The sequence below is a fragment of the Lepidochelys kempii genome, chromosome 5 (genome assembly GCF_965140265.1).
Source record: "Lepidochelys kempii isolate rLepKem1 chromosome 5, rLepKem1.hap2, whole genome shotgun sequence".
Taxonomy (NCBI): domain Eukaryota; kingdom Metazoa; phylum Chordata; order Testudines; family Cheloniidae; genus Lepidochelys; species Lepidochelys kempii.
Window position 1 is genome coordinate 80809521 of NC_133260.1, and position 72089 is coordinate 80881609.

Below are 72089 nucleotides of genomic sequence, written 5' to 3' on the forward strand. Positions count from 1 at the left end.
CCCGAGAGAGGGGAGGCCTGCCAGCACACTTCACCAGTGCGGGGGAGTGGAAGGACCCAGCTCCCAGACCCAGCCGCTTGCTGTTTGTCTGCGGACCCGTCTCCGGTCGAGAGGACTCTTATCACTTGCTCCGGCATTTCTGGACTGCTGTTGCTGCAAAAAAGAAAGCTCAGAACAGAGAGAGAAAAAGCCGTCCACCAGAGGAACACCACCCGGGGAATCTACAAGTTGCCTTGGAGGGGGCCTAAGACTGAGTAACTTTCAAACTGTGCTCTCGTGTGGGGGGAGGCCTTGACTGTGTCTTAACTGTGTTTGTAGGGACACAGGGGGTGTGGCACGGAGCTGCCCCCCAATCCATCTGTGTTCTCCCAACCCCCACACTACGATCTTCACCCCCCCCACTCCACCATCTTTGCTGTCTGTCTAACATCTGCCTCTGGACTCAGCTGCTTGCCCTGATTCCACCGCGTGGGCCAGAAGCACCAGCCAACCAAACAGGACTCTCTGGACAAGCGTACAGTGGTTCATGTGCCCCTCCCCCCTGAATTGTCCACCCCATAGCTTGTCCCTTTCTACCTGACCCCAACTCCTGTCAGTCACCTGCCACCGCCCCTGCTGGGGCATCGGCAATGGAGGGCACCGGGGTGACCTCCGCCGCTGCCATGCCCATCGCCTCCCCAGACTCTAGGGAAGCCCCCCCAGCCGGCGGGAAAGGCCAGGGCAAGAAGAAGGGGAAGGGCCCCACTAAAACCACTGGGCCCTCCATGGCACGGGCCACCCCCACTGCTGTGGTCCCACGCTGCCCCCTCCACCAGCTCTGCGGATGTCCCTCCCTCAGCCCCTAGGATGTATGCCCAGGCGGCGGCAGCCCCCCACCTGCCGCCTCGTCATCTCTCCCGCCCACCGCCTCCACCACCATCAATAGCAGCCGGAGCCCCTTTCCCACGATGACAAGAAAGCACGGTGTCCGATGCCTCCTGGTGCCCACCTCGCCCCACGTGGAGACCTACGTGCGGGTGTTGGTGAGGGTGGTGTGGCCCTCAGCCATTGTGGTGGCCTCCAAAATGTACAGAAAGGTCATTTTCTTCTTAGCATTGGAGGCTGCCGCCCAGGAAGCAGTGGAGAGGGGCCTGGTGGTTGCGGGGGGGTGTTTGTCCCCCTAGAGCCGCTAGAGGACCTGGGCGTCCGCCTGGTCCTGACCTCTGTCCCTCCTTTTCTCCCCAATGCTGCCCTGCTACCCACCCTTTCCACCCTGGGGAAACCTGTTTCTGTTATCAGCCCTCTCCTGTTGGGCTGCAAGGACCCCACCCTCCGTCACATTTTTTCCTTCCGCCGGCAAGTGCAACTTTTACTGCCATCGGCAGCGCATGATGGAGTGGCACTCGAAGGATCCTTCCTAGTCCCCCACCAGGGGGCCCGTTACCGAGTGTACTTTTCCACGGGGGAAGCCCGGTGCTACCTCTGCCGGGCGTCGGGGCATGTCCGGAGAGACTGCCCCTTAGCCCGGCAAGGAGGGGTACCTGGGATCCCCGAGACCCGGCAGGACATTGGCCCCGTCATTGCCGACGCCCCTGGCTGCCCTGTTCCCAAACCCGCCCCCCCTACTCTTCAGACCACTGCTACTCCCGCTCAGGCCCAAGGGGCACCTCCCCTACAATGCCCAGATGAGTGGAGAGCCCCGCCCTCGCTGCTGACAATCTAGCAGAGCCTATGGAAGAGGGTGTGGCAGAGATATCACCAGGCATGGGAGAGAGCCTGCCCCAGGGAGAATACTCCCTCCCTTATGCTGCCCCACCGTTCCCCCCCGCAAGTCCCTGAGCCATCGCCTTTACCCTCTGACACAACCCCTGCTAACCAGCCCCCAGATGATGCCATGGAGGGCTGAGCCATAGTCCAGAGGAAGCGAGGCAAGCGGAAGGCTTGAGCTCCACCTCATCTACCTGAGGCGGAGGCCCCCCAGAAGACCAGGAAAGGGGGCACAGATGCCGAACTTTCCGCTTTGCCCACGAGTACGTCCCATCCACCAGTGTCAGCCGGGAAAGACATGGCAGCACCGGAGAGTAGTGTCTCCCCTCCACGGGAGACCCTCCCCTCCAAGACCCTCGAGGAAGCCCCTTCTGTCCTGACGCTACCCGAAGCCCCCATGAACCCCGAGGCAACCATCGTGGCGGGTGCCAGCGGGGAGAACCCCGGGGCAGCGGAAAGTGTCCTCTCCTCCATGTTTGAGGAGATCAAGGCCTTAGATCTGACCCCGGTCGCCCAGGGGGAGGACGACCTTTTGCCAGCAAATCTCTATCTGGGGGACCTCACTCCACCCCTCTTTTCCCCATGCTCCCTCCCCTTAACTGCTGATTCCGCTCCCACCTCCGAGGAGCCCCGGACTCCTCCACCAACCCAGTCGCTGATGGCACCCCGCTGACTACCACCGAGCCTGCTCAGGTGACAGCCGGCGCCACGCAGCCGGGACACAAGTCGCCGGGGCACCCCCCGTTGGTGTGGAGCAATCGACTTCCTTCCTGGGCAGGGGCCCTACAGAAGATAATCCACCTCCTCATGCTGTGGCCGCTAAATCCACCACAGAGTGCGCGCCCAGTGTCACTGAGAGCTCCCTCCCCACCCCCTTAACTCTTGAGCCTGATTGGGAGGCGCCACCATCCAGCTGCTTGCCTCCCGAAACCCAGAATCTCGCCTCTGACCCTGCCCCTACCCCTATCCAATTTACCTCCTGCAATGTCATTGCCGCCCCCGGGGCTGTCTTCTTCCCTTTCCCAACTGATGACCCCCAGGGAGCGGCCTTTGTGTTCTCCTGCCCCCACCCATTAGGAGCTGCTATTTTCCCTCCACCGCCCCCATCGCCCCAGAGCTTGAGGCGGGCCTAGAAGCTCCAGCCCATCAGGCACCCCATCGGGCGTCCGCACCCTGCTTGTCCTTTTTAGTGGACCACAGGGCTACAGCAAGGGCCCTGCCGGGGAACAACTGGGAAACAGTAACCCCACCCCCCCATGAGCTGCGAGGAGAGCTGCGGAAGTTTTTAGAGGATGTCCGTGGCTCCCTCAACAAGGTACAACTTGCTCTCCAGCAATGGGGGGACTTATCTCAAATCCTCCGGGCCACAAGGGCCCTCATGGGGGAAGGTAAAGGGACGGGGAAGCAGGATGCCGTGGCCGACTGGCGGGTCCGCGTCTTCTGTGAACAATTACTCACCTATGGGGTGGGTCACTGACTGCTGCGCGGCCTGCTGGGACATGCAAGCTTCACTGCCAGGGAGGACCCCCCCGACCCTCCCCATGACACCTCTCACCATCGCAACGTTGAACACCCGGGGTTGTAGGATGGCTCTCCGCAGGTCCCAGGTGCTCTCCTTCCTTCGGGAGGGAGGGTACTCTGTGTATTTCCTGCAGGAGAGCCATACAGACCCGACTGCCGAAGACAGTTGACGGCAGGAGTGGGGGGACAGGGTCTACTTTAGCCATGCCATGGTTTGACAGGCTGGAGTGGCAACCCTGTTCTCCTCCAACCTACGGCCCGAGGTGCTAGGGGTCACCGAGGCTGTGCCGGGTCGCCTGCTGCATCTCCGGGTACGTATAGAGGGGCTCGTGGTTAACCTCGTTAACATCTATGCCCCGACATCGGGCCAGGAGCGGCTGCAATTCCACGAGCGGGCGTCCACCTTCCTTGGCACCTTAGATTCTCACGAGTGCCTGGTCCAGGGAGGGGACTTTAATACCACACTCGAGGAACAGGACCGCCCGGGGACCGAGCAGAGCCCGGCCGCCACAGACACCCTCCGGGAGATAGTCGAACATCACTCCCTAGTGGACATCCGGCGCAACCACCACCCGGATGACACTTCCATGTTCACCTTTGTCCGGGTGGAAGCCCATCGGTCGAGCCACTCCCGGTTGGACCGCATTTATTTATCACGCTTCCATCTCTCACGAGCCCACTCCTCCAGCATTCGGCTGGCCCCATTTTCTGACCATCATCTAGCCACCAGGACAGCCTTCCTCTGTGCAGAGAGGCCGGGGCCAGCCTACTGGCATTTTAACAACAGCCTGTTGGAGGATGAGGGCTTCGTGACGTCCTTCCAGGAATTCTGGCTGGCCTGGCGAGGGTAGCGGCGTGCCTTTCCCTCGGCGCAGCAATAGTGGGACGTGGGGAAGGTGCGCACCAGGCTTTTCTGCCGTGACTACACCCGGGGCACCAGCCGACGGAGAAATGCGGCGATAGAGCAGTTGGAACGGGAGGTCTTAGAGCTGGAGAGGTGTCTGGCCGCCAACCCCGAGGACCCGCTCCTCTGCGGAGCATGCCGGGAGAAGCTCCGGGCCCTCGAGGACCATCAGGCCCGGGGCACCTTTGTTCGATCCCGCATCTGCCTCCTTTGGGACATGGATCACGGCTCCCGCTTCTTCTATGCCCTGGAGAAAACAAGGGGGGCCAAGAAACACGTCACCTGCCTCCTGACAGAAGATGGCACCCCCCTCATGGAACCGGTGGAGATGTGCGGGAGGGCCCGAGCCTTCTACGCAAGTCTTTTCTCCCAGGATCCGACGGACCCTGGCACTTGCAGAGTGCTCTGGGAGGAGCTCCCTACGGTCAGCACGAGCGACCGAGGCCGGCTAGAGTTGCCTCTCACTCTGGCCGAGTTCTCGGAAGCCCTCCATCGAATGCCCACTAATAAGTCTCCGGGCATGGACGGGCTGACTGTGGAGTCTACCACGTGTTTTGGGACGTCCTTGGCCCAGACCTAGTCACCATCTGGGCCAAGTCTCTGCAGAGCGGTGTCCTCTCTCTTTCGTGCAGGCGAGCAGGTGTGCTCGCCTTACTGCCGAAGAAGGGGGACCTCCGCGATTTACGAAATTGGCATCCCGTCTCGCTCCTCAGCACGGACTACAAAATCGTAGTGAAAGCAATCTCGCTGCAGCTAGGATCTGTGCTGGCAGACGTGATCCACCCAGACCAGACTTACACCATCCCAGACCGCAGTATCTTTGATAACCTATTTCTGGTTCGGGACCTTTTGGAACTCGGGCGTAGAGACGTTCTGTCATTTGCCCTCCTGTCTCTAAATCAGGAGAAGGCTTTTGATAGGGTGGACTACAGGTACCTCCTGAGCACTCTGCGGGCGTTTGGCTTCGGACCCCAGTTTGTGGGTTTTCTCCAGGTGCTGTACGCTTCTGCAGAGTGTCTGGTTAAGCTCAACTGGACCCTGACTGAACAGGTCAACTTCGGGCGAGGAGTACGACAGGGGTGCCCCCTTTTGGGCCAGCTGTATGCTCTGGCGATCAAGCCCTTCCTTGGCATGGGTGGAGGCTTGCCAGGCCATCTATTCGGCAGCCTCCTCCGCCTGGGTCAAGAGCTCTGGCTTGGCGGTAGGAGACTGGCAGCAGGCGAGCTCCCTCCCACCCGGGCTTCAGACTGAAGTATCTGCACACTCAGGTCTGCGTCTTCCGCCTCCAGGCCCTACAGAGGCTCCTTTATGGTGCAGGCAGTTCGGCGTGGAGCATACTGGCGCACGCCATCCTGCGCTGCATCTGAGGGCTCCAATATGACCGGCAGCTCTTTTATCTCTGTCCGGGAGGTCTTCCGTGAGACCTCTCTGGGCTGCCAGTCTTCTACCAGGACCTTCTCCGGACTTGGAAACTGTTTTTAACGACCAGGTCTGTGGCGCCACTGAGGGGGTAGATCTCCTCGCGGAGCCTCTGCTACACAACCCCCAGCTCCATGTGCAGGTGGCAGAGTCCCGCTCGGTGCACCAGAGCTTGATTCTGGCAGAAGTCACGAGAGTCGGAGACCTCCTGGACTATGACCGGGGAGACTGGCTGGATCGCTCAGCACATGGGGCTCCCCAGACCTCGTACCCCCCCGGCACGTACTTCAGGAGGTGAAGGCCGCTTTGCCACCTGCTGCTAGAGCTTACCTCAATCGGGTCCTGCTCGAGGGCATGCCCTGCCCACCCTCTACCCCAGGCCCGCCGGACATTTCAATTGGACCCCTGCCCCATAGACCCAATCGACCCCCTCACCCCTTTACAGTGAGTTGGCTGCATAAACTGCAGCCGGTATGCTTCCAAACTGCGCCAAGGAAACATCTATACACGCTCGTGCTCCACACCTTTCACGCCCTCACCCTAGTGCCCCGCCCTGACACAAAGCGGCGAGACTTTCTGCCACCTTTGGAGGGAGAGCAGCCCTAGTGGGCCAGCCCATATTCCACCTTGGTTCCGAGGCCCATCAGGGACATCAGTTGGCGGCTCCTTCACAGAGCTGTGAGCATGGGCACGTACTTGGCGCGGTTCACCCTGATCCCAGATACTTGTCCCTTTTGCGGTGTGAGGGAAACCCTGGTGCATGTATATTTGGAGTGTGCCAGGCTGCAGCCCCTGTTCCGGCATCTCACAAATCTTTTATTACGTTTTTGGTTGCATTTTTCCCCTCACCTTTTTATTTATGCATTCCCCATCGTGGCCTCACAAAGTCGCAGGATCTCCTAGTTAACCTTCTCCTAGCCCTAGCTAAAATGGCCATCTATAAAACCAGAGTGAGGAGGTTGGCCAATGGAGTTTCCTCTGACCGTGGGGCCATTTTCTGATCCTCGGTCCATTCACGTATCTGGGCGGAATTCCTCTGGGTGGCGTCCACCAACTCCCTTGATGCTTTTGAGGAGCGGTGGGTGCCGTCCAAGGCTCTCTGCTCGGTGTCCCCGTCCGGCTTTCTTTGTTTTGACCCTTTGATTGGGGGAGAGAGTAAGGGACCCCAGCCCCAGCCATTGCTGCTGCAGACACCACCACCTTACAGGGATCCTTTCACAAGTGATTGCACATGCTCCCCCTCCCCCCGGGTTGTCCACCCCACAGCCTGCCCCTTTTGTTGGGTACTTTCAGAGGAGGGAATTGTTGGTGACACTCGGGCGTGGCGCCAGGTAACTTGAGGGGGTGGCAGACCTTGAGAGTCGAGGAAGCCCCCCGCTCTAGGCCCAGGCAAGCTTGAACACTTCCCTCCCCTGAAGCTAATGAGAAAATAATGGTGATTGGTTGCTGTGTTACACATTGCATATGCTGTTGTTTTGTAAGTGTGTTATGCAAATAAAAAAATACCTTTTTTTGCTTAAAAAAAAAATTACTCTCCTGTAGCCATCTGGCCCGACCCTGTCACAGTATCTAGTGAACTACATTATGCAGGAGAAATTGCTATACCAATAAAATAAAAACCAGCAGGATCTTATTAAAGGGGAAAAGGCAAAATACCACATTTATTGTAAATACAAACAGAATCATAGTAAGCAGGTAGTTATAGCTATAACATTCCATTCAATCTCATATTTATTCACACATTCATTCATACAAACACACACACACAGGTTCTGCAAGGTTGTTATCATAGTTACCAGCCTTAGAGTTGCTCATGCCAAGCCACTGGCCAGGTGACCTGGACATGAGGCGGGAGCAGGGCCTTGTCAGATGCTCATCTGATGCTCCTGGAAGTTGGTTTGCAGAATCAGACCCCCAAAGTTCTCACTTTCTAGAGTCCATTTTTATAGGAATTTCTTCCTATACCAGTCTATGGGAATTGCTTCATCGTGCTGTTGCTGAATCAATCAGCAGATAGCACATTCCTGACGGCTCCGTGCTGCTAGATGTTATCATGTTCTTTGGTTCTGCCAGTCTTGAGGCTGTTGGGTGGATTCCAGTCTGCCCTTCGGGGGGTCCTCTGGTTATTTCCACTTGACGCCTTCTTCAGCCGATGGACACTGGATTCTTAGGCTGGCACCTCCCTGATCATTCAGTTATTATCCACACCAAGCATCCATCCACATACATCCTCTATCTCTATTTTAGTCACAATTGTTAACAAAGCAAGATGAATACAACAAAAGGGCGGGGAGTCTCTGGGTGCTGTTTCTGTTGTTACAGAGTACTGCTTTGAGTCTCTCTCTGTGTGAGTAGTTGTTATTACAAAGAATTGCTTTGAGAACAGACTCTGTCTTAGAATGTACTAATGCAATTAGCAGCTTGCAAGTTTCACACATAGAGGGAGAGAAACAGTACCAAAGACCAAGAGACCTCTTAATTAGTAATACCCTGGAATTTAAACTATGGGAAATCAAACTCATTTGTGATTTTAATACAGAACTTCTTTAATATGATCCAACAAAACGTGACATATGTTTCACAAGACAAGCTGAGCAAAGAGCTTTTCAGCATGATCATCGATTCAGGGACAGCTTCCATTGAAACTAATGCAAAGACTTCCACTGATTTCAATACAAGTTGATTGGTTTCTCATACAGTAGAGACAGTGGCATCAAATTAGAGTTCTGGTAACCCCAAGGTTTTGAATCCCTATGATGTTCAGCAGCAAAACACAGATTTGTAAGAAGGATATCACAGAAAGAGCAGAGTGGTGTAATAATATGTGAGGTAGGCAATTCTGAATTTGCTGTTGTATTAGTACTAGATGACCACGAAAACTTGCAAGGTTGTTAAATTCAGCATCGTGGGGCAGCTATTTTCAAAAATACAACCTGAGACTCACTCTTAGCTAATAGTATTCACTAGTTCTTGAGCCTGAAAGCAATTCCAATGCCAGCAGGCTGGTAGTTTATTCTTTTATTACAAACTGTGCTAGGATACAATGGAATGTAATAGGAACAGCATTTCTTTCCCATGGATTTGTAGGTGATTTTTCATGATTAGCTGGTGACAGAAGCCACTGCTACACTGCTTATAAAAGGCATTAGTAGTATGTATATGTTTAATTGGCTACAAATAAAAATGCCCCCCAAAAGGGAAGGCATTTGCAAGTGTCTTCTCTTCAAGGTCATTTCATAGTAAATGATACTGTACTAAGAAATTAATTATTGACCACATAACATTTGCAATTAACTGATGTTTCACATTCAATCGTAATCAAGTTTATGCACCAGAAGCCACCAACAGCAGTTGCATTATATTGCAAACTGCATTATGTAGCTCACTAGCAGCTCTACAACATATATTTCATAAATATTCAAACCGGCTTCCTCAGCGTGCAACAATCAAATGACAGTTAATACAGTTTAGTCTGAGTGAACTCTGTAATTCCACAGAAATTAAGAAACAGCTTGTTCACGGTATCTTTGAACTTACCCGACTTATTAATTCACAATATATATGGCTGCTATGGGCATCTAATCTATGGCACAGGTATCCATGCCAAAAACTACCCCACCATCATTTACACCCTCCCCCCGACCAGCTTCAATGAAAGCCACTCTGGTGACCAAATCAGAGACCATCTAGTTACCCATTTTTACAGAGCTGCTAGAATCACCCAAGGGTAGCAGGACCAGTCTAGGGATCTGATGAAAGTGTGTTAAAATACAACCAGTCATATGGTGAAGGATTGAACTGTAATTCCAGATCAAATTCTAGCGACTACACTAACATGAGCTTTGACCTCATGATTTGGATGTGGAAAAAGCTAATGTACTCAATGCTTTTTTTGCCTCTGTCTTCACTAACAAGGTCAGCTCCCAGACTGCTGCGCTGGGCATCACAACATGGGGAGTAGATGGCCAGCCCTCTGTGGAGAAAGAGGTGGTTAGGGACTATTTAGAAAAGCTGGACTTGCACAAGTCCATGGGGCCAGACGAGTTGCATCTGAGACCGCTAAAGGAATTGGCGGCTGTGATTGCAGAGCCATTGGCCATTATCTTTGAAAACTCATGGCGAATGGAGGAAGTCCCAGATGACTGGAAAAAGGCTAATGTAGTGCCAATCTTTAAAAATGGGAAGAAGGAGGATCCTAGGAACTATAGGCCAGTCAGCCTCACCTCAGTCCCCGGAAAAATCATGGAGCAGGTCCTCAAAGAATCAATCCTGAAGCACTTACGTGAGAGGAAAGTGATCAGGAACAGTCAGCATGGATTCACCAAGGGAAGGTCATGCCTGACTAATCTAATCACCTTCTATGATGAGATTACTGGTTCTGTGGATGAAGGGAAAGCAATAGATGTATTGTTTCTTGACTTTAGCAAAGCTTTTGACACGGTCTCCCACAGTATTCTTGTCAGCAAGTTAAAGAAGTATGGGCTGGATGAATGCACTATAAGGTGGGTAGAAAGTTGGCTAGATTGTCGGGCTCAACGGGTAGTGATCAATAGCTCCATGTCTAGTTGGCAGCCGGTGTCAAGTGGAGTGCCCCAGGGGTCGGTCCTGGGGCCGGTTTTGTTCAATATCTTCATAAATGATCTGGAGCATGGTGTGGATTGCACTCTCAGCAAATTTGCGGATGATACTAAACTAGGAGGAGTGGTAGATATGCTGGAGGGCAGGGATAGGATACAGAGGGACATAGACAAATTGGAGAATTGGGCCAAAAGAAATCTGATGATTTCAATAAGGATAAGTGCAGGGTCCTGCACTTAGGATGGAAGAACCCAATACACAGCTACAGACTAGGGACCGAATGGCTAGGCAGCAGTTCTGTGGAAAAGGACCTAGGGGTGACAGTGGACAAGAAGCTGGATATGAGTCAGCAGTGTGCCCTTGTTGCGAAGAAGGCCAATGGCATTTTGGAATGTATAAGTAGGGGCATAGCGAGCAGATCGAGGGACATGATCGTTCCGCTCTATTCGACATTGGTGAGGCCTCATCTGGAGTACTGTGTCCAGTTTTGGGCCCCACACTACAAGAACAATGTGGACAAATTGGAGAGAGTCCAGCGAAGGGCAACAAAAATGATTAGGGGTCTGGAACACATGACTTATGAGGAGAGGCTGAGGAAACTGGGATTGTTTAGTCTGCAGAAGAGAAGAATGAGGGGGGGGATTTGAGAGCTGCTTTCAACTACCTGAGAGGTGGTTCCAGAGAGGATGGTTCTAGACTATTCTCAGTGGTAGAAGAGGACAGGACAAGGAGTAATGGTCTCAAGTTGCAGTGGGGGAGGTTTAGGTTGGATATTAGGAAAAACTTTTTCACTAGGAGGGTGGTGAAACACTGGAATGCGTTACCTAGGGAGATGGTAGAATCTCCTTCCTTAGAAGTTTTTAAGGTCAGGCTTGACAAAGCCCTGGTTGGGATGATTTAAATTGGGGATTGGTCCTGCTTTGAGCAGGGGGTTGGACTAGATGACCTCCTGAGGTCCCTTCCAACCCTGATATTCTATGATTCTATGATTTGTGAGATCAGCAAACCCCTAGATGGAATTATAGTCCCAATAATATGCAGGTGCTTGTTACTTATTCTCTATAAAGGAGCTAAATGGTGGCAGTAGTCCGCAATGAACAAGGGCAGTGGCAGAGGTGCTTGAAACTGAGAATTTCCCTGAAGTCTCTCCAAGAACTGAGGAGCATCAAGAAGGGGAAACAGTTTAATCATGTAATGACTAGTGATCAATCTGCTGCTCGGGGACTGGGCGGTCTAGTTTTGAATGTCTCAAGCAATGCACTTTATGTCTCTACAAAGGCTATGTCCTAATTTAAATAAGTCAGTTTATAATCAAAGGCTAGATGTTCAAAAATGTTTGGGATCGGCCTAAGTCTGCTAAAATTCCCATTGACTGCTCGGGTAGTAGAATCAGGTCAGCTTTCAGTTCTTTAGAAAGTGCCACCCAAAACACTTCCCATGCTACAGAACTATCAAGTATTTTAAATTGATAATCTATCTTGTTTTACTTATAAAATTATTACATGCTATGAAGAGCCCAGGCTCAGCTAGTGCTGCAAGAAGCAGGATTGTGACATTTGTAGCCAAATCATGTGATAGCTCACATAGGACCAGTAAGGTGAAGAGTCCTATCCCGATGTCAGTCATGGAAAAAAAAGTCAGAAGCATCGTGAGTCTCTGAAATGTGCTTTTATTTATACATTTAAGAGGGGTTCAGCAGCCCCCGTACTACAGTCCCTGATATGGGACCAGTACTGGTTAAACACTAAACATGCATTTCTGAAGCGTGGATCTAACAACCACACCCGCAGCAAGATCAGTGTTTGGACAAGGGCATAGAAATTCTGCTGACACTGCAGTACATAGAAAAGGCATGGTAAAATTCTGCAAGCCACTTTAATCCAATGCAAAACCCCTCCCCCAAAGATCAAATAAGAATTTGATACACTATTTAAATTGATGCAAAATATAACAATTGGCTTTCTGGCATGGAAGTACGGTAGCTGCTGCCGTTATTTTGGTGCAATATAGTTTCAAATCATTATCTCAATTATAAAGGTTAGAAAGTGCATGGCTCTGAAATGTCAGGAGTTTTCAGAATACCCTGTTTCACAAGGTTGTTATTGAAACTTGATTCCTTGAGCCAAAGGCAAATCCTTGCTGTAGTTGATTGTACTGAAAGAGAAAACAAGAAGAATTTAGGAAATAGACTTGATCATTGAAACCAATTACAAGAACCATTTCAATTATACAAGCCTTCCTTAACGCAGTTGCCAGTTTGTTTTAAATTAAAAAGCATGGCGAAAAGTCATTTTTACCAATCTCTATAGTGTAGAAATTGGGCAACACAGGAGGATTGTATCCCCTTCCTAACTACCTCCTCTTCACCCGACTGAAGAGAAGATATAATCCTCCATTTGTCTCCAACCAAGAGTGTTGTGGCAGACAGATTTCTACTACTGAAAGCAACTTCTACTTCCTCGTCTATACTATGTGGCCCTCTGCATACAGAAACAAGGATGTTAGTTATTGGCATACATATGGTTTAGGACATGTGTTTGCTGCTGTGTGTCATAGTCACCCAGTAAAAATGGACATTCATAGAAATTAAGTATTTATCTAAATACTTGTCACTATCAGTAGTGACCTTACTCTCTGTAGAGACCAGCTCACAGATTTCCTTACAAATCAGAGCAATTATATTTTACTCAGTCAAGTTCAAGATCAGGAAGATTAAAATGAATATATTTAAAAAGATAATAGAATCATAGAATATCAGGGTTGGAAGGGACCCCAGAAGGTCATCTAGTCCAACCCCCTGCTCGAAGCAGGACCAATTCCCAGTTAAATCATCCCAGCCAGGGCTTTGTCAAGCCTGACCTTAAAAACCTCTAAGGAAGGAGATTCTACCACCTCCCTAGGTAACGCATTCCAGTGTTTCACCACCCTCTTAGTGAAAAAGTTTTTCCTAATATCCAATCTAACCTCCCCCACTGCAACTTGAGACCATTACTCCTCGTTCTGTCATCTGCTACCATTGAGAACAGTCTAGAGCCATCCTCTTTGGAACCCCCTTTCAGGTAGTTGAAAGCAGCTATCAAATCCCCCCTCATTCTTCTCTTCTGCAGGCTAAACAATCCCAGCTCTCTCAGCCTCTCCTCATAACTCATGTGTTCCAGACCCCTAATCATAATACCCCCTATAATACCTTCTATAGATGTCAGGGCTTTTCCCCCTTTTCCAAAAAGGATGGGTACCTAGATTTTTGGCCTTGTATTGGATGTTTTTAAGACTGATGTTTTTAATAATGTTTTAATGTTTTTAATACTCTACTTCCTTCTTGGAAGAACAGATCTCCTTTCTGTTCTTTAAAAATGGGCAGATTCTTGTAACAAATAGTTAACCAATTACAGGTATAATCTGTTGGTCTCTGTAGCTCTTTGGGCAGTCTAGCCAGCAGACCACTGACCAATCTCTGAGACTACTACTAGCTAGGAAGTTCCAGTAGTGCCCACACTACCACTAAGGGACTATTACTGCTGCTGTGGGAAGTTCTCTTGCAACTTAAGATTTACAAGCTATCAACTTTAGCAAGTTTCCCTGTGCATTTTTACATTTATATGTAGCTAAATTATGTAAGCCTCGCTCTTACCAAGTGGACCTTCTCATGTACAGTTTCCAGGAATCACTGCCAGATTCTCTTCCACCACCAGTGTGCTTTTCACCACCTTAACAAAACAAAAACAAAAAAAAAGCTACTCCACTGTGGGATAGAAGCTCCTTTGTGGTTATTTTATGCTCCCACACTTCAACCAAAGTTATATTTGTACTGCAGGGAGGATGAGAGTTTTTTTATAAATTCAGTTAAAACTCTCAGAAGTAAAAAAGCTCCTCTCCTTCCCCAACTTTAGAAGAAAAACAGAGACCCACTTCCACATACTCAGGTTGAAATTGCTGGCCTTCACGCACTATTGTCTCTCTGCCTTCCTGTTGATAACTGTATTATATGAATGGTTGGTTTTAACTGAAGAAAATAACTATGTAGTGTGAGAGCAATGCTGTGACAGTTTTATTTTCTTTTGTTGCAGGGTGGGGAGGTTTAGGAGAGAGAAGTGCAAAAGGTGAATATATGTTTTACAGATCCCCTTAGGAAGAAGTGCAGTAGTTGGCATGATGTATACACATGCACAGCAGATCTTTAAAAGCCATTTTTCTTATGCATGCAGCAATTGGAATTTTGGTTTTAACAGTTTGTGCTTTCAGCCCAGTGAGAGGTTGTTCTCCTAAGCTATGAGATCTTTTCTAACATCCAAAATACCTTGTTGATGGGTGTTACCTTTCCTTCATAGCAATAAATGTTCCATATGCTATTCTTTTATTAGATAAAGGGTTTTTTTAATGGAACAGAAAATTTGTCACTGGCCAAATTCTAGTCTCTGCTACACTAGCAAAATGCAGAGCAATAACATTGATTTCTGTATATTTACAGTGAAGAAATTGGGCAGATGTTGGCCTTTAAAATCAAGTGAAGTCAGAAGACCTGAAATAAGCAATCCTTAAAGTGGCAATGCTATGACTAGTCTTTACCAAAAGCTATGCAAGAAGAAAACAGTGTGTTCATAAGAAAAAAAAAAGAAAAAAAAAGTACTTTTTTAAAAAATTGAACCTCAGGTTTATACCATAGGCCCCACTGCTGTATAACAGGATCATCTAAAAGCATCATAAAATAAGAATGGCCATACTGGTTCAGACCCCTGGCCTATCTAGCCCAGCATCCTGTCTTCTGAGTGGCCGGTGCCAGATGCTTCAGATGGAACAACCAGAACAGGGCAATTATTGAATGATCCATGCCCTTTAGTCCAGTTCCAGCTTCTGGCAGTTGGAGGTTTAGGGACACAGAGCACCAAGTTGTGTCCCTGATCATCTAGGCTAATCGCCACTAATGGACCTATCCTCCATGAACTTATCTAATTCTTTTTTGAACCCAGTTATACTTTTGGCCTTCACAACATCCCCTGGCAACAAGTTCCACAGGTTGTCTGTGTGTTGCATGAAGTACTTCCTTATATTTGTTCTAAACCTGCTGCCTATTAATTTCATTGGGTGACCTCTGGTTCTTGTGTTGTGAAGGAGCAAATTAACACTTCCTTATTCACTTCTTTATTCCACACCAGTCATGATTTTATAGATCTCTATCACAGTCCTCCCCTCCCAATCATCTCTCTTCTCAGCTGAGCAGTCCCAGTCTTTTCGATCTCTCCTCATATGGAAGCTGTTCCATAACCCTGATCATTTTTGCTACCCTTCATTGTACCTTTTCCAATTCTAATATCTTTTTTTGAGCTGGAGCGACTAGAATGGCACGCAGTATTCAAGGTGTTGGCATACCATGGATTTATGGAGTGGCATTATGATATTTTCTCTTTCATTATCAATCCCTTTCCCAGTAGTTCCTAACAGTGTTAGCTTTTTTGACTCCCGCTGCACATCGAGTGGATGTGTTCAGAGAACTAACCACAATGACTAAGATCTTTCTTGTGTGGTAACAACTAATTTAGACCTCATTATTTTGTATGTGTAGTTGAGATTATATTTTCCAATGTGCTTTACCTTGCATTTATCAACAGTGAATTTTATCAGCCATTTTGTTGCCAAGTCACCCAGTTGTGACAGATCCCTTTGTAACTATTAATAAAGTCCAAAGCTGACTGCCATTTTGAGTAATTTTGTATCGTCTGTGAACTTCGCCACCTCATTGTTCACCCCTTTTTCAAATCATTTATGAATGTGTTGAGCAGCACTAGTCTCAGTACAGATCCTTGGGGGATCCTATTTCTCTCCCCTGTGAAAACTGACCATTTATTTCTACTCTTTTTCCTATCTTTTAGCCAATTACTGATCCATGAGAGGAACTTCCCTCTTAACCCATGACTGCTTACTTTGCTTAAGAGCTTTTGGTGAGGAACCTTGTCAAAGACCTTCTGAAAGCCCAAGTACACTATATCCACTGGATCCCCCTTGTCCACATGCTTGCTGACACCCTCAGAGAATTCTTATAGATTGGTAAGGCATGCTTTCTCCTTACAAAAGCCATATTGACTCTTTCCTAACAAATCATGTTCATCTATGTGTCTGATAATTCTATTCTTTACTATAGTGTCAATCAATTTTCCCTGATACTGAAGTCAGGCTTACTGGCCTGTAATTGCCAGGATTGCCTCTGGAGCCTTTTTTAAAAACCAGTGTCACATTAGCTGTCCTCCAGTCATCTGATACGGAGGCTGACTTATGCGAGAGTTTACATACCAGAGTTAGTAGTTCTGCAATTTCATATTTGAGTTCCTTCAGAACCCTTGGGTGAATACCATCTGGTCGTGGTGACTTACTGCTATTAAATCTATCAATTTGTTCCAAAACATCAAGGTAGGAAATGTAATTGACATACCAAAAGCACCTCCAATCTCAGCCCCACTGGTTGGAATGTTAACATTTACAACACCACAGTCTGATCCCTTAGGCCTAAGAGCAAAGACAAGATAGACAAATGATGTGATCTTCTGTAGTCACATGGTAAGGAAAAGAGCCAGGTGTCTTCTCTAAAAGAGGCTTTAATGTTGAAGAAGTAATATTTGACTAAGTGTTTGCAAATTAGACAATCCTGTGTTTTAGAAAGAGGAAAAATGTACGAGTTATACCCAAGCCAGCGGAAAATCCTGCCCAAATCCTTGGTGAAGATGCTGCTAGAGAGACCTTGTTTTACTTCATTATTCCAAGCAAAGACCTCTTCTTCTGTCTAGAAGGAATTACATAAGTAATTATGCCAGGACTACTGAAGACAAGCAGTGAACACAACAAAAAGGTACCATGAAAAACAGAATGCTAACTTAAACTAGCGCCATGATGCATCTTGTTAATCACATGGCAAATATGTGACTAGATGTACAGCTATTAGCATGCCAGGCTGTACAGAAAGGCAATGACAAAGAGCTTTTTTCCCCCCAATCTATGCAATAAATATCTACAGTCCTGTATAGACTCCCATCTTTAAGCCTGGGTGCTTTTTAAATAAGATATATAAACATAACCAAGTCCTGAGCCATGCAGTTATGCTGGATACCCCTACAGTTGAGAACCATAATAATTGGCCAATAATACACCTATTAGGACCGTTTCATGAACATGACACACACGTGGGAATACTTCTCTCTTCCTCCCTCTCCCCCTTGCATGGTTTAATTTAACATACAAGACATATGCACTATTGAAACAACACTGAACCAAAGCTCATTTAATTCCTCCTATTTTGTTTTACCTTGAATTTCAGCACATAAAGAATGGGGGCAAATGTCTCAGTGTGCACGATGGATGCATTACGGGGAAGGCCAGTCACAATTGTTGGCTCAACATAGTTACCAGGGCGATTTAGAACCTTCAAAACACACACAAAAAAAGTGATAGCCAAGTTATTGCTTCAGACAAATCAGTCTTTGGCTTAGGAACTAGGTACACTTAGTTGCATCCCATTCAGTGGTTTGGATGCAGTAACTATCTCTTGCAGTGAGAAACAGAAAACCTTCTATGAGTAGCTAAACGGAACATACTGTACCAAGTTCTACTCAGTAACACATCTAGAATAGAAAAGAAAAATGTACAGAATTACACACACAATTATACACACAAAATCAAATTACAGACAGCCAGGTAAACTTCTCTCTTCCCATTTGTGTTGTGAATGGCAAGCAGGGAAGATCACTTTACTGGCGATGTTCTGAATGCACTGAAGGTGAAGACTCAGACTTTAAGGCCAGAAAGGATGATCACGATCATCTAGTCAGATCTCCTGTACATTTCAGGCCAGAGGACCCCACCCACCTACTCCTGTAATAGGCCCCTAACTTCTGGCTGAGTTACTGAAGTCCTCAAATCATAATTTAAAGACTTCAAGTGACTGAGAATCCACCACCTACACTAGTTCAAACCAGCAAGTAACCCGTACCTCACGCTGCAGAGAAAGGCGAATTCCCTCTATCCCCAGGGTTTCTGCCAATCTGAACTGGGAAAAAATTCCTTCTCTACCCCAAATATGGCAATCAGTTAGACCCTGAGCATGTGGGCAAGACCCACCAGCCAGAAACCTGGGAAAATATGGGTGTCAGGGAGATTGCAATAATCCAAATGGAAGGCCTGGTTAAGAGCTTATTATCCTGCTCCACGGGGATGCTTACATGACTCAGGCTGTCATTCAGAGCCCTAACTTCTGTGTTTCATTGAGAATGGGAGGCCAGGGTTTGGAGGGGAGGGCAGCTGCTTTTCTTTTTGTGAAAATGTGAATTGCAATTAAACAACACAGGAATAAGGAAAGCAGTATCCTCTTTCCACAGATTGTGGAAAGTGCAAGAGACTTGTCCAGTGCCAGACACTGAGTTAGTGGAAGAGCTGACATTGAATTCAGAATTTCATTTTCCCAGACTCGCCTCGATTCTCTAAAACATGTTGCCTCAGACGTCAGGTGGAGCCATCCCCACCCTCCACATGTCTGACTTGATAGACTTACATATTTGAAGTCCCTGACAGCACTGGATACATTCAGTCGGAATATGCTCTCCATGACCCACCAATCTGTGGTCATTTTTCTGATGCTCTATTCTAACAGCCCGGATAGTAAAAACAATCACCTTCCCACCATACACCACCGAGCCACCCTGCTGTTTGGCTTGTTCCACTGCATCAAGGAACATCGTCACTGCTTGTTTAGTGTGGAGAGGCCCATACAGAGTGGTAGCTGAAAAGTAAAAGAGCATATTACATAGAGTTCAAAGACATTATTTTAAGACAACTGTATACATTTCTAACATGCCTATCACCATGATAGCTGGGAAAATAGCCACAAACAAAAGGAAGATAAACAAAACAATTAGGATTAATTAGATTCCTCCTTCTTATTTCACAGCTTCAGTTAGAAGAGGGGCTAACTTGATCATTTTGTAACAGTCTTTTCCCTCCATAAGTAGAAGCAAATAAAATAAAACCCTACTTACAGTCCCATGGGTCACCAATGCGAATCTGTGCATAGGCCTTAGCGAGTTTCTCCACCACCTCATCATGGATGCTTTCATGCAAGAACTAAATAGAGTCACAAGAATTTTATGTACAGTTAGTAATATGTCACAGCTGTTGAAATTTGCAAAAAAACTTTATGTGTTGAGCTTTGGGCAGCCCTGCAGAATAGGAGCTATATAATAACCTCAAGCATTCAAAAAAAGTCCAAATAAGGCCTCAAAAATCATGAGATTGGCTTAAAAGCTATTCTCTTTTTTAACTAGGGGGTTCTGAATTTGCCTTATGGTTTCTGGGTCTTCAGGGAACGCGCAGGTCACATTTTCAAAGCTTTCCTCCACAAGGTCTAAAAGGCATATTTTTCCAAATGAAAAGTTGAGATTCCCTCTCTCTCTCTCCCTCTCTCCCTCACACACACACAGCTATAACCTGGGGATTTTAAGGAAGAAACCCTCCAAATATCCTAAGACTCATGATAACATTGTGAGAGTTAGCAACAAAATGCCTGTAGAAGAGGAATCAATCCCCAGTAATACAAAGAGAAGATAAATAGATTTTAAATCTATTTAGCAACTCTGAAATATTTTCTCTCACCCCACCCTACCCCAGCTCACTGGATGGAAAATTGAAGACATGTAGCCTCTCTCACTACAAAAGTACTGAAATGTACAGCAGAGCCTTGATAATCTTCACACTCCAGTCAGTTTAAAAAAAAAAAAAAAAAAAACAGATTTAGCTGGGGTTGGTCCTGCTTTGAGCAGGGGGTTAGACTTGATGACCTCCTGAGGTCCCTTCCAATCCTGATAGTCTATGATTCTATGAAAAAAAGTGCTACTCCCCATCTCAAGCGAAGTTTGATATCAAATTACTGTTGTGAAGTCTCATGCTACACAAAAATCAAGAGCTTACACAAAAATCCAGTACATAAACTATCAATTTAAAACTAAACACAAGTCAAAATAAATGGTGAAAACACATTGATATGTTATTCTTGCTTTGTTTGCTTATGGTTAATTTGCAACATTCATTTAGAATGGATCTCCCTCATTCATTATAAATGTCTTTCTAAAGCTTTTACCGAGTTTGAGAAGAACTTCCTCTTACCAAAATTGCTTTGAAGTCTGAAGTGTAATAATTAGACAAAATATTTGAGCACTAAACACATTAGTTTTAGAATCCTAGACTGGGCAAACTAGCTGAAGTTTTCCTGCTCAAATTATTGTTTTGTTCAGTAACTATTCATGTAAAAGGGACATCAGTTAAATTAGGATCCAATATTTAGATTTTGTTAAAACAAGCTTTTATAAAATAATATCATCGGAGATGGTCAAAACAATTTTAATCTGACAAATTACTTGTTTAAAAACTAAAGAAAATCCCTGTATGCTGTAATCCAAACACTGTACTACCTGCTAGCAGGAACTGCAGTATATTTCAAATAAATGCAGATGACTGCCTTGGCAATGAAAGCAAAGTGAAATTCAATAAGTATAAAGGATGAGAAATATTAGATTTTATATTTTATAGTTTTAGTGTCATTGGGCATTTTTAAAAACAACATGTAAGGAAATAGTTCTGGAACTTTCAATCATGACCTGCAGGTGAATAGTCATTTTTCCTGTCGCACTGGCTTTAGATGCATTAGAAGTATGTTTTAAGAATACTACTGCCTGTTCTCCAACTTCATACTGGATGATTTAACTATCCCAACTGTACAATACATATTTACTCACCAGCCTTCTGGCAGTTGTGCATCTCTGGCCGGCTGTCCCCACAGCAGCAAATAGAGCAGAGGGGATGACTAGGTTAAGATCTGCATCTTCAAACACTTAAAAGAGGAATTGAACATCAAGGTGTAAGTTATTGGCTTCAAGCCCCTCTAAATTCAGTATACACAAATTAGTCAACATAGTAAACTCTATCAGGCCTTTCAGGTAGCACTAGAAAAGAGATGAATGAATAGTATAGGTTACGGACACTTTAAAACTAGTTTCCTGTATGTATTTGGAATTAAGCACAAAGATTTGGTTCTCCAGGCCACTTTGAACAAAGTTCCCAAGCAACACAACTTGATTGTGAATCAAGAAGCTGCAACCAGCTTCCTGCATCCCTCCCCTCTCCATTTTGCTTGAGTGGAACCCAGATGGCATGGAGAAACACCACCAAAGGGCCGTCAGATAGCATGGAGGATCAATGCCGAAGGGCACAAGTGACTAATTCAGTGGAGCCAGGGCAGCAAAATAAAATTAAAAAAAAAAAAAAAATCATGAAGCAGAAAAAGAAGGGGCAAGTTTAAAAATTAATATAGCTCAAACTGGTGTCATACTGGGGTTTGATTGTTCCAAATGCCTTCAGACAGATTAGCCAGCAGGAACTTTGTAGGTTTACAAGATTATTAAATAAAAGGCAAGAGCGATCAGGCAACTTTTACACTTGTCACACAAACAAGCCCACGACCACGAAAGGCAGTACGTTTAAAACCACAGAAAGAGAATCTATGCTACTTCCTGCCACAAGACATAGAAATAAAACTTAGCGAGTTTCAGAGGGATTTGATATCCATTGGCATGGTTAGAAATTTAACAATCTACGAAAGCTAAAAGTGTGCAATAGAGGGGAAACGTGTACCAAGACATCAAGTGTTAACTCGCGTATATTTCTCCTGCCCCCATTAAGGTTACATCTACATAGCAGCAAGGAGGTAGAATTCCCAGCTCAGGTAGTCATACATGTGCTAGCATGAGGTAGTGTGTTAGCATCAGCATGGCTGCAGTGGCACAAGCTGCAGCTCAGGTTAGCTGCTCAAGTACAATCTTGCCCGACCTGCTGAATACAAACTCAAGTACGTACCCTGAGCTGCAGACCATGCTGCCATGGCCACCCTGATCTTGTAGCACATTCACTTGAGCAGAGGTAGCCTGTATATAGCTACCCGAGCTGCTCCCTAAGACCTTGAACCAACTCCCTGGGAGTCAATGGAAAGACTCACATCAACTTCAATGGGCACTAGATCAGGCTTTAAGATACTTAAATCTGAACTATACTACTGGGCAATAAAAAGAGGGAAATAGGTATTTTTCTTAAGAATGTTTTCCCAGAATTATGTGCCTATTGGCTGGCACTTATATATATAAAATAGTATAAATATATAGTATAAATATATTCTAGAACACTAAAAAACACAGCTACCCGCAATTAAAGCCATCCTTAAACATGGTCCTCAGCCCAACATTTGAATGTACCAGAATAAATAAATAAAATCACATCCCCACGGCCCAATACATAGACAAATTTTTCTTGACCTTTTTTCACTGGTATTTTCCTAAATTAGTTTGTCCCCCAGAATACTGCAAACCCAGAACAGCAGTGCACTAGTACACAACAACCGGGATGGGAAAATGACCATTCTAGACTTACCGCCCAAATAGAGTGCAATGCAAAAATAAATAAATAAAGCAATGTTGGGAAAAGCAACAGCTGGAAAAAATAAATTCAGATTTTACAGTTTTCAGTTAATAGAGAATAGAGGTAGTAGCTTTACTATTTTTAGCTTGAGAAACCCTATAAAATAGCAGTCTTATGATCCAGTATTTATGTTCAGCACAACCATGTGAAACACCTGAGTGCAATTTATAAACCCCATCCCTCAATGCCAAGATCAGAGGCTGCCTGTTCAGCTTTTTAAGGGTGTTTTGTTCCACAGTGATCCCTCTGGCCAGTTAAGGAGAGGCACTGACAAACCAAAGGAATTTCCATCTAGTCCTTGACTGGAAGATAGTGACTAAGATGTAGAGCCTTGAGAGCTGGGAAGTAGAGGACTGCTCATGAGAAGGGAGGTGTGTGTGGAGGGGGAGGGATCATTATTCACATATTACTTAGGCCTGATTCAGCAGGGTATTTCATGTGTTTCAAGTCAGGCACTTGCTTAAGGAACTTATTAAATCTGGGCCTTCAGCTGTAATAGCATTCACTGTATGCTAGGTATTTTCCATACACAGAAGACAACAACCCCTGATAAAAAGATCAGTCTACTATGTTAATATTAACATTAAAAGTAAATTGGATGAGAAGAGATTATTATATTGGGTATTACCAATAATGGCGTTGTTTCCACCAAGTTCTAACAGACTCCGTCCTGTTAAAATAAGTAAATAATAACGTGAGTTAAGAAGCTAGTTGTGAGTAACAACCATAGACCGTCCCTGTACAGTGACTAATACTTACTCCATGAATGCTCCCACTGAAACCAATGGTACTACTCGAGGACTAAGGGTAACACAGTCTAGCCTACAGTGAGAGTTTTTGCTTTAACAAAAAAACAAAAAAATAAATAAATAAACCCACTAAAGTAGTGCAGAGTGTGAAAGACATGGACAATGAGAGAGATGCTAATGAAATCAAAGGGAATCAACAAGAAAAATTAGCACTTGTGCTTATTTTCCTGGCAAGTGTCCTAAATCTCTAAATTTGGGGGAAGGTATGGCCTTCCATTCTTTGATGAGCCCTTGATAGTGAAAGCTGCTCTGAATTCTATAGTTCAAATCAGGGAGTGACTGAAGAGGGTGCAAAATTCAACCCAAAATCCTCAAAGGGATCGAGGGATAGTGGCCCAAGGCTTTTGGGTTATTTGGAGAACTGCCCATTGAAAAATATCTAGATTTTGACAACTGGGCATGGATCCAGGATTCAGCAACACTTCTGCAGCAGAGGCAATCTGTGATGTCCTGATAACCTTTCTTTAAAAAAAAAAGGGGGGGGGGGAGAAGATGGGGCAGCTACACTTGGTGGGGAGGGGCAGTTGCCCAAGAATCCTTTTGTTGACCCCTCCCAGAAATCAGTGCTGACCACAGTGGCATTATCACACACTAGACAAGAATCAGTTAGATTCAGAGAGGCCATCAAAAACCAATTTGCAGGCCCACTGAGTTCAGCAGAGGCCAGATTTCAGGAGAATCTAAAAAAGTCCTGGATTAGGCTAGAATTAGCAGGAATGCAACTTTGCTGCTGCCCTTGTAACACAAGTTTAAAAAAAAAAAAAAAAAAAGGCAATGAGACAAGTTCTATTTGTCAAAGTTCCCTCAGACCCGCTTCCTAAACAAACGAAACACTTACAGGGGAAAAAGCAAAAATCTACATACTTACCAAATCTCTCTTGAACCATAAGTGCCACTTGCTTGCCCACCTTAGTGCTGCCAGTGAAAGAGAGCAGGTCCACTCTCTCATCTCTTGCCATTGCTGTGCTACATAAGAGAACACATGACTATCCTCAAAAGCATGTACAATTGGAGCAAGCTGACATGAAAAATAGGTTTCTTAATTATAACTAGGGCTATGATTTTGTCACAGAGGTCTCTGGAAGTCACAGATTCCGTGACTTCTGTGACTTGAGCCCGCAGTGCCTGGGAGCTGCAGGGTCCCCCCCACCACCCATGGTGGCTGGGAACTGCGGAGCTCAGAGCTCCCAGCTGCCACAGAAGGTAGGGGAGTGCCCTGGGGGCTCCCAGCCACCGCGGGTGGTGGCAGGGACCCTGCAGCTCCCAGGCACAGCGGGTTCAAGTCATGGAGGTAACGGGGGGGGTGGAGGGACCCCACAGCTCCCAGACAAGCCTCCAGGGGTGGTGTGGGGAGCCCCCAGCTCCCAATTTTGTCATGCATAAGATAGGTCATGGGCTTCTGTGAATTTTTCTTTATTGCCCATGACCTGTTCGTGATTTTTACTAAAAATATGCGTGACAAAATCTTAGCCTTTGAAAGCCACGAACACACAACAGATTTAAAAGAATCAAGTCAGTGACTAACTGGAATGCAACTCAAAGGAGCGTATGTGCCAGAATAAGTGCCATATTTCCATGTCAGATTCTAGTACTGCGACATCTGCACTAACTCTGAAGTCTAACCCTGCATACAGGAAGAAAGCTGCCTATGCACTTGGTTGCTGTTTGTACAGCACCAATGGCATGCCAAGTACCCTAATGCTTCCTTCAGGCCCATGCTATCAACTACAACTTGGGGTGTGTGCCTTCCAAGGCTTTAGGCACTTTGTGGGCTCCCATGTACCTCTATGGAGTGAGCATCCCCAACTGGCATGCCCATGAAGGTTGTTGGGGGAAGGGGTATAGGAGGGACTACACACCGGTTGTATTCTTTATGGCTGTTCAGAGAGTTTGTTAGATGTGGCTACAAAGTAGGGGGAGAGGGGAAGAATAAGAGTTAAAAATGCGGACAAATACCCTCACCAAACTAGAAGCTAGATTCACAGTTTGTTACATTTGTAGTAACATGGTTGGTCCAGCAATGGTCCATGGAATTATTAGTTACATATTTACAGTAGTGCCAGCAATGTACTGGACGCTTTCCAGATAATCAAAATAGGATGTTTCCTGCACTAAAGAGTCTATGGATAGACAGGCATGTTCAGGTTAAAGGCAAATAAAACAAGGTAGATTCAATTGGTTTCTAAGTGGTAGTACAAGGCCCACAGAGAGCAAAGCTATTTTCAAACTAGACTATTCCCGTAAGCCACCCTTCCGCCATTCCCTTCTCCACAAAATACAAGAGTTTTGCCTACCCAATATCTGCTCCGCCACATATCAGGGAGCAGATTGCACCGGGCACTTTGTTATCCTCCAAAACTTTAGCTACTATCCTAGAAAAAAAGAGAAATTTCTTGAGAGACTGGGATTTGAGAGATCTCAGTCAGATGCATGTGATAAAAATCAGTAGTTACTATTTTCACCTTGTCACAAAAAAATAAAATAATTAAAAAAATTAAGAGTATCATCTGTATCAGGTGCACCGTTTATATATAAATATATTCTCCTCTCCAAAAATATCTTTGTCCAGTGTAATAGTAAGGCTTATAACAAAATCCACATATTTAAAATATAATGCATCTTCCAGGATGTAACTGGCAAAGAGAAGACAGGTGAGCACATAAAATCCCAATTATAGCATTATTCATAGTATTTCCTTTGGAAATTCAATGAAATTATTCTCAGAAGTAGCATCTAGCATTGGGGGGGGGAGAGGGGCATACTCTCAGGAATGAACAGTATTTTAAATATTGTAGTACTTTCGTTACTCAAAACGGGTTAAAGTACATAGCAAGCCATCTCCTCAATGTACTGATAGTGTCATCACAGCTGTCACCGAGTGGCGCTGTTACAATTGTCCAAGTTTTCTTTCTTTGCATGTGAGCAAGTTTTGATTCTTGGGAGGACATGCTGGCTTGTTAGTTTTGGATTAGGCCAGGTTCTGTTTTGAGGCAACTTCAGGAGGGAGGGAGGGGAGAGAGAGAGAGAGAGAGAACTGCGCAAGCAGCAGAAGAGTTTGCCTCAAGAACTGACAGTAATCAGAGCCTGAAGTTGCTTCCTGACACCTAGGCACTGGTGTTGGGCTGAGGTTCCTAGAAGACAGGAGCGTCAGCATGCTGTTTCAGTGTCTCACTCAGAACTGGTATGTGCACATACAAAACATCTTACACTTACAGCATCATGCAGACTCTCCATCATTGATTTCTCCTCCACTGAGAAGCTGAACTGCAAGACCCCAGACATCTGCTACTGCTCAACAGAGGACTCAAAAAAGGGGTAACCAAGGGAACGAATTTATTCAATATACGTTGTTATTGTCTGTACGGCAGGGGAAGGAGACAAAGCCACTCTCATCCCAGCCACAAGATCTCAGAGACAAAGTGCAAAAGCAATTATATGTACAGATATTCAAAAAACTTACTTTGTAACAGCTACGCTAATGAGGGACGTTGTAGGAGCACCTTTCCTTTAAGAAAAAAAATGCAAAATCAAATTTCATTCCCAAGAATACAAAATACTTTATGCAACTCTTGTATTATGCAAGAAATCAGAGTTAGAGGTATGGCACGGTAAGCTTAGCCAGACATTTTCAGATTTGAGTGTCTAATGCTAGATACTTAGGTGGAAGTGGCTCAATATTTAGAGGTGTTACAGATCCATAACGTCTAGTGAAGTGAAACTGAGCTACAGGTACCCAGAGCCTTTGAAAATCAAACAACTTATTCAAATGCCTAGCTCTATGTACCCAATTTTTAAATATCAACCATATTCTTTATTATTTGTATGATAGTAGAGCCTAGAGGGCTCAATACCTAATTGGGCTGTTTCAGTCATTGTGCTGGATGCGGTATCAGGTAGAATAGAGCTTTTAAGCAGGACTTGAAGCCAACCTAGAAATATCAGATGTGAAGAGTTCATAAATGTGGGATGAAAACCAGACACCTGACATTTCAAATACAGTATTCCTTGCATGCCTGAGAGTATCCTTACAAACATAGTTCTGCTGTGACAAGCAAAGACTACCACTATCAGTATTTTAGTTTAAAGTATTTGAGCATCTTACCAGAGGCAAGCATTCCCACAGATCATTGCAATTGCATTATTCCAACCATACACTGCTACGGGGAAGTTAAACGCAGTGATAATTCCTACCAATCCCACAGGATTCCACTGTTCTATAAGGGCATGGCCAGGTCCTGAAAACAAAGACACAAATTAGAGCAATTTGATTGTGTGCACGTGCATGACTGTTTTGCTCAATAAACAAGAAAAGAAAAGGCATGGACTACAACAGATCTTCATGATCTGAGACAGAGCCAAAGTTTGTTGACTTTTGGGACCCATCTATTTACCCAAGTGTTTATCAGAAGTAGGTGGATAGTTTATCTTATTTGCATTGATGTGGGCAGCACTCAATTTATTACCTTTGTATTGGCAATTGTGGGACATTTTTTAACACAACATAAGTTACTTGTTGGTAGATTCACCAGACTTCATTCAATATTTCTAATAACCGTTAGGACAGACACAAAAAAGTCAATGCAGATAATCTGCTAAGGAACAAAAGGAGAGAGGCCGGTTTCAGCAAAATTGTATTAGAGCTGTCCTGGTGCATGGCTGTATCTTAGTATGTAGAAAGGCTGTTTACATTCCAGCTAGATGATCTGCTGGAAAATACAGTGAATATTATTTCAATAATCCACAAGCCAGATATTTCCATCAAATAGCATCATCTCATTTTTCAGCAGAACTTTAATAGCTTTAGTGAAGTCTATTTGTAGGAACTAATTACTCATGCAATATATGCTATGTTACAGTTGTACTCTACAGCATGCTGGTAAACTAGTTGTAAGGAGTAATCATGTCAGTTGGATAATGAGGGAAACAAGAGTACAAGCATGTTTCTTGCTGATGGCTCATCAATCTGTAAAGCTGAATTGACAACAGGTTTCTCATGTCTCAGTGCAAACTAGCTAGATTTTGCTGTACTCATTCTATACTTCGATTTAGTGACTTTGTCAATGGAGAGGAACTCAATTCTCTGTCACCGTATGTATGTAGTTTCTAACTGAGGCAAAAATGGACGCACTCTGTAGCGCCAAAACAGGTCATCACGTAGATCAGCCAAGTCACAACAGCAGATACAGTAAACTGGTAACTTGCATAAATATATAATCCACAGTGAAGTAATGTAGAAAGAGCTCCATTATATCCAGAACTTTATAAATACAAATGTTAATACACATTCTTACTTTCTGAAGGCAAGACAGGTCCACCGATCATTCGGGACAAGCCAACAGCATAGTCACAGACATCAACATATTCCTGAACTTCACCAACACCCTCGACAAAAATCTTTCCCATCTCTAGTGAGACCTGACAATGTTAAGAACACATGGGATCATTTTTTAGACTCTCAGACTTTAAGGCCAGAAGGGACCATCATGATCATTTAGTCTGACCTCCTACACATTGCAGGCTACAGAACCTCACCCACCCACTCCTGTAATAGACCCATAACCTCCAGCTCAGTTACTGAAGTCTTTAAGTCATGATTTAAAGACTTCAAGTTATGGAGAATCCACCATTTACACTAGTTTTAACCTGCAAGTGACCCACGTCCAATGCTGCAGAGGAAGGTGAAAAAAACCCAGGGTCTTTGCCAATCTGACCTGGAGGAAAATTCCTTCCCGACCCCAAATATGGCACTCAGTTAGACCCTGAGCATGTGGGCAAGACCCTCCAGCCAGACACCTGGGAAATAATTCTCTGTAGTAACTCAGAGTCTTTCCATCTAGTGTCCCATCACCGGCTGTTGGAGATATTTCGTGGTAGCAGTTGCAGATCAGCTACGTGCCATAAACTTATCAAGATCAGTCTTGAAGTCAATTAGGTTTTTTGCCCCCACTGCTCCCCTTGGAAGGCTGTGCCAGAAATTCATTCCTCTCATGTTCGAAACTTTTGTCCGATTTCAAGCCTAAATTTATTGATAGCCAGTTTATATATTTTTGCTATAAGCTGAGGACTTACCAGTTGGAAGCGACAGAGAAGACCCAAATGTATTGGTTGATGTACTGGTTGATGAAGACCAAGATGTATCGGTTGACAGGATGACTATGAGCCGCCAACCTGATGGGCTCGTGAAAAAGACTAATGCAGTGCTGTTCACCTTTCAATTCTCATATTAATCCCCATCTTCTCCAATTTAACTAATAATTTCCCACGTGGAACTGTATCAAATGGGACAGGGCAGGCTGCAGAACAGGGCACCTGCTACTGCTGCAGACACACAACAGGCTAGGAGTCTGAGCTCTGGGTTCAAAGGGCAGCTTGTCTTTATGGCCACTATGAGTCTGCACCACACTGCACTCAAGATCAGCCACACAAGGAGAAAGAGGTGCCCTCGTCTGTGACTAAGGGATGGACGTTGGAGGGGCACTTTAATTTTTTTTTTAAATCCACCAACATTCATCTGTATCTGTAAAGGTGCTGGAGTGATTTCTGCCTCCCAAAAGGCAAGGAGTGGGAGTTTGAAACTACTAGGGATCTGTATGGGATCTCAGTACCACATTAGGAGTCATAGAGCCAAGATCCAAAGATACCATTATGATCATCTCCTGTGTAACAGCGGACATAGATTTTAAGTAGGGTTCTAGTATTTTTTTTTCCCATATCAGGTTGAGAACCATGTAATAACTTCATGCTTTAGCAACTCAGAGCTGCAGCACATGCTGTCTTTAGCACATTTTTCAGTCCTCTGTCTACACTAGGCAGAAAAACAGTACTCTGCGTAAACACAGAGGTACCTAACACACTAATTCCATCATGGAAACTGTCTAATGGTCCAACAGCAGCAATCCTCTGACTTTTATATCCTGCACCAGCACTTACTGAGATCCTTTCACAGACCATCTCACCTCCTAAAGCCCTCGTTCTCCACATCTTAGTTCTCACTATTTTTCAGATCACCAGAAAGAACCCAGGTTGAAAAGCTCTGTATGAGAGGGAGTCTTCTTTCAGGACCATTTTAATATCAGTGCCCTGTCTCACAGAAAGGTGGGAAAGCAGCATGGTGACAGTTGAGCATGGTAAAGGTCTTTGTTTGGAAAGAGGACAGTTTCAGAATCACTTACATTTTTTCCTGTTTTGACAGGTGTGTTGAGGACAATGCTCTTAGGGGAAAGGGAGAAACTGGAGATGACAGTGTGACCATGAGTCTAGTGTAGTTTTAAGACCATTTGTGAATTAGAGAGCTGATTCATTTGTGAATTAGAGATATAATTTTTTTCAAGTGCTAGCTCCCGAGTCCATTTAAAATCACTGCGAATTTGACGACTGGCTCAAATGGGAGTCAGAGGAGTTAGACTAATTCTGAACACCTTTGAAAACCCCATCCTAGGTTTATTAATTCATAAATGTTTGTGGCCCACTTCCTAAAAAACAAACTGTCTTTTAAAAAACTGAAGCAGTGCTTCCCACACGTAGACACAAGTTACAATAAATACAGCTTTTGTGAACTGGTACAAGAAGGAAAGGAGAAAGGGCAGTGGATGAAAAAGAAAAATATTGATCAAATTCTGAGCCTGAGAATTGTGATGGCATCGCTTTAAAACTCTAAAGCAGAGGCGGGCAAACTACAGCCTGCGAGCCACATCTGGCCCATGGGACCGTCCTGCCCAGCTCTTGAGCCCCCGGCCCCTCCCCTGCTGTCCCCCCTCCTCCGCAGCCTCAGCTGCCAGTGGCTGCTGCTCTGGGTGGCGTGGCTGCCAGTCCTGCTGCTCTGAGCAGCATGGTTAGAGGGTGGGGAGTGGGGGGGTTAGATAACAGGCAAAGGGTCCCGGGGGGGCGGTCAGGGGACAGGGAGTGGTTGGATGGGGTAGAAGTTTGGAGGCGAGGGGGGTGGTCAGGGGATGGGGGGGTTGGATAGGCATGGGAGTCCCAGGGGGCCTGTCAGGGGGCGGGGGTGTGGATAGAGGGCGGGGAAGTCAGGGGACAGGGAGCAGGGGGGGTTGGATAGGGAATGGGGTCCCAAGGGGGGTGGTTAGGGGCGGGGGGTCCCAGGAGGGGGCAGTCAGGGGACAAGGAGCAAGGGGGTTGGATGGATCAGGGGTTCTGAGGTGGGCAGTCAGAGAAGACGAAGTGGGAAGGGGCCAGGCTGTTTGGGGAGGCACAGCCTTCCCTACCCGGCCCTCCATACAGTTTCAGAACCCTGATGTGGCCCTCAGGCCACATAGTTTGCCCACCCCTGCTCTAAAGTGAAGTGGCATTATTTTTAAAATAGGGCACCAAAAATGCAGGCTTACATTTAGTTTCCTTTTAAAAAAAAAAAAAAAAGAAAAAATCTTACTTGTTACCACAGATCATTAGTGGAATCCAAAAAGTATTTATAAGTTATTAAAACTAACAATTTCTCACTTAATTACACAGAGCTACATTAAAACCAGAGTTAAACATAATTTTGACTTTTTTCAGATGTGTACACATTGCTCAGGACACCTTACCAAGCTTCCCAGATCTTTGATTTTCTTTCTCAAGGCATCACCAATCTGCCTCACTATTTCTCCACGTTTAGGTGCAGGAACCTAGACAAAAAAAAATTATTTTTTTTTTTTTAAAGAAACTGATTCAGAGACTAAACTGCACCTTCTGCTACAGACACTTGCAGCCAGGCCATCAAGGGAAGACCAACCAGTACCTTTGTCCTCTCTCCTCCCACTGACTACAGTGAGCTACTCATGTTTAAAGTTAGGCTGAATTCTTGCTGAATCAGGGCCTCAAATAGAACTGCTCATGAGACTAAGGGTTCAGGGGTTCTGGTGCTAAGACACTATCATTGGCTGAATGCAGACTTCAAATTACTGTTCTCCTTATCCCATTCCAGCATACATGTGGACCATTTTCAAACAGATATGAGCTTTAGGGACCTGTCAGAAAGCAAATTTCTCACATACCACGCTCACTATGTATTTTTACTGCCCTCCTTTGTAGTCCAGCCAGCCCTGATATCATATAGTGAATTGTGAATATCTTGCTAGACTGTAGTGTATAATGTACTTACAGGGCAGAGCAGTCGGCAACACAATTCCCTGTTTTAAGAGATGTCTTATGTAGCTATGCTACAGAAGCTAAACTATCCAAAAAAAAAAAAGCCATCTAATCCTTTTGGTTGCAAAAACAACCTTCGAGACGTGAGCTTTATGTAATCACTCCAGTAGTATCTACCAGAGTCTGCAGGCAGGCTGAAACTATAGTACTGTTGATATTAATGGAAACAATTCGTACTCAGCTGCTTATTGATTCTGAAACCTACTATGAATATTTTAAATGTTAACCTTGTTAACTATTTCACTGCTGATAATTTCAGCAGAAAACGCTGATGAGCCAAATTCTCAACTAGCATAAATATGCTGATGTACCCTAGCCAAGAATTTGGCCTGATGTATTTATCCATCATTGTTGGATGTATTATTATTGGGATAAGAGCAGCTATTTTCACTAAAAGGTTTCTGAGGTGAGAAAAATAATGAATTGCAATATCCATCTTTCCCAAAATTAAAAAAGTTATCCAAGGGGAAAGTAAATTAGTGCCTTCCCTATTACCACAATGATCAACTGCCCTCCTAGATACTAAAACCTCCTCCATGGGCCGCTTCAGGGTGGCGGGAGAGGACAAACCAACCGAACAAGAAACATCTTACACACACACACACACCTTAGCCTTTTTCTTACTTAGCTTTAAAGACTTTTAGCTTCCTTCCACTCCCTACAACAGCTTCTATAGTACAAATGCACATTACAATACAAAAGTCTGTGGCACACTGAAAGTTTGGAGACACATTTAAATGGTTTGCATTTTATATCAAACGAACACATTGGACCTGGAGGGCAGTAAGGGCTTGGAAAAGGTGCTGTGTGATCATGAGGTCCTTGCTGCACAATTTAGGTTTAAGTACCAGGGGTTAGCCGTGTACGTCTGTATCCACAAAAACAACAAGGAGTCCAGTGGCACCTTAAAGACTACAGATCTGAAGAAGTGGGGTTTTTACCCACAAAAGCTTATGCTCAAATAAATCTGTTAGTCTTTAAGGTGCCACCGGACTCCTTGTTAATTTAGGTTTAAGGTATCATATAGGACATGGAGTCTTAAGTCTCCAACAGAAAATGGTAATTTTGTGGTTTCAGGGGTCCTTATCTGCTGTAGAGACACTTTCAAAAATATGAATAATCATTTGTCAACTTACATCTGCCCATATTTTCCATGCCTCTTTAGCTTTCTTTATTGTTTCTTCATAGTCCTCCAAGCTGGCCTAAATGAACAAGGATTTAAGCAGGGGGTGGGACACAAAACACAGAAGTTACTTTGCTCTTGGTTGCTTGAAGCTGAAATACAGAAGAGGCAGTGAGCATGACTCAAGCAGAATGGATTTTCTGTGGACGGTGCCGACTTGGGAGGTATCATTCTTTAGGAAAGTTATATTCTAAGCAACTGTGTTCACAGTGTGACATGCTGGTTTCTAACTGTGCTGACAAGACAGTTGCTAGAAACAAAAATTAAATTGGAAAGTTAATACCACAAGGTGTCTGGGGAACATATCTACTATCCTAGCTAAAGTTTACAGTTTAAATAAAGTTTTCCTTCAGCTGTATTCCCCATGGGAAAAAATCATGGGAATACATAGCCCATTTATCAGACGGGTAGCCGTGTTAGTCTGGATCTGTAAAAGTGGCAAAGTCCTGTGGCACCTTATAGACTAACAGATGTATTGGAGTATAAGCTTTCGTAGGTGAATACCCACTTCGTCGGATGCATGTTAGTCTATAAGGTGCCACAGGACTCTTTGCCACTTTTATAGCCCATTTAGTGACATTTTGCTTTATTATTGTAAATCCCACTATTAACACAAAATAAAAAATAGTGATAATAAAAAGTACTGCAGAGTATCTACCCTCCCAGCTTTACTCCTTTGCACCCAGCCCATCTTCACTGGATCTATGAAGCCTGAAAACTTGGAGGGTGGGAGAATAAAGAGAATAGACTAACAAGCCCTCTCTCCCACATGCTGTATCTCCTCCATCTGGATCTACTGGTTTGTGCTCACCACACCTATAGGACCAGACGGGCAGCATTTGAGCTTAAGGGTACATCTACATTGAAAGAAAAAAAATGGGGGGGGGAGGGGTCTTAACTAGGGTTAGCTAACTCAGGTTAAAACAGTAGCAAAGACAAAGCAACTCTGCTTTTAAACTTGGGTTAACAAGAGTTAAAGCCTACGGGAACCCTGTCACAGGACTCTGCCCCTCGAGCTGTGAACCCGAGTTAGCTGAGCTGCCGTCTTCACTGATATTTTAACCAGAGCTAACCTATGTTAAGAATACCCTTTTTTTCCTTTTTCCCCACAGTGCAGACATACGTTTTGGAACGTTGTTTTTGTAATAAAGGGAGCAGAAATTTAGTTAAGCTCCACAGCACGGAAGTTGATGCACAGGTTGACCAGTGAAATTGTGAAGACTCTTGTTCCATGTCATTGCTGCTATGCAGTGAAACCATGAAGAGACATGTCAGTTTCAGATACTTGGATGAGAAAGTTATGAACAGAAGCAACAGGCACTAGAGCTAGTCACAAAATAGGAGCTTCCCTTACATCCCCAACTCCTTAAAAAAGATTATGGAAAGGGAGTAGCAGCAGAATCTCCTCCTTTTCTGCAGCACCTCCAGGACTAGAGAGAGACTGAATAGCAAAAATGTCCCTCTCCCTCCACAAGACAGGCAGGAGGTTGGGGAGGGAGAGACCATTCCAGCAGCAAACCAAGAGCTTCACATTTACCAGCCACCTGATTGCCAGAGAATAATATGGGTAGAGGACTCAGACAGCAACTTGAGCAGAATTTCATCTCCCTCTCCTTCCTAGCAGCTGGGGTGGAGGACTGGCCGTTTCACCAGGGTGCTGGACTTTATCTTCCAAATTAGCCTTTGGCTACCATGTGCCTTTTTGGAGCCCTTGCTCTAAGTAGGCACCAGAAAGAGAAAAGACAAACTTACCTGTCGCACACTTGCTATTGGCTCATGGTTAGCTGGGCAATACGTTGTCACAATCTAAAGAAAGAATATTTTACAGTCATGTTAGGAATATGCATAACTAGGGGGAAATATTGGTGTGTATTGGATGGGGGGGGATGGAGACACAGTGACTTTTTTATGCAAAAAGGAATTTAAGCAATAATGCAAACACATACAAAAAATATACTAAACACAAAGCGTGTCAGAAAAAACTACACCAACCAAGGAGAGATGTTCCAAGTGGGAGACAGACCAGACTAGATGCAACAAGATAACATCGCCCTACAAAGGGGGTAAACCAAATAACACATACCAAAAGCTGTAGCCTAAATAGATTACCACATACAAACCTGTGATTATTCAGCGCTAGTGACGATTAACTTCAGAGGGCCTACAACGGGGGGATGGGGCAGAAAAACGTTTCTACTCTGCTCTCCCACGGAGAAATTTTTTTGCAAGAAACAATAACTTTATAGGGTTTCAAAGCTGTCCGATTGCAACATAGTTATCAAGTTTCTTCCTTTTTTCGGCAGCACATTGATTTCAGGCGCCTCCCGCTTTTAGCAGCAGCTTTTCCTAATCCAGAAAGTCAGCCACTCTTAATCAGTGCCCCTGGTTCAGGGTTCCTCGAGCTACAAACCTACCTCTCCTCTTCCTCCCCAGAGCCCATTATACACTCCTTCATTTTCTTCTTTCAGCCCCAGGTCTTTCAACCACGCATACCGGGGCTGATTGATCAGGAACGTAGTCATGAATGCAGCAGGCCTCTTACAAGATGCTAAAATTCTCTTCCTCAGTAAAACGTGCCTGGAGAGAGCAAAGCTCAGCGGCAGCATAGCGAACGGCAGCTATAACACAAGCCACGAACCCGCCTGCAGGCAGCCAGCAATACGTAGCGCTGACCCGCCCCCAAAGTCGGGGAGACATGATTGGTGAATTCAGGGGTCTGCCCACATTCTTGGTGCGGGCAGGTTATTCAGCCTGGATTGTCAGACACGCTGTTCCTCCAACTATCGATAAATGAGAGTTTATTCTTTCCGAAAATAACATATCCTTTTTACAGACTGGCTAGTGAAAGAGGGAGCGAATGAATTAGTTACTGCCATCTAGTGTATAAAGAAATCAGTGCTAAGGAGGAGTGTTTGCTTCACTGTGCAATGAAATATATTTTTAATTTTGCAGTACAGAATTTTAAACTATGTAGCTTCTTTTTTTGTGTCAGAGTGAGGCTAACAGACAGCTTTGTAATAACTCATGCAGGGATTTTAAACGAAGGCATTTGAGAACTCTGAGGCAGCAAAACCCTCCAAAGCCTGAGTTCTGGAGCTGCACTATATTCCCCAAAAAAGAACAGGAGTGCTTGTGCTGGAAATGGCCCACCTTGATTATCATACACATTGTAAGGAGAGTGATCACTTTAGATAAGCTATTACCAGCAGAAGAGTGGGGTGGGGGGGAGGTATTTTTTCATGCTTTGTGTATATAAAAAGATCTTCTACACTTTCCACAGTATGCATCCGATGAAGTGAGCTGTAGCTTACGAAAGCTTATGCTCAAACAAATTGGTTAGTCTCTAAGGTGCCACAAGTACTCCTTTTCTTTTTGTGGATACAGACTAACACTGCTGCTACTCTGAAACCTGGCACTGTATTCCATAGCTCAGAGGAGATAAAACACAGTGATCCATCAATACCAAGGCTGCAAATTGAGATCCACTCCAAAATATTTCACAAAGAAAAGATGCCATCCTAGAAAAGAACAGGGCAGCCAGAGTCCTGGAGTACTGTCATGCTGAAAGCTCCCAGGCCTAGTTTCCCGTGGTTTCTGTTGGCACACAAGATTACTGCTCTCTGGCAATATTTAGAAGATCTCTGGTCAGTTCCCCTCCATCTGTTGATACCTGGTTTCCCTGGCATATAGTCCTTGAAACAAGTTAATACAAATGGGAAAGGGTTGCTGTCTACTGATGACTTGTCAGATTGCTTCTTTCTCCTTTTGCAGTGCTACCAGACCATCAGTCTTTCACAGTCCCAAGCAAAGGTGTATATGATCCTTTGAAAGGACTTTTAGTAAAACATCAAGTTTACAGCACTGCTTCCCCTCCAAAGGATCTCTTTAGAAGGGCTATGGCAAAAAGGTTCAGAAGTAACTACTGATTTTTGGGGTGCCTCCATTTTAATGTGTCTGAATGGAGACACCTTGAAGCTAATATTCATAGGAGCTGTGCTGCGAAGTCAGTGGCAGCTGCAGGATTCAAAATCAGAATCCACCTTTAAAAATGTTGGACTAAACCTGTAAGCCCAAATATAGACCTCTGAAGAAGGCCAGGCTCCTCCCTGAGCTTCTGCCTCACCACATCTCCCTTCAAGCTTTGCCCCACCAACCAGGGAAATACGGAAACTAACTCCACTCTTGTTCTAATTCCACAGCTTTACATGCAACCACAGCATGGCTGACTCAGACTTTTTGGGGCTACCTTCTCTAGCTCTGTGGCACCTTGATGCTGTCTCCATTTTTGAGAGCTGCCTCATTGGTCAACACTCCACTCACAAGTAAACATCATTTTTTGTCAGCCTTACCACTAGACTCTCACAGTCTTCAGCCAGAGTTTATTTTATGGGCCTCCAGAGCTAGCATAAGAGTGACATCAACTCATTTTAGATCCCTTTGATGTCAGGTGTAGGGGCAGTGGTGCTGGAACAATTTTTATAGTGGGGTTGCTAAAGACGGAAACCATGTATTTGGGTTGTTATTACTACCTCAAGCCAGAGGCACCCCTAGTTCTAGCACCTATGTGTGGAGGGCAAGTTTGTAAGAGTAACTCTCTGATACTTTTGCAGTTACTGCTTGTTATGCCCTCACCCTCACTGCACAGGTTGATTCCAGATTCTCTGAATCCTTATGGCCCTATTTCCCCACTGCCTTGCACTTTGTGTAGTCATTTACACCCATGCAAAACAAGTGTAAAATATTCCTGTTCTCATTTTACACTCAGTTTGACTGACTTTGCACGGGTTAAAGTGACTACACAAGGTACAAAACAGTGAAGAATCAGGACCAATATCCCCACCACTTCTAATGGCAGGTCAAGAGGAAGAACTATAATTTAGCTTTCATCCTCAAAGTCCTCCACCAAAGTTGTCAAGTCCTCCAGTAAAAAGAAAGAAGTCAGGACTTGATATTCATAATGTAGAAAAAACACTCAAAACACACAGGACTTGAAAGCATTAAAACTACAACCATGTTTATACAACATAAAAGCGTGATAGAGGACAAAAGCACATATTCTTATGTTACTTGCTTAAAGGAATACTGTCAGCCTGAACTCAGTTAAAATCTCACAAAATAAGTTAAAGCTGGTTTCAGATACTACACCTGCCATTTTGCACCGCACATGCCAAAGTTTGTGGTTTTACAATTGCATTTTCCTATTTTTAAAAATGCTCTTTCCCCCTTTTGTAAAAACTAGCACAAACAACAGGGGGAAATGACTAAGGTACTAATTCTGCATACATAAATGCTTAATTTTGAGCATGAGTACTCCCTCTGAATTCACCCTCTTCAATGTGACACTATTCACGTGCTTAAAATAAAGCATATGCATAAGTGTTTGAGTGAACAGGGTCTGTCAAAGAAAACACCCGGTATTTTGTTGTTGTTTGTTTGTCTAACTGCTTTCAGTTATAGCACTCGTGATACTTGTATCTTCTCCCTTTAAATTGCAGTTCACATTTTAATGCTTAGGGGAATTTAGATGACTTACTGTTGCCACTAGATAACTACCATATATTTTCAGGAATTCAACATGTTGTGAATAAAAAATATAATTTAAAGTGCACACTAAAGCCCTGATCCTGCAAGCACTTAGGCACATGCTTAACTTTAAGCATATGAATAAATCCTGTTTACCTCAATGGGACTACTCACATGTTTAAAGTTAAGCATGTGCCTAGGTGTTTGCAAGATCAGGATCTAAAAGCTGTAAACAAGTATTATATATATATCATAGTATTAATTAGGGAATATATTTATTTATATATATACTACTATAATATATATTACATATTATATATATTTATTATTAGTAGTATTAATAAAAATAATGATAATTTTAATTTATTAGGCCTCTGCAAGAAAAAGTTACAGAGTCTAAAATGTATAGTATTTTGGAATTATATGTGTAATAAAATATTTAAAAGTAGTCTTACTGAGATGAAAAGAAAGATATAAAGACCTGGTTAAAAAAAAAAATAAAGCCACAACAGAATTTTAGTCTACAATCAAAACAAAGGGATATCTTTTTGTTGTTATGTTACTATATATAGACTTAGCTTGATAACCAGTGGAATGTATATGTGTTATATTAATCAAAGGAGAAGTTCATTCCTAGTGGACAGAGCACTGGACTGGGACTCAGGAAACCTGTGCTCTGTTTCTGGTTCTACTATTGGCCTGCTGGGTGGCCTTGGGTAAGTTATTACATCACTCAGTTTCCCCATCTGTAAAATGCAAATGACATTGACCACCTTTGTAAAGTGTGTTGAGATCTACCAAACAAAAGTGCTATACAAGAACTAAGTATTATTATTATTTATTATTCCATAACAGTGGTCATATGCAATGAAAAATTCTGCCTGGATGCAATAAAAGAGAATTGCAAAGGAAAAGTAATCAATCATTTTATTAAAAGGCAGCTAAATTCAAAGTGCATTCTATTGATGATTCCAGAAAACACTCTTACCAAAAACAAACAAAATGCTACATATTCAGTTCCACATCAAAATGTGCTGTTGACTTCAGTGGTTACAGGAATGGGCTCTATCTGGTTTATCTGAAGAATATTTTTGGATGTTGTAGGCACTTGGGTTAAAAAGGAGGTGATCCATTTAACTCTGAGGGGAAATATATGAACATTTTTAATAAATACCACTTTAAAGTAAAATCAATCATTCTGAAAGGTACCTAATTTTCCTCACTAGGAGATGAAGTCTTCTATCTATCCGCACAACAAGCACAGCACGCAAAACAGTAGTTCAAGCTTCCTCACCCCTTTCTGACAGAGTGCCCTCACAACTTTGACCTGGAGGTCTCTATAGATTATAAAGTAGTTCCATCTCCATGGCTATTCAATCATTGTCCACTTTGCTAAACTACCAAGAAGGATGCCAGCTGGTATTAGAATGATACCATCAACTCCTTTCACACTGGCCACCACAAGACTGGTTAGATAGTAAGTTTAAATCACTACAGATCTGGGCTGGGTTTGAACTGGTGACCCAGAGGTAAAAAGCACTGTATCCCATAACTCCTTGAGTCATTCAGCCTCCCTGTACTTGTAACTCTTAATGCAAACCTTATTCCTAAGGTTAATTTAATACCTTTGTTCAAGCAGGTTCCAGTTGGCTGCAAGTTATGCCGCTTCTGATGCAGTTGGAACTTCAGGAGCTCCAGAGGTGGATCAGGCAAGGGCATGCTTTTAGAACAGTACCTGATTCACTTAATTAAGAGGACTTTGTGGCCATAACTGCTGTGGCCTACCATTCCCTGACACAATGAACCCCCAGAAAGAAAAGGATCCCAGGCATCTTTTTCGAAATTGACAAGAAGCCTCACAGAGATTATGAACTCAGATGACCCTTCTGAAACTTCAGAGAGTTCATGTTCAGAAGTTCTGACTCTGACACCTCTCAAAGGGACAATAAAAAGACACTAGAGAGGTACACTGCTATATGTAGGTTTGTCACTAAAAAGACACGGGTTTTCTCTCAATATTGAACACTGAAGTTCTAAACCTAGTGCATAAAGAGTGTGTGACAGATCCAGCATGAAGAATTTTGAAAGGAGATTTTACTAATGCATTTTGAAAATCTTGCCCAGACCTTGTCTTTTCAGAAATATGCCCTCATTTGTACATTTCACAGTGACCTTAAATCCACAGCGTCTATAAGGTTTCTTTGCATTTTGGCTTTGGAGTGCTTCTAAGACAGAGGTGGGATTGTCCAGTGGTTTGGACACTAGCCTAAGAGTTAAAAGACCTGGGTTTAAGTCCCTCATCTGGCACAGATATCCTGTGTGACCATAGGCAAGTCACTTACCTCTCTGTGCTTCAGTTCATCTGCATATGAGGATAATAGTACTTCTCTATTGAAGATAAATATATTAAAGATTGTGAAGTACTCAGATACTGTGGTAATGGGGCAGAGGGACACTTAATAAGTACATAAGATAGTCTTATTGTGTCCCACATTTGAGCACTGAGGACTGAAAGACTCCACCCTCTGAATAAAGAAAAGGAGGACTTGTGGCACCTTAGTGACTAACAAATTTATTTGAGCATAAGCTGTCGTGAGCTACAGCTCACTTCATTGGATTTATGCTCAAATAAATTTCTCCTTTTAAAGTACTCCTTTTCTTTTTGCGGATACAGACTAACACGGCTGCTACTCTGCACCCTCTGAATGTCTTCCTTTTCCATCTTCCCTATTTTTCCATCTGCTCCTTATAACTATATAATATAACTATGTTAAAAGTTTACTGTATATGTATCTTGAAGTGAATTTAAGTGTGAAATGTGCTAGATTTACAGACTTGGGGCTTTAAATCATCTACCCATGGAACAGATATAGCATATGCAGCAGCACACAACTTGTCCATACTAGCCTGGCAGTCTGCATCAAAACTGATTTGGAGGATCTATAGTATATAGTTAATACCAGGTAGTTTAACACCCATCTTTGGCTACTCTTCTGATATTGCCAATAAGAGGGCAATTAGGATTTTCTTATACTTTCTTTCTTAGAGAAGTATAAGAATTAGATAAGTTAATGGAGGATAGGTCCATCGATGGCTATTACCCAAGATGGTCAGGGATGCTCTGGGTGTGCCTAAGGCTCTGACTGCCAGAAGCTTAGGGACTGCCAGGAACTGGATGATAGGGGATGGATCATGCAATAATTGCCCCGTTCTGTTCTTTTTCTCTGAAGCATCTGGCACCGGCCACTGTCAGAACACAGGATACTGGGATAGCTAGAGTATTGGTCTGGCCCAGTATGGCCATTCTTATGAAATTCTCTCTCTTGCCCTAAAGTTTAAACAGGAGACATTGAGAGACACCCACACATCAAAATATTCCTCTAGTGGTTGGAGCACTCTTCTGAGAGGTGTGGGAGACTACTGTTCAAATCCTTTCTTCACCTTTAGGCAGAGAGTAGAACTAATGTGGGTCTCCCTAATAAGTGCGCTAACCAGTGGGCTAAAAGTTATAAGGTTGGCACCCTTTCCTTGCTTAGACTTTGAACAGGGCCAAATCCATGAGGTGTGCTCAGAGCATGCATGTCAGATCAGGCCCTGCAGGGAAGATATGGGAGGAATGCCCATTTTCCCACAGTTTGTGGATTGTGCTGGGTTTCGGAGGGAGATAGAACAGTGCGCATACCCAGAGGCAGAATCTTAGGCACCAAGGGAATGTTTACCTTGAAAATTTAGGAGCCAAGCGAGTTTAGGCACGTACAGGGAGTGGAAGTTTTGTGAATCGCAGTGAAGCCTAAAACTGAGACATAAGCACATAAATCTGTGGTTTAGGTATCTAAGTACCTTTGTGGATCTGGGCCTAAGGCCCCTATTCTGCAACGAGCACCACATGAACACAGGGTTCTGCCCACATGAAGCTTATTGCAGGACCAGAACCTAAGTAAAAGCTGAACTAAAACTTCAGGATTTGGACCTTAAGTATTGCAGTCCATAGAGCTAGTTTTAGTATTTATTTGTGGCAGTAACACAAGGAACCTACAGGCCTGTATCCTGTAAGACATTGGCTTTAGCACTAAGCATAAGGCTTGAGGTCTATGAACTTTCGGACACATAAATGGCCCAGTTGTCATCCCTAAGTTTTGGGGAACTGGGAATAGAGTGTTTAAGGGGGAAGTTTGTACAGAACAACACCAGGCAACCACAAGAATATGAACAAACACCAGTTTTTGGATATTTTAGGATAGGATCCTCTGCAGATGTCTGACCACAAGAGTACCATGGCAACAAAGTGACAGATATAATGATAAATTGAGATTATTCATAGATTCATAGATATTTAGGTCAGAAGGGACCATTATGATCATCTAGTCTGACCTCCTGCACAATGCAGGCCACAGAATTTCACCCACCACTCCTAAAAAAGACCTCACACCTATATCTGTGCTATTGAAGTCCTCAAATTGTAGTTTGAAGACCTCAAGGAGCAGAGAATCCTCCAGCAAGTGACCCGTGCCCCATGCTACAGAGGAAGGCGAAAAACCTCCAGGGCCTTCCAATCTGCCCTGGAGGAAAATTCCTTCCCGACCCCAAATATGGCGATCAGCTAAACCCTGAGCATATGGGCAAGATTCATCAGCCAGATACTACAGAAAATTCTTTCCCGGGTAACTTGGATCTTACCCCATCTAAAAACCCATCACAGGCCATTGGGCCTATTTACCATGAATATTTAATTACCAAAACCATGTTATCCCATCATACCATCTCCTCCATAAACTTATCGAGTTTAATCTTAAAGCAAGATAGATCTTTTGCCCCCACTACTTCCCTCGGAAGGCTATTCCAAAACTTCACTCCTCTGATGGTTAGAAACCTTCGTCTAATTTCTAATCTAAATTTCCTAGTGGCCAGTTTATATCCATTTGTTCTTGTGTCCACATTGGTATTGAGTTTAAATAATTCCTCTCCCTCTCTGGTATTTATCCCTCTGATATATTTATAGAGAGCAATCATATCTCCCCTCAACCTTCTTTTAGTTAGGCTAAACAAGCCAAGCTCCCTGAGTCTCCTTTCATAAGACAAGTTTTCCATTCCTCGGATCATCCTCGTAGCCCTTCTCTGTACCTGTTCCAGTTTGAATTCATCCTTCTTAAACATGGGAGACCAGAACTGCACACAGTATTCCAGGTGAGGTCTCACCAGTGCCTTATATAACGGTACTAAAACCTCCTTATCCCTACTGGAAATACCTCTCCTGATGCATCCCAAGACGACATTAGCTTTTTTCACAGCCATATCACATTGGCAGCTCATAGTCAACCTATGATCAACCAATACTCCAAGGTCCTTTTCCTCCTCCGTTACTTCTAGTTGATGCGTCCCTAGCTTATAACTAAAATTCTTGTTATTAATCCCTAAATGCATGACCTTACACTTCTCACTATTAAATTTCATCCTATTCCTATTACTCCAGTTTACAAGGTCATCCAGATCCTCCTGTAGGGTATCCCTGTCCTTCTCTAAATTAGCAATACCTCCCAGCTTTGTATCATCTGCAAACTTTATTAGCACACTCCCACTTTTTGTGCCCAGGTCAGTAATAAAAAGATTAAATAAGATTGGTCCCAAAACTGATCCTTGAGGAACTCCACTGGTAACCTCCCTCCAACTTGACAGTTCACCTTTCAGTAGGACCCGTTGTAGTCTCCCCTTTAACCAATTCCCTATCCACCTTTCAATTTTCCTATTGATGCCCATCTTATCCAATTTAACTAATAATTCCCCATGTGGCACAGTATCAAACGCCTTACTAAAATCTAAATAAATTAGATCCACTGCGTTTCCTTTATCTAAAAAATCTGTTACTCTCTCAAAGAAGGAAATCAGGTTGGTTTGGCACGATCTACCTTTTGTAAAACCATGTTGTATTTTGTCCCATTTACCATTGACTTCAATGTCCTTAACTACCTTCTCCTTCAAAATTTTTTCCAAGACCTTGCATACTACAGATGTCAAACTAACAGGCCTATAATTACTTGGATCACTTTTTTTCCCTTTCTTAAAAATAGGAACTATGTTAGCAATTCTCCAATCATATGGTACAACCCCTGAATTTACAGATTCATTAAAAATTCTTGCTAATGGGCTTGCAATTTCGTGTGCCAATTCTTTTAATATTCTTGGATGAAGATTATCTGGGCCCCCCGATTTAGCCCCATTAAGCTGTTTGAGTTTCGCTTCTACCTCAGATATGGTGATGTCTACCTCCATATCCTCATTCCCATTTATCATGCTACCATTATCCCTAAGATCCTCTTTAGTCTTATTAAAGACTGAGGCAAAGTATTTGTTTAGATATTGGGCCATGCCTAGATTATCCTTGACCTCCACTCCATCCTCAGTTTTTAGCGGTCCCACTTCTTCTTTCTTTGTTTTTTTCCTATTTATATGACTATAGAACCTTTTACTATTGGTTTTAATTCCCTTTGCAAGGTCCAACTCTACTTGACTTTTAGCCTGTCTCACTTTATCCCTACATATTCTGACCTCAATAAGGTAGCTTTCCTTACTGATCCCTCCCTTCTTCCACTCCCTATATGCTTTCTGCTTTTTCTTAATTACCTCTCTAAGATGCTTGCTCATCCAGCTTGGTCTACAACTCCTGCCTATGAATTTTTTCCCCTTTCTTGGGATGCAGGCTTCCGATAGCTTCTGCAGCTTTAATTTAAAATAATCCCAGGCCTCCTCTACCTTTAAACCCATAAATTCTTCATTCCAATCCACTTCCCTAACTAATTTCCTTAATTTTTGAAAGTCAGCCCTTTTGAAATCAAAAACCCTAGTTGCAGATTTATTTTTGTTAATCCTTCCATTCAGTTTGAACTGAATTAGCTCATGATCACTTGAGCCAAGATTATCCCCTACAACCATTTCCTCTATGAGATCCTCATTACTCGCCAAGACCAGATCTAAAATGGCATCCCCTCTAGTCGGTTCAGCAACTACTTGTTGAAGGAATCCATCAGCTATCGCATCTAGGAAAATCTGAGCCCTATTATTATTACTAGCACTCATCCTCCAGTCTATATCTGGGAAGTTAAAGTCTCCCATGATCACACAGTTTCCATTAGTATTTACTTTATTAAAAACATTAAAAAGGGCTCTATCCATATCCAAATTAGATCCCGGTGGTCTATAGCACACCCCAAGCACTATCCTAGGGGAGGCTCTAATAGTTTTCTTCCCCAATTTAATTATTGCCCAGACAGACTCAGTCATATCCATTTCATCGCTTCTTATTTCTTTACATTCTATCTCATCATTGATATACAGTGCTACTCCACCACCTTTACCTTTATTTCGGTCTTTCCTAAACAGCACATACCCTTCAATACCTGTAGCCCAGTCATGACTACTATTCCACCAGGTCTCTGTTATACCTATAATATCTGGTTTCACTTCCTGCACCAGTAACTCTAGTTCCTCCATTTTGTTACCTAGGCTCCTTGCATTAGTGTACAAACATCTTAATTTTTGCTGTTTGGCCTCACTCACATTCTGTACCCTATTAGGCACGGTTATTTTACTACCAGTATAACCTATTAGACTTGTATCTACACTGCCCTTCCTCCTACCTACAGCTGTATCCACTCTTACTTCATTTTCTTTCCACTCTATGCTAAATTCTGGCGTGGAGATTACCTGGACATCTCCCAACCATCTCCCCCAAATTCCTAGTTTAAAGCTCTCTTAATCAGTTGTGCCAGCCTCCATCCTAGAAGTCTATTTCCTTCCCTACTCAGATGAAGTCCATCCCGAGAGAACTGTCCTCTATCCATGAATGCCTCCCAATGGCCATACATCCCAAAGCCCTCCTTATAGCACCACTGCCTAAGCCATCTATTGATAGTCATAATCTTGTCACACCTTTGTTGCCCTTCTCTAGGAACAGGCAAAATCCCACTAAAGATCACCTGAGCCTCAATTTCCTTAAGCGTCCTCCCCAGCCTAACATAGTCTCCCTTAATACTGTCCAGTGAGAATCTAGCCGTATCATTTGTTCCCACATGAAGGATAATTAGGGGATTCTTTCCCGCTCCCTTTAGAATCCTTTTTAACCTCAGGTCTACATCCCGTATCTTAGCACCTGGAAGACAGCACACCCTCCTATTTTCTGGATCAGCTCTGGTTACAGGCCGATCTATTCTTCTCAATAAAGAGTCCCCAATCACATAGACCTGCCTTTTCCTAGTGACAGTGCTATTCTCCAGTCTATCCCCTGTTCCCTCTGGCTGCAAGTTTTTTCCATTCCCATTCTCCCTTGTAATCCTTTTTAACCCATCCTGTATCCTCCTGGGGCTCATATTTGGTGTAATCTCCATTAACTCTTCCCCTTTTCCTATAGGACTAACCGCTCTTCTCTTCTTCCTTGCCCTGTCACCTTCAGTGACTACCTGCTGAGCCCCTTCTTCATTTTCCAACTCTGCAAACCTATTCTGAAGCTCTATTTCTCCTTCACTAGCCCGTCTTTTCCTCTGCCTAGTTCTTTTAGTCACATGCTTCCACTGACCACTTTCCTCACCCAGTCTCCCCTCAAAATTCCCTAGTCCTGCTTCCATCTGCAAGTCTGAGCTTTTCCCTTCAGATACCTCATGTCTTTGCTCCATAATCTGCTCAAACCCCTTCCTAAACTCTACCAGACTTTCCACCTGCATCTCCAAACCTCTGATCTTTTCCTCCATCAGCTCTATCAGACGGCATTTCATGCAGACAAAACTCTTACCAGGTGCCCCCTCCAGGATCATGTACATACCACAGCTTCCACATCCAGTCATCTTCATTGTGTCATCTGCTACATGGGTCACTCCCACTGCCACCTCTGAATCTGTCATAGCCTTCCCACCTAAATCCTGTTAATCTGGGAAACACAAACCACACCAAAACACCACCACCCACAGCAAAACCAAACCCCACACAAGCACCACAAGACAAACTCCGCTTTCAAACTCCCACTCAAACTCCCCTGTTTACAGCTCTGTTTGCTAGCTCCTGTGCTGCTGCAGCTGTCTGTGCTGCTGCCTGACTATTATTAATATACTAACCTATAGAAGAAGGGCACCTCAACATTAGTAGGGTGAGGAAATACAAATAAAGAAGAGGGAAGAAACCTCTACTGAATATGCATTGGCATAGTGGTGTCAGCATAACATATTATAAAAGTTGTATCCCAGCCTGCGTACAAGAGGAGAGAGTGATGTACCCCTTGGGAGGTGCCAGGATGTTGGCCACTGGTGATGATGAGGAAGGTGATGAGGAAGATAATGGTTAATATTTCAAGTTTTTCTGCAAGGCATAGTGAATATATGGCTGTTCAGATGTGCATTCTTTATTTTCTCTCTTTACCTTGCGGGGTCAGAATTTTTGTGACTTTGCTAAATGTATTAATAAACTATTATAAATACAGAAGGGTTCCTAAATCTGTTGCAGCTGTGCACATTGTGATTTCCAACTGAACAGTAAGTTTAATAACACTGGGCCTGATCTTGGGACAAGAACTTGTCAAACTTCAGAATGATAACTAGGAATTCTTAAGTAATCAATATAATTAATACACAATCCATAGATCAGGCTACAGTATAGACATCCTGTTACACTGTTTTACTGTGAATTAACCTTGGAAACTGGGGTATATAATGAGTCACATTTTATCCTGGCTGTGTGTAACAGTGGGCTAGGCCATACTTGCACGGAGGCCCTCAGTAACTTACTCTGTAAAATTGGAATAATCATGTATAACTATCTAATAGCAGTGTTCTAAAGTTTCGTTAACATTTGTAAGGTCCATTACAGTCCTGGGAAGGAAGGTGTTATAGAACTGCACAATATAATCATCACTTGATGATAACCTGTCTGTTCATCCCTTTGGGGCACCAGCCAGTGGCCACTGTCAGAGGACAGGATACTGGGCTTGATGGACCTTTGGTCTGACCCAGTATGGCTGTTCTTATGTTCTGTTCTTATAATTATATAAGTAAAAACAGGGACTGTAATTGGCCCTGAAGAGTGACAAAAGATAGCAACACAATCATACAGAATGGCTATCTGTTGAGATAAGAAAAGGAGTACTTGTGGCACCTTAGAGACTAACCAATTTATTTGAGCATAAGCTTTTGTGAGCTACAGCTCACTTCATGGGATGCATAAAGATGAATCCGATGAAGTGAGCTGTAGTTCACGAAAGCTTATGCGCAAATAAATTGGTTAGTCTCTAAGGTGCCACAAGTACTCCTTTTCTTTTTGTGAATACAGACTAACACGGCTGCTACTCTGAAACCTGTTGAGATAAGGTGGCAACACTATGCCACCAGGAAGTGACAATCTGGTGACATCTTGCTGATGTGCTACCACATGGTATGTGCACAGAGATCTTTTCTATCAACCTCCCATAACAGTGGTGACAGGGTGACATGCTCTAGCAAAGCAGCGGGATGATGTTGCCCATGCAGGGACCTGACGTAGTGGCTGATGTCGTAGAATGTGGTAAGATGACGTCAGGACAACGTGCCTTTAGGGCTTCTTTTGCCCTTGGAACAGTCCCACACAGGCCTTCCATGGGGATTTCCGGCAAAGACTACAGATCCCGGCATGCCCTGCGGCCCGCCCGCCCGCGGAGCGCAAGCCACGTTGGGGCACGTAGGCGCTGCGTCTGCTCCCTGCCTGAGCGAAGTTTCCAGTAGGCGGCGCCATTTGCTTCCCCTTCTCCCCTGCGAGCGGAAGCGCGGGCGGTCCCTGGCCTCTGCCCCGCCCCGCCCCCTGAGCGCAGTGGTGCGTTCGCGGTCTCGGGGAAGATGGCGCTGGAGGCGCGGCGGATGGAGCAGGATGCGGAGGACGGGGAGATCTCGGACTCGGACTCCGACATGCCGGCCGGCGTCTCGGCCAGGGGCCCCGCGCAGGTGAGGGGAGGCCCCGGGGGCTCGGCCGTCCCCCTGGCAGGGACCCCGCCGGGGCTCCTGACCCAGCCCCGGCTTCCCGCCGCTGCTGCTGCCTGGCGGCCGGGGCGGGCCTCAGGGCGGGAGACACCCGCGCGGTGCTGGGGGAGCCCGAGGGAACGCGCCGCCCCGAGGAAATGCCCCGTGCCCGGCCCCTCCCCTGCCGGGGCGGTGCTGAGATGCTGCCGGGATGGGGCCGGGAGAGGTGGGCTGGGAGCAGCCCCATTGACAAACCGCTACCCCCCCCCCCGGGCATATTTCTAGTGCGGTCCTGGTGTGTGGCACAGTGAGCCTGTGTCCCTGGCCGGGAGGGACCTGCTGTTGCTGTCCTTTGGGGGGAGGAGGGTGGGAGGCGAGCAGTGGGATTTGTTGTTAGGAATTGCTGGGTGTTTCTCTTCGGAAGAGATATTGTATGAGCCTAGTTAGTGTTTTTCTTATCAGATAGGTACTGTCGTCCCGTGAAACATGAGTAACCCCCACCCGTTTGTCTAATTGCTGCTTTTCCTCTACCCCCGTTTGCCAGCGCACGTGTTGTTGGCTTTTAATGGTTGGCTCTGCTGTATTGTCTCTTATGGTTTCAGAAACAGAACAGCAACCGAAAATGTTTGGAAAGGACATGTCATGACAGCAGTTACTTCTTTCTGAATTTAAGCTATGTCTCTTTTTTGTGTTTAAGCCTTTACCTGCTGAAGAGAGACTGCACTTAATTAGCTTTCAAACTTTTTTTAGTAAATACTGATTTTCATGTGTATATTATCAGATCATATGAGAAATATATGGTGGTAGAAGTGCAGAAAAGAACTGAATAGGATAACAGAGTGTACTAAATTGAAGATATAATAAGGATTTTTATTCTCTCTTGGTACAGATATATGTAGTTTTGTCTTGAGATGTGCACCAGGAAAGGAGCATGTAAACTACAGATGCATTTTTAATGCTTACGGCTATGCTCACCATGTTTTTTCCAAAATCTTGTGCTATCAAATAGCCCTTTAATTCAAAGCAGTTATGTATTTTATACAGTGGTAAGACAAGCTAAAGAATCTCTACTTCTGTTGCTTTTTGCCAGAAAATAATGGAGGAATGTTACTGAAAGAGTGTGTGGGTTAAAGAGAGGAATATATTCATCTAAATATGGAGGGACAAAATATTATTTTAAAGATTATCTTGTTTTTTAGGAGCTCTTGTTTTGATCATTTTTGAAAGAACTGGAATTATCTGTAAAGGATGCTAATTTTACAATGGTGGCAGCAGTATGTCTTGTGATGTGCCTGTGACTAGGAACAAGAACTGGGTTATATTATCTATTCTTTACAGATACCTCGTGTAACCTTGAAGATGTCTCAGTTTACCCATCTGAAATGGAGAATCATCAGTGGGTATTCTGAATGAGACTTGGTGTCAGTAGGGTGCTCTGAAGTTCTCGGATGAAAGTTCTAGTTAAAAGTAGAGTATAGCTAGTCTAGTTTTAAAATTATTCACACATATGAATCAGAATAAATTAGTCTATTATTGAATCTAATTGTAATCAAATCGTCAAGGTAGTATTTTTAAAAGGAAAGCTAATTGAATTAATACAAAATGACTTTGCCATTTCAGAAACCACATGATGGCAACTGTTCCACCAAACCTTTCCAGACCTCCATTTCATCCTGTGCACCAAGCGTTCCTTATCGAACAGCCAATGGTGTGGACTCAAGTGATGAGAGCTTCTCTGATTCTGATGATGATGCTTCTATGTGGAAACGGAAACGACAAAAATGTTTTAACCTCCCTCCTGCTAAACCAGAGCCTTTTCAGTTTGGCCAGAGTCACCAGAAGCAAACTGTCGTAGGGGGTAAGAAGATCAACAATATTTGGGGTGCAGTGCTTCAGGAACAAAATCAAGATGCAGTGGCCACTGAACTTGGAATTTTAGGAATGGAGGGTAATATTGACAAGAGTAGGCAGTCTGAGACTTACAATTATTTATTGGCTAAAAAGCTGATGAAAGAAACTGACCAAGATGTAGAGATATTAGACAAAGAGCTAGATGAATATATGCAGGATGACAAAAAAACAGTGTCAAAGGAGGAAGAAAATGGACAAGGACTTCTCAAACGGAAACGGCCTGTCAAGGACAGACTGGGTGAAAGACTAGAAATGAATTATAAAGGGATGTACGAGATTACTGAAGAAGATTCTGAGGAAAAAGTGGCAGAGGAAATTTCTTATCGGTGAGATCTTATGTTCCTTCGTCCATTAGGTTATGTAAAAGTTACTGAAGGGAAGAATAAGACTGTGTTCTTGTTGAATGCTTGACTGTTTTAGGTGGCCATGTTAAACTACAAGATAGGGGGTTGAATGGCTTGTTCAGGTTCCCAGAATCCTGAAACCTTAATGCAGTATTATTGGTGGGGCTGGTAGCACCACTTTTTATTAAGGTTGCCCAACTCTTCCCATTATGAGACCCTGTTTTCGGTTGGTTAAAGTTTGTCAACTTCATAAACATTTCAACTTGAATTTTCCACGCAAGGTGTCAACCTGAGGCTGAAATTTTTTTTTTTAAACGTCAGCCAAAAGTGTTCAGCCATTTCTCAGAATGAGGCTAGGGGTGTTAAGGAAAAGTTAGCACATGTGACTCCATTTTGGTTTGGGGCCCACCATTGTTTAAATGCCAGCACATCATACACCAGGAGGAGTAATCTTTAGATATTGAATCCCTGTGAAAATCCTCCTCCTTGTCTCCAGCCTGCCTTGACTCCCAGTATCTGGTTTTTGTCAGTCTCTAACTCCCTGTCTCTTGGCCTTGATGTGAGGCCTCCCATCCTGATAATAAAAGTTACTGATGCATGGCTTTAGGACCATGCTGTGTAATTAACATACTGGTATAGCACGAGGAATGCACCAAGCAGGGATAAGTGGTAGATAAGACAAGGGTTTGTTTATTGGCTAAGGTTTCCGATGCACGAGGGCAACATGCTTTGCTAAAAGGTATATAACCTTTGTATAATCTGCATTCAGTGTCCCCTCCTGGCTAGCAGGGGGGCACCACGCTCGAGCGTAATAAACTTAGTGTCTTTTGGAAACTCTGCAGTTGTGGACTTTGTTTCTGTGTCTCAGCCTAGATTCGAACTGTGCGTGTCCTACCAGGTGTAATTCGTAGCACTTGTGTGCGTGTCCTATCAGGTGTAATTCGCAGCACTTGTGTGCGTGTCCTACAAGGTGTAATTCGTAACAGGGGAAAAAATACATTTTGCTCATGTTGAAAAATTGTGGAAACCTTTTAATTAAATAGCTCTAGTGCCTTCACCCACATATGCTTCAGAGCAGGTACTTTAAATTTGCCATGGGGAGCATCATTTGTTTCAGACGTGTCTTTTGCCATCCTTGGGAAAACCTGCCCAAATTTGGCTAAGTTACAGCTCTTCAAAAAATTGCAGTTCACAAATGCTCAGTAGAGATTTAATTTTAGTAGCTAAATGCCCTCAAAGATCCTGTCTGCGCTGGGCATGCTCCAGCCCAGGAATGAGCAGGACTTTCCCTGCAATTGCCACTCTGGGCTTCTCTGAGCTGTGCCTATGCCAGGTCCAGCATTTGAGTTGGGAGCCTGTCTCTCCTGTGCTCTTAAAGATTCATCCCTGCTGGTCCCAGGCAGCATGGAGGAGGAAGACACCCGATTTGAATGCAACTGAGCCTGGAGGTGAGCGAGGACTGGCTGGGTAATGAGATTGGGAGCCAGAGATAATGGTATGGGGAGACTGGGACTGAGGACCAGTTGTGGGGAAATGAGGCAGCAAAGAGGAGGGAACTCAGACTGGGATAAGAAACCTGATGAGTAAAGACTGGAACTGGCTAGTGAAGAAAATGGAACTGTGATGAGGCCCAAGGGATGGGGAAAAGACAGGATTGGGACAGGGACAGGTCAAAAGGGATGGAGTAGAAGGGATAAAGCATAGGGGACAACCTACTACTGCTCTGATACTCCCTTAGCTCAAGTGGCAGAGGTCTGTGCTGTGGATCTAAAGGTTTTGACACTGCTGATGAGCATTGTGGGTGTCAATATTATGCCATATATTGAATTTCAGGGTTTTTTCAGTTTGCCTTTTTTAAAACCTAGGCAATTACACAAACTGTTAGAAGAATATTAAATTTGTAAATTCATGCACTCAGAAAATAGTGTCGATGCCAATACCAGGGTTCTTGTGCAACTTTATTTCAGGCCCCATTCTATGTATGCATCATAATACAGTCTTTAATTGCATGACAACATACTATTTTTCCCTTAGTGAGCACTGTCAATCCTATGCACTGAATGAGGCAGGTGTCCTGTGGGGGCGAAAATAGTATGTGATTATGTAATTATCATACAAAATTATTTGTATTATGCATACAAAATTGCTGAGACAGTCTTAATTCTGGCATTTCCTAACTTTTGAGGGTTTGACTTTGCAAACTTAACAACATTCTTTTAACGTTTTAGTGTGTAATAGTAGATAGTTTGCATAAACTTACCATTGTGGAAAGTAACAAAAACCAAAACTGATACAGACAATAACATTTGTATACAAAAATGTACACTAATTATTGCCATTGCCTGTTCTTACTAAATATCTTCTGTTCCTCTGAATTTTGAAAAATTATAGTACAGTAAAATGAATTCTAGTTAACTAAAGCTTATCTCCTACAAACAGTAGCATTCATAACATTACTCATTTGAGTTGCCCCATTTAAGTCATATGCTTAATTTTACTCATGTAAGAAATCTCATTGACTTGGGGGGGATTGCTTTTTTTAGGCTTCGAGAACCAAAGAAAGATTTGATAGCCCGAATAGTGAAAATAATTGGAAATAAGAAAGCTATTGAACTGCTTATGGAAACAGCTGAAGTGGAACAAAATGGTGGACTCTTCATAATGGTAAGAAAAAAGGTTCTTTGCAATCTATCTTCATACTAAATACTATTGCAGTGCTTTCAAAAATTTTCTCAGATTCAAACTCAGTCCTCACCATAGCCTTCTTTCCCATCCCTTTTCCATTTGATCCATGAAAACAGTCAACAAGTAAACATTTAAATAGATCATGCTTACATATAAGTAGACTTGGCCAAATAGCAGTTTTTGTTATAATTTTGACTATTTATTTTTAGGTGCTTTTTTTTTCTTTCAATGTAAATTTTTGCAGTTGTGGGAAATTATGGGGGTGTTAGACCACGGGGGCGGAGGGGGAGGATGTCAGACAATAATGATTTAGACATTGAGTTAAAAAAATTAGCTTTAGAACAGTTAAAATTGTCATCACATTTCAAATTGTCAACATCACATTTCAAAGTGTACAAAGTAAATATCCTTAAATCAAACTACTAAGTTCTCAAGGAACATTTTTCTTTCTTTGCCCATCTAAATTTCAGTTATGAATGGAAATATTTTTTGTGGGTTTGTGCGTGTAAGATGAAATTGACATTTCCATCATTTACAGATAAAAATCTAATCCTTAAGAGCCAACATATGAAGTGTAATCAGGCTTTAGCGTAAACACTGCATTGAAATAAATGGAGATGAGAGTTCACATCTCTTAGCAATTGTTTCAGGCAGTCAGCAGACTCAGGAAGACAATACTGGGATGTTGTCCTCATAAACACGAGGACTAAGTAACTTTTTATTTTTATAATGAAAGCTTTAGATTACTCCGGGGGGGCGGTTTCTGCTAAAAAAAAAAAATTAAAAATTCTGCACACAATAATTTAAAATTCTGCAAAAATCGGCATATTTTATTTGTCAAAATAACACAATATAATCATATCAGTTTCAATTATTTTGGTAATTTATTGCAAAATACCTATCAGCAAGTATGTCTAACAATACAGACCAAAAAAAAATGAGGAAATGTGTTTTTGACAGATTCCTTATAAGCATATTAAAACAGAACCTTGAGTAATTAATTTAAACTACAATACAGAAATGTGTTCCCCGCACCCCTCAGTGCAAAGGCTTGGGGGAGTCGAGAGTAATGAAGGAGCTGAGGGAGAGGAAAGGAGTCTGAGAGTGAACCTGGAAGGTTGTTGGGTGTGGGTGAGAGTAGTACAGAACAGTTTCTTTTTGGGGGAGGAGGGCTTGTTAGGGAGTTTGGGAGCATCCCCCATGTAGACCCTGGCTGACATTGAGCCTCTCCTATTCAGCCAGGCACATTTGCCCTTGTCCCCATGTGTCCCTGCACCTCATGTGGCTCTGGAGCCCCACCCCCACTCAGCCTCTGGTTCAATGCTGTCACCCCACTAGCTCCTGAGCCTGCATCCCATTCTGTCCCTTCCAGCTAGCCCTTCTGAACCCTAGTCTGTGATCCCTGCAGCACCCCACTCTGCCTCCTAACTTGGCTCCATAGGCAGGCTGCTGTGATTAAAGCAGGTGGCTGCTAGATGTTATTGCCATTCAGCTGCTGTTCTGGCACCACAGCAGCCTCTGGTGGGCAAAAGGCAGAACTGCAGCACTTCTTGGGCAGAATGTATTTTCTGCAGGGGAGAATTCTGCACTGGACATGAATTCTTTGTGTGTGCAGTGATGCAGACTTCCCCCAGGAGTATTAGATTCTATAGTATCTGAGTCTACCACATAGGCCACGAAATACATTAAGCAGGTTGGGAGTTGGATAGCACTATCCTACATAAAAGTTTAATCCGCATACCACTAGATGACAAGTTGACAGGTTCAACATATGGCTTAGGCTTACTCCCAAGTACAAATTTCTGAATGTAGTTTCAGTAATTCTTCCCTGCTTTGCTGCCTAAGTTTTCGTAGTAAAGGGAAGGAAACTTGTAAATTTCACTTTACAGTACCATAGCAGCTACAGACTTACAGCTTGTTTGCATGCCTGTGATGAGAGGAGTTACAGATGACTGATTTGTTGGGAACAGACCCTGCTAAGTATAGGCTTTCTTCTTGGCTGTGGGTTATCAAAGTTTGTAAAACAACGGAGCTTTGGGAAGAGCATAATATATTTAATCATATATTTCTGGCAACCACTCTTGATAATGAGACGTAACCTATTTGTATCTAAACATTCCAGTTCATGATCTCGTCTTAAGAAGAAATGCTACCTTAAAGGATTAAAGCATTTGCCAGCTCAATTGAAAAGAAAGAATGTAACTTCTAACGGTACTTACTCCTCGTACTCGTCTGACAATAAATTCTTTTGTGCACATGCCACAGAAGTATTTTTGACAACACCTAAAGAACATCTCGTAGTTGCTGCTAGTTTCTGTGTTAGGGTTGTATGCACAGTCAGAGTGATAAGTGTATATTGTCTCCAGTTATTTTTCTTAAAATGATTAAAGGTAAATGCACTAGAACAAATTTTAGTATTAGTATTGATATTTGGGTTGTTCCTGTTCTTTATTTATTTGAAAAAATTGGCCTCTTTAATGATGTAGTGTTTAGGTGTTTAAACAGTATAAAGGAAAGAGTAAATTTTGTTATTGTTAGCACTATATCAGGTCTCAACGTTCAGCTCCATTCATGCTCTAGTATGACACCATTGCAACATGCCGCTGTTGATGTTACCTCAACCACTGAACTTAACTGGAACATGGAACTACTGTTTAGGGAGGAAGGTTTCAGAAGTGTTTTTAACATCTATCATACCTCTTGAGACAAAAATGCTGACTTTGCTAAAATTAAGCATTTGAGTTGCTAAATAAAAGGACACTACAGAACCTGATAAGTGAGATTTTAGAAAGTAATGTGCTGAAGTAACTGCTCACATTCCCATTACAGAAAACCATTGAAAGGATCTGAACATCTACTTTCTTAGACTGTTATGGTCTTTGAAAAATATAAGTAGTTATGACAGAACTTAGAATCCTATGAGTTAAATGATTATATATATATATATATATATATAAAAAAATAATGATCATATAAATGATCAACTGCCTGCTGCTTCCTCCCCTCCACCTCACAGACTTATATGAGTAGTTTGACTCTTAACGCCCATCCATGAAATATGATTACCACACTATGGACCATCTCTCATTCATTATTGAAAAGTCAACTCCCTACCTCCAATCGGCCCAGGATACCATCCTCCATTACCCACTTGTTAAATTTTCAAACAGGCATCTTCATGCTTTCTCCCATGCTGCCCCTCACTCTTGGGAGAAGCTCCCCGTAAAGATCTGCAAAACTAACTCATTATCCACCTTAAAACTCTCCTTTGCTCTGAGGCCTACAAAAAATTTGGCAATGGTTAAGTTGCAGGTGTACTGGGACCACTGCCTATCATGCTTCTAAATAGTATTTTGTTGTTTCCTTGTATTCCCCTGTCTGTATGCATCAATTGTCTTGCATCTTATATTTCGATTGCAAGCTCATTGGGGAAGGAATTCTTTTTTCTCCCCTGTGTTTGTACAGCACCAAGCATATTGGGGTCTGGTTCATGATTGCAACTGCTAGGTGCTATGGTAATACAAATTAATAATAATCATCATAATACCTGAATAGGTGAATTGACAGCTGGTGTGATCTGATACACCAATTCTTGCCTCTTGACTGGTGCTTAAAGCTTTAAATGAAGTTTTAAAAAAAAATCTCATAACTCACCTGTCCAATTATACAGTGTCCAATAGGTCCTTTGGCCACTTTTGATAGATGAAGCTCAAAAAAGAAACTCTTCAGGGTTGGAACTGTCTTTGTAATATGCTTGTGCAGCACCTAGCACAGTTGGGCCTGGGTCTCTGGATGCTACCTCAGTACAGCACCTAGCACGTGCGGTCATAGTACTTAACTGGGGCTCCTAGGCACTACCAAAATAGTATTTTTATTATTTATATTTTGTAAAGAAAAGAGTTGCTCCAATAAAAAATTAAGGGAAATTTTAGATTTCTTAAATGACAATTATTTTGAATCTGTTTTAGACTTTTCGTTATGAATAATTTATTTTTCCCTTATGCAGAATGGTAGTAGAAGAAGAACGCCAGGAGGAGTTTATTTAAATCTGCTGAAGAATACACCCAGCATTACTGGAGAGCAAATCAAGGTAAACATGTTAGATTTTAAATCATAATGACTAAAGTACATGAAATCCTTTTTTGAAGAACTAATCATTTTTAGAGTGCTTTTTTTAAAGGGAGGAGGGTTAAACTAACATGAAAACTTTCATTGTGTATTAAGGGTGCAAAGTCAAGGCCTCAAAAGTTAGTGAATGTCAGTCTCCTTAATTCAGCTGCTTACAGTGTATATGTGTAATGACTATGGGTCTATTTAAATTGCAGAGAAATCGCACACTTTTTGCTGGTTGGTCATGGCATAAATAGCAAGTTTTGCAGATATTTTCATACAGTATATGTACCAAAATACTGTACTGTACTACTGTTACATTTGTAAGTGGCCAGCTCTGAAGGCAGTGCTGTTGCCGCCAGCAGCAGCACAGAAGGGTAGCAATACCATGACCCCCACCTACAACAGCCTTGTAGACCACCCCACCCCTGCAACCCTCATTTGGTTTAGGATCCCCAGTTTGAGAAATGCTGGTCTCCCCCATGAAATCTGTATAGTATAAGGTAAAAGTACACAAAACACTACATGTCATGGGGAGACCAGATTTCATGGTCCATGATGTCTTTTCATGGCCAAGATTTTGATATGGCCCTACTTATAACACAGCCTTTAATTATACAATCACATACTATTTTTTTCCACAGAACTCCAGCCTCACTTAGTGCACAGAATGGACAGTACTCATTTAATGAACAGCGGTTCAGTATTTAGTTTTCTCCTCATTGTTCAGTGCGTGGCCACATGGCTTATTTACTACACATTGTTCGAATCCTACTTTAAGACAATTGTTAATTTCCTTATGGAGTTTTTTTTATGGCCTCATCACTGTAGCATTGAGTGCTTTTCAAATATTATTTTCAAACACCTCCTCAGATGAGGGGGGATATTAGTCCCATTTAACTGATGGAGAGCTGAGGCAGAAAGAATACGGTCAAAAGAATCCACTAATTTTGGGTGTCCAATTTTGAGACACCTAGGACTTGATTTTTTGGAGTTCTTAGCATTGTATAGCACTTCCTATGTTCAAAACACAGCTCCCAGTGACTTCACTTGCATCTGTGAGTCTTCAGCATACCTGCAAATCAGACCTAGGCTCATTTTCTGCGTTCCTGACTTGAGAGGAACACATAAGTGACCACCTATGAAAGCTTTGGTTTAAGTGATTTGCCCGTTACACAGGAACTCTGTGGTAGAGGCAGGGATGGAATCCAGTTCTGCAGAGCAGCAGTCAACTGCCTTAACCTTGAGACCATCCTTTGTCTTCCTGCAGTTCCCTGCCTCTTTTTCTACACCCCTTCCAACTGCAACAAGTGCAGCAGGGATACTACAGGCAACAGCTTCCTTCACTGCACAACCCTGATTCCTCCTCAGAGCATGCTCCATCCAATGCACTGAATGAGGCAAGGGTATTGTGATAAAAATAGTATATAATCATGTAATCAAAGAGTATATTAGGACGCATATCTAGAAGAGCCCCAGAAATAGTCACACAAGTGACCTTAGTAGCTATCTTTCAAGTGCGTGACTTTACAAACTTAATTATGTTCTTATGTAATTTTGTGTGCAATTTCCTAGGTTTAAAAAAAAAGCAAACTAAAAAAACCCCCAAATTTATCGTGCAGTATATTGACACCAACTCATCAGGAGTGTCAGAACTTTAAAATCCACAGACCTCTGCAATATGACCTAACAAAATAAATGGTAACAGTAGTAGATTGTCATCCTATCTGGACCAGTACTAGAAAAGAACAAAACATATATTTTGGCCATTAGGCTTCACAAATATTTATTGACAGCAGAACAATAAAGGGTTCCATTCCAGATTCTATAGGGAAGTGTTCTGTTCTCTAGTGGTCACAATCCTTCAACTCCTCCTCCGCCACAAAACCTGACCCCATTTGCTCCTGTCTCCTCCAACCTGTCTTCATGCCAGTCTTGGATCGTATTCCCTCACCCCATCCCACACTCTTTCCCGGGTCTCATCCCAGATCTAATGTCAGTCTTTACGTGTAACTGGTCCCAGTTTACACCCTTCTCCCCCTCCAGTCTTCTCATGCCAGTTCCAGCCTACCACTCTAGCCTCTACAACTGAGCCCTAGGCTCTGCTGGCTCTCTCTCTGTCTCATTTTCTATAAAGTTTGATCACCAGTGAAATAATTAATAGTCTTGATGTTTTAAACTGTCCTATTTAGGTTTCTGTGTTAACACCCTGTTTGAAATAACTGGAGCAGTTCACTTCTATTTAAAGCTGCTGTTTCACCCTTTCTGCAGATTCATGCAGACAGTCTTGCAGTAGCTAACATTTAGTTCATATTTTCAAGGTTATTTTTCAACCCATATGAATTAGTGACTTTAAAATAAAACACATATATTTTGGCGCACAGTTATATGGCAATTTGAAAACGATGGGCAGCTGTCAAATATTTTTCAAAAAATTTATTTATTCTCTTTCTGTTTTTGTCTTTGTAATCAGAATCTTAAGGAGGGTCACTGAGGTTGCTTAATCAGGGCAAACTGCAAAGAACAGGGCAGATGATCCCCCAAACTGGTGGTTATTCTAATACTTAGATTCACTAAGCCAGCAACAGAACAACTTCTACAACACCTTACTGGTTACACAGAAGCCAGAAATACAGCTCCCTTAAAGCAACCCAGCCTTGGACTCCCACCCAGACAGCCAAGTCAAATATGATGAGGATTACTGAAAATCTTGTTCATTATATAAAAGGTTCTTCCGGTCCCAAAGGATTGGACACATTGCCAACCAGGTCAATGAATATTTCAGATCTTACCCAAAGACACACTCACAACCAATTCTTATTAACTAAACTAAAATTTATTAAAAAAGAAGAGAGTATTGGTTTAAAAGATCATTATACATGCAGATATGAATAGAGTTCTAAGTGCAGTTTCACAGTAGAGATGGTGAGCTTTAGAGCTGCAGAGTGTCCTTTAAGCATTAGTTCCATAGGTTATAGTCCAATATCAAGGTGACTGACTGGAATTGGAGACCTTAGTCTTGTGACTCAGACCTCCCTGACAAAGCTTAAGCAGAGCTGAGATAATAGGTTCTTTTATCTCAGATAAAATCTCATTCTGAGATAATGAGTTCTTTTCATAGTTCTCTGTCAGCCTCTTGACAGCAGGTATTCTTTGGGTAAAACATTGTGGCTTTAAGTAAAACCTCCTATTTCCTATGTATTTACAGGTAACTAGTTGCATTCATTAGCATAAGGTAATTATCCATTAAGCAAACTTATAGACAGTTTACTACAAACTTCAAAAAGAAATATAGACAATGATATTATTACACCCAAGTTCCATCTAAATGTCCCCTTTTTGATCTCTGAATCAATAGACTATAGTAACAGGAGCGGTTTGGTTACATTGTTAACCTCTAGATTGGTAACCATAGACTACTACAATCACTTTCTTCTTCCAATTCTCTAATAATACAAGTTTACATTTCAAATCTCTAGTCTATTTAACATGGATTTGTTAGGTATTTATAAGGAATAGCCCCGATTACCATTTATATACTTTTCTAATATGTCTTTCAAGGTTGAATTTGGGTCACTTAGCCTGCTAGTTGCTTAACCCTTTCTGGCTTAGTGGCAGTTATTATTTTAAAGATTAATAAAGGTAGTAATATTCATGACTATGTATGTAGTGCCTTTTCCACTTGGTTTTTTTTCCTTAGCAGTTATAAGGCAAACACTTGCATAATCAGCATATTAAATAAATATTTTCCTCTTCAAGGAAATCTTCTATGTTGAAAACCAGAAGGAGTATGAAAACAAAAAAGCTGCTAAAAAGAGGAGAATACAGGTTCTAGGAAAGAAGATGAAACAAGCTATTAAAGGGCTCAACCTTCAAGAGTATGATGATGCATCTCGAGAAACTTTTGCTAGTGACACAAATGAGGCCCTGGCTTCTTTGGATGATTTACAGGAAGGACATGGTGAAACAAAGCTGGATCCGGAGGATGCCATTGAAATTGATAATGCTCATGATCTGGAGATCTTTTAGTCATTAATGGACTGGATACGTAGGAGAACTAAATCTCTGACCCATTAAATCAGCCTTTTATATTATACTTCTCTGACTACTTGTTTTCAGAAATTGCACAAGTAAATATGATTGGAAATACTTGTATTTTGGAGGTAACTTGATATAATTAGCTAAATATAAGTGCATAGTAGAGGCGTTACCTGTCCTATTTTATCTGTCTGGTCATTGTGTCCTTCAGAAGATGTTAAAATATTTTAGATAATTCTCTGTCATGCAAAATCTGTTGCCGATGATTTTCACTTAGTTGGCAAATTTGGGAATAAACTCAGGGCTAGTGTTTAAACAATAAACCATATTTAATCTGTCAAAGCTAAAAAGTCATACTCCAGCAGGCGCTGCTTCTAAATCTAATGGGTGGGAAAAAGCATTTTGATAATATAAAATACATATTGATATTAAAAGTCCTATATTTTTAATATGGCAAAGTACTGAGAAATATTTTTTATAGGACTAAAAGTCCTGTAAAACCACCTCTGGTGGGTTTGCTCAAAAGCAACTAGGTTACTCTGCGGTCTTCACTCACTTAGGTAACAACCTATTTTCTCAAAGTAATCAATGGTGGGTAGTACATTAGGCGTAACTTTATAAAAGGCTCAGGTCCCTCCCATTTCTTATGACGACGAACTGAGCTGGCTACCTTTTTTGTATACAGTTTTGCAATATTTGGGACATAAGTCATTCAAACCATTGTTCTGAATGTCTATTGATCATGACTGATCTTTTTGCTGAATGGGTCAGATGCTAATTTGAGATTTCCTTCAAGGATTTGTCTGCTCCACATTCTGTATGCATGCGGAAACAAAAGTGTTAGGTTAAAATTTTTGCATGATTTTTACCTTTACAATATTCAGAGAATGTGTAGAGAGATTTGAGCACAGGACTGTCAGGAATTTTGAGTTCTAATCCCATCTGTCACCTTGCCTTCTGTTTCATTTTTTTCCCATCTGTAAAATGGGGATAATACCTACCAAGATCACAAAGGAGTTGTGAGGGGAACTTAGTTAATGTTGGTAAAGTACTTTGAAGATGGTACTTGGTATAAGTGCTGAGCATTCTTTTTGTTTGGAATATAGCAGAAGAACTTGAGTGTGCTAGATTGTTCATGCAGCACTAACATATGACATCTTAATGTTACTTAGAGTTGGGTGTTCTGTGAATGGAACACACATTAGTTTTCAGTCTAAAATGTTTCCAAAACAAAAAGCCTGATCCTGTAACTTTTGCCCATCTAAAACTTCCATTACTTTCAGGAGAATACAAGAGCAATAGAAAAACAATATACAGTAGCATCCATATGCAATTCTGTTTAAAATGGTTAAATTCAACACATTCCAAAATATCTGAAGCTTAGGAAAAAAATCTTTCGGAAGAGTATCCATAAATTTGATCATCCTTCAACAGTAGTGACTTGTGGAAGTGTGTTTTGTATCTACTGAAAAGGTATGGCTGTTCTCAATTATTTAATTTTTAAAAGAATGAGAAATTTAGCATCCTCAGGACTTGTGTCCTCTGTTGCTACACTTTGCTGTTTAAATTTATAGAGCCCCTGTTAGCAAAAAGTGAGTTAAGTGGCTGTATACCATACCCAAAATTATATGAACTTTTACCAGCCATAATAGTGAAGTAGGAAAAAGATGAATGGAGTAGTTTAAAATCACTTAGAAACACATTTGCCTGACCTATAGCAAATAACATAACGACACTGCATTTGTGAGATCTATCTAGGAGAAGAGAGGTGAAGTTTCCCATATTTGGCTCAGTTTACAGCTGTAGAGTGCAAAAAATAAAATAAAGATTACAGCTTTAAATTTTTTTGGTGCTTCTTGTGACTTTCTTAAAAGTTTTTCCAGGTATTAACTGCACAAAGCAATATGATCATCTGTAAAAACATGAGAGCAATTTTTTTTACTGCTGAAAAACTAACCTGGGCTAGGTATTAATATGGGGATGAGCTATCTTCCCTAGTGTGGCTTTAAGCTGATATTAATTACCTAACAATTTGTGCTCAGGCGGTGCTTAATTTGTAATGAAAGAGGTGCAAGGGCTCAAGCAATTTTTTTACTTTCATAAGTGAGGCAGCAAGCTCCGAGGGGGGCTATGACTGGCCAAGCCTAGAGGTGCGAGGCTCAGCGCCGGCACAAACGAAGTACTGTGCCCAGGTCACTTAAGAGAACCAGTATCTTTGGCACGATGGCGATGACGCCGAGCACAAGTTCCCTCACTGCAATGAACCAAAAACGGGGTTAATCACTTTAACCCTTCCCCTGCACATTCTCCCCTGTTTGTATCTCCCTTTAAACCTTAACTCCCACGGGTCCCTTCCGCCTGACGAGCGTCCTGGGAAACGTACTAGTTCAGGGAACACTTAGGCGTCCCCTTAGGTACCGGGAATGAATTCAAGGCTGGAGGGTCGACCTTCCCCCAGCGCCGCTGGTGGTGGCGGTGGTCGAGCGCGTTCTCCCTTCCTGGCGTTCCGCGCTCGCCTCCGCCTTTGACAGTCACGTCTGCAGCGCGAAGGCTCCGTGGTGTCTCTGGGCTGGCACGAAAGGCTGCGGAGGCGGGAGGGGTATCATGCCCCTTGCCCTTGAAGCCTCGGGCAATGCCGTCGCCGGAGCAAGGCCAGCCCTGGCTTGGCCGCAGGTGCAGTGCAGAGGCGCTGCTCCGCGAGCCGCAGCCCGGCCGCCTTCTGGAACGGCAGCGTCACAAAGGCGCCCACGCCAGAGCGGCCCCGGCGCTGGAGGGGCCGGCCGGGGGGAGTCGCGGGTGAGCTGCAGCCGCCATGGTCTCCGTCGGGACCAACACGGACCTCAAAGGGTGAGGAGGAGGAAGACGGAGCTGCGGCTGGCGCGCCCAGCAGCTCCCCCACCCCCGTACCCGCACATCCCCCCGGCACTCCCGTGTCTGCTTTTGGACAGAGCCAGCTTGAAGGGGCTAATGGGGGTCCCCCTGCTAATCTCTCAACCCTCCCGAAGAGCCGTCAGTCACCCCTCGGCTGTCCCGCCCTTCCCTTCTCTGCTTATTCCCTCCCACGTGTCTGAGGGAGCGGGTCTGCAGAGATTTCAGACTGGCAGCGGCCAGGGCTTTCCCCAGACCAGGTACCTTCCCAGCACAGAGGTTGGCCCTGCCTCAGACTGCCTGGTATTGGCAGACACCCCTTGTTCTGTGGCTTGTTTCTAAACTAGATTGTTGCCGTCCTCAGGGCAGGAAGCATCTTTGTCTGGGAAGTGCCAGGCAGGCCCCTTGTATCCCTGGGCTTACAGACGGAAATACCACCATTCTCCTCTGCCTCAGTGGGCACCCTGCACAAAGAGTAGAGCACCAGGACCACGCTCAGCCAGATGCAGACCCCAGGGTCCCACCACAAATGGAGGACTAACTCACAAACTATGCCCCTGCTAGCCCCTAGCTGTGCCAGTGTACAAAGCCAGCTCTGCTCCTATCTGGTGTCTGCGTGGGGGTGAGGAGGGCATGCAGTAACTGGAAGCATAAGAAATCACACTCCTCAATTCATGTGATCAAATTAATTTCTTTACTGTTATGCTAAATACCGGAAGAAAAAACATTTGTTGGTTCAGCATAGTGTCCCAGGAAAACATGAAATTTCAGTTAGATGATAAGCTTGCCTGGCAGTAAGGGAAGAAGCAATATTTTTATTAATTATAATTATATTAAAGACTTCCCCCTCTATGAATTATATGGACTTGGTTGTGTCAGTTAATAACCCAACCAAATCTTCTGTCCTAACACTGCCGCACTGTCTTTTTAAAAATGTTTTTTCCCACAGGTTTGTTCACTGCCATTTGCCAAAGCTTTCACACAAACATGGGATGATTCCTGTACATTATGTGATGCCCTGGAAAGAAGATATGAAGAACAGGAAATTCACTTTAAAGGTAGTGGGACCAGAAGAATATTTCCTCCTGTTAACCATATAATAGTGGCCTAATTTCCAAAGATGCAGGGCACACACACTTCCCATTGTCTTCACTTCTGAAAATCTGGCCAGGCAACCGTATTTATTATTGTCTCTGCACAATCTTGCCGCTGTTGGTGGAAGTACATTTTACTCTGTAGCTTGTGCCATCAGAAACAAACTTCCTGAGTTCTGAATTTCTTCCTCTTGACTGTACATCTCATATGAAATCTCAGCTGAAACATGTCTTTCCTTCCTTGGCGATACCTCTCAGTCCTTCTTTCTCCCTCTCTCTCCCTCTGTACAGGCATTTAGCAATAGTGATTATTGAAAGAAGCAATACAAAATAGGTAGGCTAAGTAAAGTCTTAACAAACTGAAGATTGACTAAAGCAACTCCTTAGAAGGCAAATTTGAACTGGATTCTGAAACAAATGATGAGCTAGTGGAGCTGTTGGAAGGTGGGAATGTATTGTGCTTCTTTGTACGTGTGAGAAGGTGGGCTGTGGCATTCTAATTTTCTATATGTAATGGATTCTGAAGAGGTGGTTATATGGGATACCTTGTAATAGTGGTGAGAGGAGATAAGGCAGAGATGGTATTGAGGCAGTTGTGTATATGAGTGATATTGTGAACATGCTAATGGATAGGTCTGCATAGGTAGATGTAAAAGTAAAAGATTTGCAGGAGCTGATGATGCTAGGATTACTACTAATGGGGACAAATGGAAGGTCTGAGGTGAGAGCCTAGGGGTATGTCTACACTAGAAAGGTAAGTGAGCATATTAAATCAACTTACAGCCACTGCAGTAATTACTATGGTGGTGCATGTCCACACTACCCTCCTTGGGGCGGTGATGCGGGTCCTCACCAGGAACACTTCCACCAACCTAAGAGGAGCAGTATGTAGAGCTGAGAGCCCGGTCTCTCAGCTCTGTTGGCAGCTCTCTGCCAAGAGCCTGGCTACCCCACAGGCTCCTGTCAGGCTGCCAGAAGCAGGGGGGAAGTCCTCTGGGCTTCTCACCCTGGTTCCCAGCCAGGAGCAGGGTCCATTCTTGCCCCAGCTCCCAGCCACTCAGTTCTCCAGGAAATGGGGGGCAGCTGGGCTCTAGCTACCTGGCTTTCTTGTCAATTTACGTCTCCTGCCACAGACATTGCGTTGCCCTTACTACACCTGCATAAGCCTTACACCTCTCGTGGAGGTGGAGTTATTATGTCGGTGTAGTTGGGCACTTACATCGGCGGGAGGAAGGCTGTAGTGTAGACACAGACATAATTAGGTCGACGTAAGTTACCTTAACTCAACTGAACTGTGTAGTTTAGACCAGCCCTAAGTAGAAGAGGTTAAGATGTGTTCTTGAGGATGTTTCACTTTCCCAAGGAAAGCCATTCTCTCTGACACATTTTGTTAAAGGAAACTGAGAAGCTGTAAGTTTATTTGGTCAAGACAGGCTACGTTATTAAAGGAATGAAAAGAAATATACAACAGAGCATGATCAGCATAAAAGTGGCAAAAAATGAACCAAACTGCATATTTTTGTCTGTAAAGCACCACACGCTGGGGTACATTTTAAACCATTCTCAAATTCAGAAACATTTAGACCCATAAAATATTGAGTAATATATTCCTTCTTGCCACTATAATGTCACAGAGGGGACACTAGCTATGGCTAAGATAGTTATCTCACTACAGATGTTTATTTTCAGTCACTTATAGCTTTCTCAAAATATTTCCTTTTAGGCTTAGATTTGTCATTCTTTGTTTCAGCCTTATCGTAAATTTAAAAAAAAAAATCTGCTGAGCCTTTCTAGAACTACTAAAACGAGGAAAAATGTTTCCTTCTTTTAAAAACTTTCTTATACTTTTTTTTATATGCTTGATAATTCAAGCATCATTAGTTGTTTTAAAGCTTCACACGTATGTAAGTCCTTCCTGAGAAAGGCACGCTTTGCTAATCAATTTGCAAAGTTAGAAGTAATTCAAATTCACATATAATGAGTTTGCACCCCCCACCCCCAACAGTTTGAGTCACTCCCCACCAGCCACACTTCCCCTCTTACCCTCAGCTGTCGGTCCCTGCACCTCCCACATGTTAGCTTCCAGTGGAGAAACAGTAGCAAACAGCTGGGAGCTGCAGGGAGGGGCCACTGCTCTCCCTGCTGCTTCGAGCTGTTTGCTGCTGCCTCTCCCCATGGCTGCAGCTCCCAGCTTGCCAGCTCCAGCTGCCATGCAGGGAGGGGACCCGTCAGCACCATGGGATTGAGTGGCGTCAGCAAACCCCTGGCAAAAATCTGGGGGGGTATGTGACCGCACGTGCCTCCCCCATGCATCACCTCTGGCTTCTGCCCAGTGGGGAGGAGGGTCTTGATCCCTCAGCCCCACAGGGCACACCTTCCGGGGCTTGGGGCTTCAACAGGAGTGGAGCTTAAGCCCTAAGCCCTGGCAGGCATGCCCCAGCTCTCGAACTTCTGAAGATTGTCATATGTGGCTCAGAAAGTCAGTAAGTTTGGCCACCCCTGGCCTAGAGTTTTTGGTTGTTTTTGTTTTTTTTGTTTTCCTCTATTTACTGAGCCATCTGTTAATAGGTTGTTATATCAGTTAGGTTTTTCAGTTAATAGTATAATTGTTAAAGGAGTTAGTTCAGCAAAAATTAGTTTTTCATAGGCAACCATTGGAATTTCTTTACACAGCATGCAGATGTTGTTGGGATATATACTGGCGCCACAGAAGATAGTCTGTTTCTGGAGCACAGAGAAAGACTTTGCCATGGAGAAGAAAGAAAACACATACGGGAGAAAATTCCTCAGGAAATGCTGATTGCAGATATTCCCATACATTCTCATCTCTCCAGATACCAGAAGTCTGTGATTGCTCATGGATGGAGGATGAAACTCTGACCTTCTTTTTCCCTCAATACACTCATGTTTGAGCTGTGTAGGCTACAAGGTTTAAATCTGCTGCAAGAAAACACAGCGTGATGCATTTTTTTCTTGAAAATAGAATTAACATGTTTATAAAGCTGATTAGAGATGTTCTATTTGAAATGAAAAATAATTTCTATCTGCAATTTGACCTGCATATTTTTGATTAGGAAAGAGAGAATCTCAAAAGTTTCAGACTTCCCAGTTTGATTTAGATAAGCATCCAAATGTCTCTATGATGCTTATCTGAAGTTTATACAAACCTTTGGACTCTACTCAGCTTTCCACCACTATCTCCAAGAGACTGGTATCAACCCCACTCCTTATCCTCTATTGCTTTCTTGGAGAGAGTCCCACTGGCTGCCTACCAGCCCTCCTACATCTTCTGAGGGCGACTAGCTAGCTTCCCTCTCCTGGCTCTTCAGGAGGAAGCTGGCTGTTCACTTCCCCCTTCCTTTTGTTTAGGTGATAGTTGCATTCCTCCCCCTACCTCAAATGCGTGGGAAGATACTTTCTACTAGGCAGGTAGCAACATCAGGATCTGGAAATTCTCCAACTCATACTGTTGCAGCTCTAGGTCTGAATTGTTCTGAAGTAATCTATAGTAAAAAGAAATGCCCATTATTGGCTGAAGAAGGAATTCCGGGGTTACAAAGCCACTGAGATCATGGGGAAGTAAAGGAGACAAAATCTGGGGAAATACTAAAGGGCCATCAATCAAAATAGATGCTGAAAGGCTAAACAAATATAAATGGAAATAAATAAAATACATAAATGCGAACAGTTGCTTCCAGTCATACAGGAGCTCTCTGTATGGAATCAATTCCACTTGTCAATCAAGAACAGATGCCATTAAAATGATTTAATTGAATTTTGCATTATAATGGCTCTTTATTCACAAATGCTTATTCTAAAAATGCCACAGGTTCAAACTCCAGAGGGTGAGAAATGAAGAAAAACAGAAAATGAAAAACCTTTTAAATTTAAAAGCTGCTAAGTATTTATAGATGTTCTGGGATACAGAACACACTTTCCGCATAACCGGTTTTGTTTATATTTCACATCCGCTGAAAGGAAGACAATTAAGAAATTTTTGGCTTGTCATTTTTATATGCTAATATTTTTTAAAAAAATAAATTGGCACGTAATTTTAAAATATTGCTCTCTTCACAAATGCACTTTCTTTCAAATTCTGATTAAATGTAACACTATAACACTTTCTCCTCTGGGTTGAAGAGGATCCCTCCACCGCTGACTAGATCAAAAGCAGAAAGGAGTTGTCTTCAAAGCCTAAGTACTTATAAATTAAACTATAAAGTCACCATGAGCAAATGAGCAGTAGAGTTTCAAGAACATTTTTATACATAGTTAAAATGTGCTCAGTATTTTGTGTCTAGAAATATTAATCACAAAATAGTGTTTTTCACCCTAAGTGGTTCCAAATCTGAAACACTTTCATTTATAATTTTTTTTAGAAAAAATATAACATTACATTTTTATTGCTTATGGCTTTTCCCTTCAGAGCTACTGTAGTTGTAGATAAAATCTACATCTGACATAATTTTCTCTTATAGATAAGGAAAGAAAAATATGACCTAAAGCATCACTGCCAAAAACTATGAGTCAGATTGACATCCCTGGGACATCAGCACGCCGCCGGGGCTGTAAAAGGCTTGTAACTGTTGGGAGGAGAATGTCCCTGATAATGAGCATTGTGCTGGGCTGCCATAAGTAGCTCTACTCAACTCTCTGCTCCCTTGTGCCCAGGTACAGGGTGTGTGTCAGAGATGGGGACATGTAGTGCTGTGTTAATTTTGATGGAATAAATGGGCACAGAGAGTCA

At 43.2% G+C, this 72089-nt stretch overlaps 3 protein-coding genes across 3 annotated transcripts; 2 read left to right on the plus strand and 1 right to left on the minus strand.

The window, feature by feature from the left end:
• Positions 1-11817: 11817 nt before the first annotated feature.
• On the minus strand, positions 11818-36449 carry ALDH7A1 (aldehyde dehydrogenase 7 family member A1). Its single transcript, XM_073344850.1, has 18 exons — positions 36220-36449; positions 35558-35611; positions 33759-33824; positions 32019-32099; positions 28770-28893; positions 27581-27713; positions 26939-26983; positions 25773-25850; positions 24347-24444; positions 23298-23339; positions 20938-21032; positions 19186-19270; positions 18823-18929; positions 17460-17576; positions 16843-16940; positions 16593-16666; positions 13800-13875; positions 11818-12322 (listed from the first exon to the last, which is right to left on the minus strand). The coding sequence occupies exons 1-18, from the start codon at positions 36409-36411 to the stop codon at positions 12268-12270; spliced, it is 1620 nt and encodes a 539-aa protein (XP_073200951.1). The 5' UTR covers positions 36412-36449; the 3' UTR covers positions 11818-12267.
• Positions 36450-49935: 13486 nt separating this feature from the next.
• On the plus strand, positions 49936-65225 carry PHAX (phosphorylated adaptor for RNA export). The gene is given in 7 exon segments (XM_073344851.1): positions 49936-50004; positions 50006-50119; positions 50122-50277; positions 51913-52529; positions 55091-55211; positions 59239-59322; positions 63102-65225. Coding segments are annotated over 7 exon segments (1431 nt in total). The 3' UTR covers positions 63372-65225.
• A 583-nt stretch (positions 65226-65808) lies between these two features.
• Positions 65809-71117, plus strand: SPMIP10 (sperm microtubule inner protein 10). Its single transcript, XM_073344852.1, has 3 exons — positions 65809-66227; positions 67198-67306; positions 70016-71117. Exons 1-3 carry the CDS (start codon positions 66193-66195, stop codon positions 70220-70222), a joined length of 351 nt encoding a protein of 116 aa, XP_073200953.1. The 5' UTR covers positions 65809-66192; the 3' UTR covers positions 70223-71117.
• The last annotated feature ends 972 nt before the right edge of the window (positions 71118-72089 follow it).

Coding starts and splice junctions, on each gene's coding strand:
- ALDH7A1 (XM_073344850.1), bottom strand. CDS start 36,411: ATGCTGCCGCTGAGCTTTGCTCTCTCCAGGCACGTTTTACTGAGGAAG. Junction 26,984..27,580: donor TGTGGGAATGCTTGCCTCTG/GTAAGATGCTCA, acceptor TTTTTCTTAAAG/GAAAGGTGCTCCTACAACGT. Junction 23,340..24,346: donor TATGGTTCAAGAGAGATTTG/GTAAGTATGTAG, acceptor TTATTTTAACAG/GACGGAGTCTGTTAGAACTT.
- SPMIP10 (XM_073344852.1), top strand. CDS start 66,193: ATGGTCTCCGTCGGGACCAACACGGACCTCAAAGG. Junction 66,228..67,197: donor ACCAACACGGACCTCAAAGG/GTGAGGAGGAGG, acceptor TTTTTCCCACAG/GTTTGTTCACTGCCATTTGC. Junction 67,307..70,015: donor ACAGGAAATTCACTTTAAAG/GTAGTGGGACCA, acceptor TTCTTTACACAG/CATGCAGATGTTGTTGGGAT.